The sequence below is a fragment of the Pempheris klunzingeri genome, chromosome 2 (assembly GCF_042242105.1).
Source record: "Pempheris klunzingeri isolate RE-2024b chromosome 2, fPemKlu1.hap1, whole genome shotgun sequence".
Taxonomy (NCBI): Eukaryota; Metazoa; Chordata; class Actinopteri; order Acropomatiformes; family Pempheridae; genus Pempheris; species Pempheris klunzingeri.
In genome coordinates, this window is record NC_092013.1 from 7,305,794 (window position 1) to 7,377,882 (window position 72,089).

Below are 72,089 nucleotides of genomic sequence, written 5' to 3' on the forward strand. Positions count from 1 at the left end.
AAAGCGCTTTGAGTAGTCAAAATGACTAGAAAGTCTATACAAATACAGACAATTTTACCATTTTACCATTTATAACAATGCCTTTATTTATAAAGCATTGGGAGGTGTGCCTGTTATGACTTGCTGTTCATGTTTACAGTGTTTATAATGGTTGTGATTATTTGAAGTGGTGGAACCGTTTAGCGTAAGGGGTGAGGCAGCTAACCCATTTCATCATTTCCAGTGTTATTCATGTTAACTCACTGATGAAAGTGGGAAGTTGCTTAACGTGTATAATTTAAACGTCTGTTCACACCCTGACGTTTATCCTTCGTGAAAATTACTTTTTCAACCTCAATCAAGGGCCTATTCAGGTTTATTAATTAACTAATTTTAACTAAAAATTAACTAATTTAGTCACAGTTCTAAAAACATGATGTAGGAGACAGCACAAGTCATCATTCTTATCTGAACTCATTAACGCTGCATTAGGAAACAATTAATTGCCAGCAGCAACCAGCCAATGCTCTCCATCATTCCCACATTGTCTCCATATCAGCTCCATCTTTAATCTTTATTTAGTCTCATCACCAGAAACAGGGAGTTTAGATAAATAAAAAATAATAATAAATTAAAAAAAAAAGACGAGTTCCAGTTAATCTTTGGGAGGATGAATCAGAGGGATGACGTGTAGAGGCTGCAACATCATGTGTGCGTGTGCGTGTGCGTGTGCGTGTGAGCGTGAGCGTGCCTTCTGTTTGGGGGAGGGTCGCGTCACGCCCATCATCGGACTGAGTCGCACGAGGAGGACTACAAATAGGAGCGAGGTAACGGCGGAGAGAGCCACAGTGTTGCCCACTGAGAAGCAGAGACAGTGAAAACACGGTTTAAAGAGACGACAGCTGCAGTCATGACTCAAGGTAAGTGTCTCTCTGAATGCTCTCATCCTGCACTTTATACTTCTATATTTATATATATATATATATATATATACTGTACTCTCTCTCTTTTTATACCTCTGTGCTTTCTATTCATTCAAACTGTCTTAAACCGTCTCTCATGTATGAATAATGAGTAGGGGCTAGGATAGTTTTAAAGGTTTAGAACCAGAAAAAACAAACAAACTCAAATGTTGATTCATAGTGACATAATCTCTGACTCAATATGTTCATGACCAGGAAGGGCAAACTTTCACAAACTCTTAAGACACTGGTGCCACTGAGCGTGCTGATGTCTGAGAATAACAAAGGTGACACATGAGAAGTTACTACAGCCTGCACACATCATCATCTTCATCATCATCATCACACGTTGGCAGGTATCAAGTGCTGCAGGAGAAAATCTGTCAAGCACACGTTCATCCGAGGTCGGACGAAGACGGATGCATCTGAAAAATGTTCCACCCTCCTGTGTGAGGAGATGATTGTTGCCCTGGGACCTTAACGCTCAAGAGCAGCTGGAGCCTGCCGCCAGTTAACTGCTGCTATCTTTATAGCTGCTCACACCACCCGACAAATAGTTTGCCTGAAGCTCTTGCAGATACGTTATAAAGTGCATGAACAGGAAAACGGCCCAACCTCCAGGTTTGGTTGTCGAAATGCATAGAATACCAAAAATATCTGAGCAGGGCTGGTGGATGGTCTACGGCAGAGCAGGCATGCAGCTTTAGAGCTTATAGAGAGAGTATTTAACAGGAAACTGCCTGGTCTGAAGTCATTTAAATAAATGTTTTTGCCATTTGGGATATTTATTCCTTGTAGTCAAAGGATTTTCTAAGAAGATGTCTGTTGGAGCAGCTACGCGAAAAAAGAAATACCACAGAATTTGCATATAGAATAAACAGATTATTGATGAATCAGTGTCACCTGTTTTCTGTTTGTTGGACATTCACAAGACATTTAGTCAGGACTGAAAGTGTCTGTGATGGAGCCCTGCCGAGAGCATGGGTGTCACCTGCAGGACTGAAAACTCTTTTCACTTCTGATGGGAGTTTATTTTTCCAGGATTAAAATAATGTTTACTGTACCGGCTATGACCCGTTTTAGACCAGCTAGGTTTTATTTTAATTGCCTTAAAAGGCTGATGCTGGCCTCGGTGCCACTTACTGAGACGGTCCCTCTGTGGTGCGAGTCATGGCTGGTACGCTGGGAGTGAAGCGTGGGCGTGTACGAGTATGTAAAGGTTAGAGAGGAGGGCACGGTCAGGGCTGAAGAATCTCTGCTCATGCATTTCATATTAGAGCTTTGTGCAACCCTAGAGAATAAACTGCAAGTAGTTCAGTTTGGCATCACACTACACATGTACACCATCTGCTATACCACAACTGCTTCACCATAAGCAACACAAGCTGTTGCACTGAAGAATTCATTGTATATAAGGTCTAAGTTATTTTCTTATGTATCAGTTATGTAGCTGCAAAAAGGCCCCCAAACCACTGCAGAGCGGATGACGTCAGTGTCCCACCATTTGTCTGCTGTTTGTGCAGGTTTTGGGTCACAGACATTCATATGCTTTTAATCTTTGTAATTGTTTTCACATTCCTTAAGTTCAGGATCAGTTTCATTTGACTCTCTTGCCTTGAGGAACGAGTACAGTAAAACTCTTTACTCGTAAAAAGGGAAAAAGTAAAAAAAAAAAATTGGATTCTATGAGATATTTCTTTCTCCAGATGGTTCCACAATAAACTGTTAGAAAGCATCTGTGCTCCAATGCAATGATGATATTTGTTTGATATTTGCACAGACTAAATGGGAGCTAAATGCATGGAGAATATATGCAGGCTAAACAGTGGTCATTTTGTCATCTTTAAGGCATTTGCCCCAATTAGTTACATTAACATGTCTTCAATTAGGAACTGAACCAAGGTCGAGATCAGTAAAACAGAAGAGGAATACTGAGCGATGATCCCTGTGGGCTGGTAAAACAGGAGGAAGTCTTTGCAGCGTGGTCTTTGTTTGCTCAAGTCTGGCCCAGCCTTGACACCAAGGAATAAAGAGGTTAACCTCCTGACATGTCATGGAGCAGCTAGTGGTTAATCAGCGGGAAGACCGTGGAGGCATTACTGCATGTACGGAGACGCTACCTTTTCTTACAACAGGAAATCAGAGGGTGGGATTCTCTTAGTCACTATGTGCCCTGGAGAGAAGGAGTGGTTGTGTGTTTGCACACTTCACAGGGAGTGACTCTATGTCTGTGTTTACCTCTTGTTCAATCCACACAGAAAGTTCTGTGAAACAAAATTTAACTTACCATAAATGACTGCAAGTGTCCCGCAGTCCACAGTTTCTTTCCAAAGTCCACAGAATTTGCTGGGACGATCAAACAGTAAACCTTTAGAAACATTTCATTTAAATCACCCAGGAAAATAAAGTCATTATGAAAGTCAGTTTGTTGAAACTATAACTAGAAAATATAAAAAAACACATTCATAGCCACAACGTGAAGAAATCCACACTCATTTACCACAAATCTGCTCCAAAAAAGTTAACTGTAACTGTTGGTCCTTGTAAATTATTTTCAATATCCTTCATTCCATACGTAGCTATAAGTTTTACAAGTTGCACTTCATCAAGGCTGTGTTGTGGCATTTGAATCACTCTATAAACATGTATATTATCCCGCTATTAAATTTAAATGAGAACCAAGAGTGTGTCTGCAGCACTAGAAATAGATGTATGTTCTACACATTGTGATGATAAGACTGAAAATGTCCTGCGACACTGCGTATTTAAGAGATATGTAACAAACAACTCTTTTAAAGGATTATGTTGTAAGCTTTTCCTGTGTTTTTTTTAAAATGCCTTCTCTTCTTTCAAGCTCTGGACATTGATCGCTGGAACCTGGAGTGTGAGTTCAACAACACGGACCATCGTACTGATCTCAACGGCGTAGATCGTCTGATCGTGAGGAGAGGCCAACCGTTCACAATCAGCCTGTACCTTCACTCCGGAAACTACCAACCAGGAGTCAGCTCTCTCGACTGCGTTGCAGAAACAGGTGCTACTCCTTCTTTACCACTTTACTTTTACAACTTTCTTAACCACGTAAACACAGAACTCAAGAACTAATGTGCTTTGTAAGTAATTGTTGTATTATACTGTATTTTTAAGTGCCTTTAGTGTTCTTTTGGATATTTGCACAAGTTTTTGTTAGTTAGTTCCTTTATTCAGAAAGTTAGGATCACATTGGGCCCCATTCTGTGTTTCTGCTAGCATTGTTTTATCTGGTCTATTGTGATTGGAAAGATGAGAGGAAAAAGGTTGGTTAATGTTGGTGGAAAGGAAAAGGAAGTAATTTCTCTTGGTCAGTGGCCAGAAATTCTGCTTTTACTTTTTCAACGAGCATAGTTACAGTAGCTGCATGATTTTTTGTTGGTTTTTCCATTGTTAACCTCTGCTCCCCTCTTACTGTTCTGCGGGTGTTAATGGCCTTAACTGTTATTGTTGGAGGTCCCAGATACTGTATTGCCTTCAGAATACCCTAGAAAAACACTGACATGATCTGTCTCTACTCCTCAGTACACATTTAGACAAACTTCTCATGCAGAGTATGATAAGGCAGCTGTTACTGCCATTAAACCCAACTGTTTAAACAGGAAGTGTTGCTTGCCAACAGGAAAGCATGTGTATAACCGTAGATAACATTATCAACATATGAAAGTCATGTATATTTTAATGGTTTAGAGTAGGACCCTTTATCCCACCCAACGAGAGGAAAGTGATCAAACAACTTGCCCTTGGTTTTGTTGGCTGTACTGGATGGAAGATGTGAAGGAATTCACTCTTTGGACTGATTCTCAGTTTATGTAACTAACCAGAATGCAAATCAAAGCAGAGGTCACGCAGGGACCCAGTCGATTTTGGCCATAATTAGGTTCTATTATACAGTTATGCTGTCTATGCATGCAGCAAGATTCCAGACATGCTAGAACTAAATGTATGCACAGATGGGAAAACAGTGAAAATGTACCCTGTGAATTTCCATTCCCCAGGCAATAGTGTTTCAACACGATCTCTTGGCATTTTCCCACATGTAGTTCCAGGGATCTAACTACATTTACTGTTACATGCAGGTCCTCAGCCCTCTGAGCAGTATGGCACCAGGGCCTCCTTTGGCCTGTCTGCCAACACTGACACCTCGCGCTGGAGCGCCGCTGTCACCAGTCCCCCCGGGGACATGGTGACCCTGTCCATCTGCTCTGCCCCTGACGCACCCATAGGCCACTACACCCTGACCCTGGGGCGATCAAAGCCGATCGAGTTCATCCTGCTCTTTAACCCCTGGTGCCCAGGTGCGTAAACAGACCATACGTCAAGCTGTCATATAGTCGACCTTGTGTAGCGATCTTAGGCTACAAAGTGTGTCCCTCCAGACTGGGCTTTATGAGACAAACTTACTGAAGAGCAGTGCTTAAAACATTATATAGGAGGATGGCAGTAGTTTAGTTAATTAATTATTGTGTAAGCAGTAGTTTAACATTTTGGGAAATGCTTATTTGCTTTTTTGCCAGGAGTTAGATGAGAAGAATAATACTGTATACTATAGCTTAGCTCCAAAGTAACTAAATTCTCCCACCAGCACATATAGAGCATGTCATATCTCCTTTATTCAATTCAAACAAAAACTGAAGTGTAAAAACAACAAATTATGGTTTTACGAGGGGTTATTTGTCATACTGTATTTCTGTAACATAAGATATGAGGGACAAGTTAGACTAAGTTTCAATAAGAACCATAAAATACCCCTAAGTATGAAGATGAGAACCGCAAAAAATAATAAGAGACGACATGTCTTAAAATGCTATGCTAAGCTAACCAGGTTGTGGCTGCAGCTTGATATTGAATGGACAAGTATGAGTGCGGTATTGATCGAAGAAAGCAAATAAGCATACTTCCCATAATTACAAACTATTCCCTTAAGTTAAGCAGAACTTTCCATTTTATGATAAAACAATGATTACACTCCACCTGTAGGGTGACAATATATGTGTTTTAAGACCAATACTATACCAGTCATGTCTCACTAGAACTTGTATTAGGACATTGATTGTATTGTTTGTGGTGGCTCTTGGCAACAGGAGATGCTGTGTACATGGACGATGAGCAGAGTTTGGCAGAGTATGTGTTGTCTCAGGATGGGATCATCTTCCGAGGCAGCTACAAATATCCGATATCAACTCCCTGGAACTTTGGCCAGGTACCAACACCAACACTGGCGCTGTCAGCTTCACCTCATCAAACACACGTAGTACAGTCAAGCAGGCGAGCCACTGGTGACTTTGATTCATGCTTATTGTGATAACAGGAAAATATCCATTCACCAAATGATTCATGATGTGGCATGAAATTGGCAGCAACTTCTGATCATTTGAAACTGAACTGAGATATTTACATCTGACAGCAGGCTCTCTGGCTCTGATAAAGTGTTATCATTTCCATCCTTTTCTTTGATATCTGATACAGTTTAATTAGCCTGGCATTAGCAGTGCATTACTTGTAAAGCTGTTGAGGTTTACAATGTGGCAGGGTTTAGTTTGCTATGTGTTTGCACCTGTTTTTGTTGAAATGTGTTCAAAAAGGACTTGTTACACCTTGGATCTGGCTTTTGCTTATTTTTCCACCTCTATACTTCTGTCACTGACAAACAACTAATCAGCAGTAATTCATGTTTATTCTGTCCAGTTTGAAAGTGGAATCCTGGATGTCTGTCTGAGGATTCTGGATATGAATCCTAAATGTCTGAGGAATCCTGGCAAAGACTGCTCGGGGAGGAGAAACCCTATCTATGTTTCCAGAGTGCTTAGTGCCATGGTAAACCACTTCCAAAATCTCCATCCACTTTTCTGTTTAGACAGAAACACTTTTTGCTTTTTTATTTTCATAGATAGGCTTATGTGTGGCATACACATGAATTCCTTATGTGAGAAAATGTTTTGCACTGCTTTCTTTTGCGTCTTAGGTGAATTGTAATGATGACAAAGGAGTGTTGCTGGGAAAATGGACAGGTGGCTACGAGGGAGGCATCAGCCCCATGTTCTGGAGGGGCAGTGTGGAGATCCTGCGCAACTGGGACACACAAGCCTGTCAGCCTGTTCGCTACGGACAGTGCTGGGTGTTTGCTGCAGTGGCCTGTACAAGTAAGATAGGACGCAGTGGAGAGCGGCAGCCTATCACTGGAAAACACACTCAATTTGTCTCAAATAGACACAACATAACACCATATATGTAACAAGGGAGTTGTTATGATATACATAATACATGCCCCTTCTCTTAGTATCGCAATACCCATGGAAGTTTTTTTTTATACCCTGTTAGTTTTCAGAGCCCTTGGCATCCCTTGCAGAGTCATCACCAATTACTTGTCAGCCCATGACACCAACAGCAACCTGGTGATTGAACGCTACATCAATGAAAACGGAGAGATTGTTCAGTCCAGAGAAATGATCTGGTAAGAACTCCTATGATTTATGTATGTAATACAACAGTAGGAGGCATCTACTAGTCGTAACATTTCATATTCTGACAACAAAAGGTACATAAAAATACATTACAAGGAAGATTTAAGTGTAAAATTAGGTTAGGCTTCAGGACCACCATGAAATTTTTGTAATTAAAAGTAGGAAACTCAGAATTAAAATGTAAGGTAGTGTAGAAAAAAGTATACATGCTAGTCAACATATGTCCTTAAATATGGCAATGTGATTTCTTGGGGAGTAAATTGAACACCATTTAATTAGATACACTCCCCATTGGTTTAGAACAGCCCCTTGATTTGATTGTAGATGATACAGTTTGCAATGGAAGTTCTTTTTGTACTAGTCAATACTAACCATGGCAGTGGAGAATTATGCAGTCGAGGTTTAGTTGTGACTTAACTGATGTCAGTCAGTTTACTGCAGATATGAGTAATGACGTCTGAACAAGTCCAGTTATGAGATGTCTTTATTAAAGGTCAGAAACAGAAAGTGTACCAAGTGTTGCTTATATCTGTAGGAACTTCCACTGCTGGGTGGAGAGCTGGATGACCAGGCCTGACCTAAAATCTGATTTTAACGGCTGGCAGGCCAGTGACCCTACACCTCAGGAGAAAAGTGAAGGTAACAACCACGCTGCACCAATTAACAAATGAGGCAAATCCTCACCAAGGTGGATCCATCATCCTTATTTCTGCTCGTTCCCCTTCCCGTAGGAGTGTACTGCTGTGGCCCCATCCCTGTCAGGGCCATCAAGCAGGGCGAGCTCATGTTTAAGTACGACGCCCCGTTTGTCTTTGCTGAAGTCAACGCTGACGTCCTCACCTTCATGAAGAAAAAAGATGGCAGCACATCAGAAGTCATCAGCACCACAGTGGTGGGCCAGAAGATCAGCACAAAGAGTGTGGGCAGTGATGCCAGAGAGGACATCACTCATCTGTACAAGTACCCTGAAGGTAGAGAGCACTGCTGGATAAACCACACATGTAGACAAGCCTAACTAATATCAGTAGAGTTGATCTTCTCTACCATAAATAGTGTATGTTATTACAGCACATGACCATAACTATATACAGACCTGCATGCCATGCACCAGCATTCTCTGCATGCCAACAGGTCACGCCAAGGTCACCCGCTGTGTAAACTCTTACATTCCCTATCAGTATTTACTTTGCTCTTAATGGACATTAAGTCAACTCGTAATTGCCTTTGTTTACTGTACTTATACAGGCAATTTGTCATGTAAAATATAAAGAAGTTGTCAAATTTGAGACTGTGAGACAGTGTTACTGTCAGTGCTTGATTTTGTCGCCTCCATATCGTCAGGCTCTGATGAGGAGCGGGAGGCTTTCAAGAAGGCCAATCACCAAAACAAGCTGCTCCACCAGCAGCAAAATCAAGGCCTACACCTCGCCATCAAAGTCACGTCAGACATGAGGAAGGGCTGCGACTTTGACGTGTTTGCTGTGGTTACTAACAACACGCAAAGCCAGAAGAAGTGTCGCCTGCTGTTTGGATCCTGCGCCGTATCCTACAGCGGGTTTATGGGAGGGAACTGTGGTTTTAAAGATCTGCTCAATGTTGAACTCTCACCAGGAGCGGGTGAGTTAAGTCACCGTGTGGTGTTCACGTGTAAATGCTTTATACACTTGACTCTTCACTGTCAATGTTAAACATGTTGCATGTGTTCTGTTAGTCCGGCTATTTCTTGAAAATGGCCACTCAAGCTATAGAATACAAGCATGTAGTTGACACATGCTGCAATAAAACTCTGTCATCAGTGTTATTGGGTTCAACCATTCAACCAAAACATAGACAAGCATGATCAAGTACTGCAAAGACTAGTGTGCTCTCAAGGCTCCATAGCTTCCACTAATCTATCTAACAAGCATATGCAGCATGTTTTACATTTCGACTAATCAGAAACCAGCACTGACCCCCAGTCATTATTGGTCCTACTTAAATACACTGCAAAACTACTTATAAAGTCAAATACATCAAAATCCTAACCTGAATTATTTACAACCATGTTTCCATTGTATAAATGTCTCCAACATGTTCTTCTAGAGAGGAAAGTTCCACTAAGGCTGAACTACTCGAAGTACGGTGGCTTAGTCACTGAGGACAACTTAATCCGTCTGGCTGTTCTGTTGTTGGACTACAGCACCAGAGAAACTATGCTGGCAGTGAGAAACATAGTGTTGGAGAATCCTGAAATTAAAGTCAGAGTGAGTATAGGACAAACTGTTATAGGACAACTACTGTCATTACTATAGAAGGACAAGTGTCACTAATGATGGCCAGTTAATTGCTAAAACCACATTAAAGGCCTACTGTTTACATAAACAAAGCTTGGCCCCAAGCGAATGATGTTGTTATTAGTGTGAGATTTTTGTGAACTAACACCCAGACGTGGCTTTGCTCTGCAGATCCTGGGTGAACCAAAGGAGAATCGGAAGCTGGCTGCAGAGATCACCGTCCAAAACCCTCTGCCAGAGCCGCTGGAGAGCTGCTGCTTCAGCATCGAGGGGGCCAACCTCACTGGGGGACACGTCATCTCTGAGAGGTTGTATGAGTCCTTCTAGAAATGATTGTTCTTTACTCACACAGAGCTGACCGGTCATAAATTACAAGCTGTTATGCAGCTTAAACGTTCTTCTCCGTGGACACAAATATGCATGCAGAAGACACAAAGAAGCAGGAAACATTCAAAATATGCGACAGGGCGTAGAGCAGTGAACCAGCTCACTTCCTTTTTAGCAGTGACTAGATACGGTGTTTTGGCCTTTTAAAATGAATTCATTTTGTGTAATGGAAATGTTTCGCTTTTGGTTGCCCCCCACGCTATATGAGATATGTGTTACACTTTATTTATGATTGGTGCAGTGTCCTGATGTCAGCCACGATGTCACCCTGTTTAGTCAGGACAGAAGCCCAGTTGTTGAGAAAAACTACAGCACTGGGATTTACTGGAGCAGACTCAAGAGTTAGGCAGAATGCAGTTGGTGAAACACCACGCGATGGCTTGTTATTGTTAAACAATAACCTTTCCATGAATTTATTTGATATGTTGATCCCTTTTAGTGAGTAAATTAAGGTGTTATCAGTCTATTGCTTTACATAAATGCAGTTTTGTGTTTCTGGCAGCAAGAATAATACATGCGTTGGCATGATGGGTTTTCATGGTCAGTGCTATTGTTTGCCCAAAGCTCTGGTGCATGAAAAAGGATTAAACTGTCATTGAAGCTTACTTTTTTTCCCTTAACTTTTACTCTTCTGTTGAGCAGTTTAAACACTGCAGCTCCATCTGCATCGTCTCCATAAATAGTCAGAGCTGCCACGAGTGTTATGCCAGCAGTAATCAATTGTCTAAATATTTATGCAATCAGAGAACTATGATAAAGTCATCGTAGTGTGTGTCACAGATTTAATATTTAAATATTTACCCAACAGGATCGGCACCTCAGTGGGACCCGGGGAAGAAGCGAAGGTGAAAATTTACTTCACTCCCACCCACTCTGGGCTGAGAAAGCTGGTGGTCGACTTCGACAGCAACAAGTTGTGTCACGTCAAGGGTTACAGAAATGTCATTATTGGAAAATGAAGCCTTTACAGTCCATTGGACAGCAGTACTTGTACTGTTCTTTTGAAAAGCCATCTAAATATTAGCAAATGCGCCTTCTTTTGCAGTTTTTAATACATAAACTCCTTTTCTATTCATATATTTTATAATCTGACTGTGTAGTGCTGAATACTACATGTGTATCTGTTTTATTCAGAATTGATGATTAGTTCTATGTACTATTTTTATACCTTTTCGGTGCTACAATTAGACAGTTGTTACTCGTCTCATTGGTGTGGTGTTTGTGAGGTTGTTTCACTTTTATGTTGTTACACAGTGAATATGTCACCAGGTGGTCAGTTATAATAATCATTGATGAATTATTCACTGAAGCGATCAAGTTAGATGTGTTGATATGTGCAACCCAACAACCCTGGGAAAACTTCTTCAGTAGCAGAACACGGAGAGCATCTCCACCCACAGAAAATGTGCTGGTTTCACCACATTCCACACTACATATGGATGTAGTAACAGCATACTGTATTCATTTCAAACAGATTTCCACCTCTAAGTTGACTTCTTTTCTCCTTGTACCTGGGGCACACACCACATTATTTGGACAGCCTGTGGATATGGTATGGTGGCGTGTGATGGGTTTTGTTACAGTCAGAGGAAGTGCTGCTCTCGTCTGGCCACAAGCAGTCATTACAAGTGTCAAAAAACAAGGCTGAGGAGCCTCTGTAGAAGAGGTTTCGTTGCATAGTAGCTGGCTGCAGTACACAACCTGTTAATATTGTTGATTTATGGTGAACCAGATGTGTAGCAGACTGAAAAGAGTCCCATACATGTTCACAACTGTCTTACGCTGGGATTGCACAGAGGAAGTGAAAACTTTTCACAACCTTTAGTAGATAAAATGACATTTGTTTTGAGATACTTTTGGCAGCTACTCAGACATTGCCTCTTGTATTCCAATCCACAACACATATTAAGTTAAACACTAAAATGGGATTTTACCACACAAGAATCTGCAAATTAGTTGATGCTGCCAAACCACAGTCAACAACCCATTCTCTCCCTAACATGTATAGTATTTTGCTTCAATACACATTAAAAACATTAAATAACCCTGAATCAGAGAAAGCAGATCAAATGAAGACTACACTAATGTAACGTGTGGCAAATTCATTTTTTGTTTAAGGATTCTGACAGAAACTTTTGACATTTAATAAAGTACATAACTGAATAGCAGAATCGAAGAGAAGAAAAGACAAAAGACATTTCAAATGAATGTATTTAACAGAACAGATACCAAACAGCAGCACTTAGAACAAACACAGTCAAGAAGAGAATGTGATCCAGATGACAAACTCCATAAAGGTTTGGACAAAAAGTTATATTGTGGTTGAGAAAACAATGACAACGGTTTGGAGTGAATAACATACTATAGTTGTGTCTTTTAAATCATTTGGTTGCACAGAGTAAACTTTATGTAATGATAACAATAAAAGTCTACAGTGCCAAGTGTGAATATACACATGAATTCTTATTTCATCTTGGTGTGATGAAAGCATACATTTTCATTTTGACAAACACTATAGTCGTGGTAAAGAAAGCTTAATACAGATAGTTTTCTCTTAAATTGTTTTAACAAAGATTACATGAGTGAAATCAATGCACAGTTTTCAGATAAATGAAAAAGCTTTGTTTATTCTTTATTCCTAAGAAAGAATTTACATTGAAATACTGCAACTTTTGGTAGATGTTTTGGTAAAAGATAGTAGAATTGGCATATTGCAAAGAAAAGGGTCTATGTCTGTATCAGTGAACCCCAAGTTTGCTTTGTTTATTATTTATGATATCAGTGATAATTCTGTGTCTCTGCCGCTGTGTGCTGTAACTCTGTGAATGAAAGTTCTGGGTGCTTGGCCACTGAAAGAGACCCTTACAGGCTGACTGTCACATTAACTTGATGCAATAGGTAAAAAGCACAGAGACTAATAACAAAGCAACGAAAATAACATAATCATATGTACTGTCAATAAAATCAGGCCTTTAATTGGCATTCAACAGCATTGGCATCCAAACAACAATATTAAAGATGGACAAACAAACTGTGAAACACAAAGGGTCCAGGTACGCCTGTCGCCTCAGCTCTGTGGTGACGTGTGTGATTTGATGACTGTCCCTCTTTAGAGATAAGTCATGAACATGCAGACAGACAGGCAGACTGCCCGCTCTAAAGCACACAGCTCTCATTACAGTCAGTGGTGCTGCCAGCTGATCTCCTCTTCAGTTCCCTGCCCTCTGTCTGGTGGTGGGGCTGTGACCGGTGCTCATGCTCCTGCAGCCTGATGTCATCCGACCCCTGACTCCTCTCAGGCTCCACCTGGAGATAGGCGCGAACATGGTGGTGCTGCGCCACGGTGCCACTGAAGTCAATGACACGACACTCATACGTGCCCTCGTCTGACGGCTTGACGCTGGACAGACGGAGCTTGTGGGAGATGTTGCTGCCGGCCACTTTTACCACCTAATGTGGACGAAAGATGATGTATTTTTATTTAAAGCCATATGGAAGGTGAAGTAAAATATCTTCTATATCAGTCTAAACCAGGGGTATCCAAACTATGGCCCGCGGGCCAACTGCGGCCCGTGGTCCAATTTTCATTGGCCCGCAGGATATTCTAAAAATGTATTGTAATACGGCCCACACATGGAACTTGCGCTGGACTGTATTGTACTTATTAGTCTCACCGCTAGGTGGTGTAACTGTCTTGAACGAGGCAGCTTCTCTAAAAAAATGAGTAATCGAAGAAGAAATTTGCTACAGGTGACCCAAAATGGCAGAATTAAGGAAACGTAAGAGAACAAGTGAGTGTAGAAAGTTTCAGACGCGGTGTGCGATGAGAGCACAGCTAATAACTAATGACGATCACTTTTGCATTACGGAGGAGCTGCTTGATGTTAGCAGTCTAAAGAGCACCACGACGGGTGAGGATGTTTTTGAAGCTGTGCCAGGTGCAGTTGGCATGATGGGAGTTAAATGGGACAAGCTGTGTGGAGGGATGGATGGGGCTCCAGCTGGGACAGGCCAGCGCAAAGGAATCGCCTCTACGGTGTCCGCCGAGGGGCAAGAAAGTGGAGGTAAGGCTGTTAATTCGAGCACCAGGGCTCTAGCACAGACTATTTCAAGCTTCCCTCTCCGGTGCTGATGCTGGTGTTGTGGGGGGGGGCGCTGCTCTACCATTCTCATGTGCGCTGGCTAAGTCGTGGCTCTGTGCTGCAGCAGTTTTATTCCCTGAGATCAGAAATCGACCAGTTTTGAAGAGAGAAGGACCTTTTCATGAGGTCAGTGACCCTCTCTGGTTGGCATTTTTAGTGGATCTCACTGATCACCTGAACAAGACCAGCTTGTACCACAACTAATAAATGAAAGCCCACTAATGGAAAGGCTGTTTTTTTTCTTGAATCAATTCAGTTATCAAGCAGAATTTACCTACATTTGATTGATTTTGCCAACTTTAATCCACTAGAGGTGAGGCGATATACATCACCTCTAGTGGATTAAAGTTAGCAATATAGCTCACTTCTAGTGAGTGGCCCAGCCCTTTATATGTTTTTCTGTATGTTTCTATATGTGTTTCTGTAAAGTTTGGACACCCCTGGTCTAAACTAAACAATTCTGACCTTTATTGTCATAAAGAGTTACTGAAGCACTTGCAGAAGCTTAGATGTCTTTCATATTCATTATGATGAAATAAATTCAGTTAGTTTTCTTTGATACTGTCTTTGCTTTGTGCTGGATGACAGTTGATGCAAGATCACACTCACACTAATTTTGGTGGCATCGTTGGACGTCTCCTCTTGGGGTACAACCTGCACAGAAATATGGATGATGCATTAGCAACAGACGGCTGATCGAGGCTGCACCTTTCTAAAAGCGTCGCATGCTAAAAATATCTCTTACAACTGCAAAACATTACAGTGGACATATTTGATGCTTTCTGCAGCTTCTCTTAACAAAACTTCCCAGGATTGCTGATCTGTTGCCGCTATAATTTTCTCTGGTGGTTGAGCTTTATGTATGTTCATGTGCATGTGTATGCATGTGTTTATGCGCAGGTTTAAATGTGTGTGTATGAGCACACACTCCATAGCACCAAGCATGTAAGCCTCTAAGCAGGAGAGTGTGTGTGAATGTGTATGCAGAGGCACAGAGGTATTCTTTTGGGCATAGGTATGAATTATGCATGGAGCAGACAGAGATTTTGAAAATCTATTTCTTTCTCAGTGCCAATTATAGTGTCTAGAGGCACAACAGGGGAGCCTGAGTTCCCCCATGATGGGAGAGAGTCAACCTGTTCTCCCTGTGCTGGCAAATGCTAATCAGCAATTATCCCTTCGTTTCCATGCCAGAGGGTTTCTGCCGTGGCTAATATTGTATTTCCCTCAGCCTGATATACATTAAGCTTTAGGTTCAGTTTGAGCAGTTCTGTCCAAATAAATTTAACTGCAAAAACTGAGAAAGAGAAGCAGAAAATGGTCTTTGTAATTCTCCTTAACAAATAAAAACAAAGGTTTACCTTTAAGAAACACATATAGGTTGCAGAGTAAAATAAAAGCCCTCGCAGAAATCATGCATGAGAAAATAGTTCTGTCATAGATTATTTTATGCTGTGATTTGCTGCTTTCATGCACTAAGCATAAGCATCTCGATGCTAAAGGAAATCAGTTCCATTTTGTTTTCTATTGGCCTTTTAACTGGGATCCATATAAGACATTGTTGAGTAAGATTAAAAAATGTAATTTATTTGTCTTTGTTGCATTTTTTCCCTCTACTTGGTGCACTACTTTTTACTGAAGTTGTGTAAATACATTTTACCTGAAATTATGTAGATGGTGTTATTATGATATATACTTTTTATTCCATATGAATGTATTACTGGATGTCTTGCTATATTTGTGATGTATGACATAAAGAGGTGTCTTGTATGTAGACTGAAAGCATCTCAGTCATACAGTATCCTTCACTTACACAGTGGCTTCATCAACACCTTCCAAAGATGCAACATTTTTAATATAATTAAATTGTCACTGTTCTCGTTTGCTCTGGTCGAGTCTGTAATTCTACTGCCGACAGTAACCCTTTGGACTGACAAAGGCTGAACCTTTCAAACTTTTTACATCACAGTTATCTAACTAGTTCACTTATCTGCATGCTAGCTCTCCATGCACTCTAAATTAAAACAAGTTATTACTGGTTACTTTAAATAAATCAGCATCACGTCAATTTATAATCCTACTTTCTCTCTCTCCTCGCTCCCCTCCACACAAACATGTGGAAATATCTTTTTTAATCACATCTCAATTTCTGTTTTTAAGCTGAGTTAATTAGTTGAGCGTTCTATGTACTGCACCCCCTGGCAACTGCAGAGCTGCTCCCCGGGGAACAAATACACCTGTTGGGATTCACATAATAAAAACAGCAAGAAAAATTTGTTTTCCCTTGCGGCTTACATTGTTAGTGCTGTGATCAGGCTTGTTTTGCCAGTCTCTGTGGTCCTTGATGTACCACCACTGGATCTCCAGGGAGTAGGAGGGAGAGCCTGCCCCGCGGAAGGAGCAAGCCATCTCCACATCCTCACCGCTCTGTGTCGTAATGTCGTGTGGCACCTCTGTAAAGAGAGCTGCAACAGAAAAAATAAGTTGAGATAAAATGATAGGCTTAAGAAATAACCAAAACAGTCGCTGCATCACACTTTAGCAAGTCAAAATCTGTGACACACATGGAGAAGCCTGATAAATATAGCAATGAAAACTTTAGAGAGTCTTAATCTTTTCTAATTTCTCCAGAAACTGTAGGAGCAAACTGAGTAAGATTTTGTGTTTATTTCAAGAGAAGTTTAAAGGAAGCAGAATATAAACCGAGCTGAAAGAGCGTCAAGAACGTTAAATAATCCTTCTGTCGATGATACAGCAGCCCGAGCTGAACATTGTACCGATATACTAATTTGGAAGTGTCACAGTATTTCAATCTCACACACATAAGACCAACCACCCACACAGAGAACATCATTTTCTCTGGATTGGCTTCCAGTAATGGTCAATAATTCACCATAACAGCACACTTTCCATCACATATCTTCTGACTCAGCATGCAGTGTGAGTGTGTGGCAGGGACACACACTCACACTGGTAACATTCTAGTCTATAGATGCTCAAGCAAAATGGAGACATCAGCTAACATGAAATTAAACTTTGCTGTTTTGTACAATGATTATCTGCAGATACAGTCAATGCAATGCAATGAGGTGTAATCTCATCATAGTCAGTGTAATGTTGAGGAGGCAATATTCATACAGTATTGACCATTCTGATTATGATATAGTTAATATATTGTAACGGTTAATGCACATTAACCATCCAAGAAGATGCGCATTGATTAAATGTAAATGTGTAGCATGACACTGCATCCTCCTCATTTCACTTATTTGTCTCTTACATCCTCTCTCTGTCTCACTGATTATATTGATTTTTATATATAGCAAGAAATATTTCAGGAAAAACAATGCTGAACAAATCTTTTTTTTGTAGTGCTGTTGTGGGCATTTCTAAACATAAAAAAAGAAGACAAACGAGTAGCTATTGTGTAGCTAATGTATTATTTTCTGTTGATGTATTGCTTTCTTTGTGCCTTTGCTTCTTTTTACTCTTGTGTTGGTCTATTTTGTTGCTCTTGTAGTTGTTTGAATCATCAAATTTCCACATTTTTTTTCTTAGTCTACTATTTTTTTCACAAATGCTGAAACTTCGATATAATCTTTTCTGCATTTGAAGTTACTTAAATAGTATTTCTTCATTGTACCAATTGCATGTACAATTAACACAGAGCCCTCAGTGAACAAATACAACAAATCTGAAAAACTCTGGTCTCTGTGCAAAAATAGATATTTCTAACTTGATGTATGCAAACACTTGCAGTAGCATTGAGCTACTAATGACCATGTTACCGCGTTGTCAAATTCAACATTGTGATTTAAGGGACTTCTTACATTACTATGGACTTCACTCTTTTCCATAAACTGGCATTCAATTTTGTAGTCCACTTGGGCAACACTACATTGGCATTTTATCACCATATAAAGTCGATATGAGAAAAGTGTTAGCAAACAGTTGACGATTTGCACATTCAACAGACACGGTGCACCAGTAGCATTTATTAGGTGCCATGTTTGTGGCATTGTGAGTTTAAATGTTTTCTAAGGAAAATGTCAACTACTGTAACTGCAATATGTAAATGTTGTTCTACAGCATATCTCAGCATAATAAACGGAACCAAAAATATAGACACTGTTTCAGAAAGATGAAACTGCTCCACATCAAACCTCTGGGAGTAAATTAAGTTGTATTTATTCTGATGCTCTCTGCTCCAACTAAAGATCCCACAAACACATCAGTAATCTCCTAAAAGCTCCCACCAATTCACTTTTCTTAAAAATCTGTACAGGCACACATTGAAATATAAAAAAAAAACTGGAACAAAAATGTCATACATTATCTACTCACACTGGAGATTTGAAATATGACAACAGCCCCATCTTCCTACTTGAAGTGTGAAAAGAGAATAAGCCGTCTGTTCTATCAGTAGGTAATATTCTACTTCTCATCTACAGAATAATCCTCTTTCAGAGAAACCCTGCAAAAGACACACAGACTGAGGATATTTAGACCAGGTGAGCAAAGAGAAAAGTGAGTCACCATATCTGTAATTGACATTCACTCTGCCTTGTGAAAAGCGGATCCAGTGATGAGTAGGAGGATGTAAGGAAAAGGGCTGAGAATGGAGGAGCGGTGGAAAGGGCTTTGGTGCCGTTTGACTGACTGGGCCCTCAGGAGTCGTGCCCTTGATGCACCGCTGCTCGCGGCCATCCAGTGGCCTCATTTGTCAGGAGGAGACGTACTGTGGGGACGCAGCTGTACAGGGGCCAAGCAGGTTAGAGGAAGAGGGAAGAAAGAGAGAAAGGAAGGACAGGGGCAGAGGTGAACTGAGGCGAGTGTGCTGAGAAGAAAGAGATGAGAGAGATAGATGGAAAAATGAGGAAAAGTAAAATGCTGAGAGAGGAGCAGTAAAGCAGACTGACTGAATCCACACACTCACACAGTGATAAGAAGGAAATGTGACCTTTAGAAAGGATTGTTACTGAAGGAATAACATATGGAAAGATATGGAAAGGTGTGCAGCATATAGAAGTGCACTGAATCTCAATCACAATACCTGCAGACAGTAAGACAGCAGCTCACACACTGCAGCCTGGACGTTTATGGTCAGAGAACCTGGCATTTTACAATATTGTACAGCCTGTCTACCCAACTATGGGTCTCATTATGCAGTGTGTTATATAGCAACAACACATCAACAACACATTCATACTCCAAAATGTTCACTGCCAGCAATTTTTTTTTTTTCTTAATTTTTCAGAATGAACATACCTGGAAATATTCAATGTCACTTCGGTCAAGTTAATGTTGTTAGATCTGCTTAAAGCTGCATGTATATTGACATGTATAACACACGCTCTTTAGATCCTTGACAAGCTATCGAACAGCATTCAAATATTTGTGTACATTAATTCTTCAGCTGAGAGATAAACACCTGCGACCAAAAACAAAATGTCTCCATATTTAGGATTCAAATCCTTGAAAATGTTTCCCTCATTATCCGTGTAAGGTGGTGTAAGTTGTTGAGCATTCGTTTCTTTCCAGGCACCATAAAGGTCTATTATGTTCAGTATGAGCAGGCAGCTCTTGGTGGCAAAAACATAGCAGACTGTGGCCACTTGAGAATAACTCATTCTTATACTTCTCTGTCTAGTTCTCCTCTATCATGCAAATTCTCCTGTGATGGAAAGATCACAGGTGAAATCTAGTGAAGTCTACCTCTCCAGTCCTGTTCCATCTCCGTCTTACTGTATGAGTCCTTATTAAGATGCTGACAGATACAGGAGCAGACAACATTCTCTCTCCTTAGTGTGTGAAGCTCATGTTAGGAGGCGGCTCTCATGTGGATCAAAGAGCACTCAAATCTCAGACCTGTCAGCTAAGATCGAGTCATGAGAGGTGTGCTACACAAAACAAATGGCCTAAAGCTATACTGTTTAAAAAAACATGACCTGAGGCTATTGTATGTAATAACGCTAAACATAATGATCACAGTAATCGGTGGAAAAACTATTAAAAAAGAATAGGTTTTCACAGTGAACATAAACTCTACATTTGCTGATGAAGATGGCGTGATACTGTTAAAAACCTTAGGTTAACATATCCCAAAAATCAATATTGGCATCATAAATCCAGCGCCAGTGAGGCGATATTAGCTGTATATAAGTTTTATATAGATTATATATTAATTACACTGCTAATGACAACATGAAAGCGCACAGTTCTGCATTTTGCTTCAAAGGCTTAATAAAACACACAAAAGGTATTAATTTGAATTTTTGAATTGTGGTCCTGAAATTGCAAAATAACATTTAGCAGCAAAATCAAAACAGATGTCATTTGACAATCAACGCTGCAGTTCAGAGAGTTTAATTCTTAAGAAAACTTCTAGATATTTATCTTTTTGTGGAGAGATGAGGTATATAACTATTAGTTTAATCATCTGGGTGCACAAAGCAATACATATTTCACTGTGATGTGGAAATGCCACTACGTGTATTAAGTCAAAAATAATCAATTTACAGATACATTGTCATTTTAAACTGTCAAACGATCAGTACGTTCTAAGACCGCAATGAAAACAGATAAACAAAGGGACGGATAGATAATGAGACATTGAAGCAGACGAATGTTTTTCTGGGTAAGATTTTTTATTTCTGTGCAGCTCTGTGTAAAGCAAAAGGAGACAAAAACATTACACGCTTCTGCACAGATTTCTTTTGATTTTGTTGCACAGTGGGACGCATTCTCTGGAACAAGTTCCTGTAGCGCTAACTGTTCCTTCAATGTCATTGTAGACTGTAATCACAGCTGGCATAATGGCTCACTTTCATCTGATGATGCATGTCTTTACTGATGGCAGCAAAATATTTCAGGATAACAAAGCAACCCAATGTGAACTGAAAGGAACCAAGAAATTCAGAAATAGTATCCAAGGTAAAAGTTCTGAAGTTTATTATAAAGTTAAGGATCCAGAAACTAAACTGTGATGTAACCTAGGCCTGTGACATTTCAAAAACATGCCAGAGGACCTCACAGCAGCAGCTGTTTTATAAGCATCTACACCCTGCATATTGCCTTCTTAAGCAGCCAATTATCTTTTGAATTTTACACAGTAAGAATGAATCAATACTGGGAGCCAGAAACGATAAACACCTCTCAGTCAACTGATTGCCACAAATTCCTTTCATTCTGATCGGACAAAGACTGAATATTGAACAACATATCCTGAAAAGAGCAAGGCTGAGGTAAAATGATTTGTGTCTTGCAACACATTTTTTCAACACAGATTTTCTTCATAGTTTCAGGCCAAGGATTCTTCTTTCTATAGCAGTATTAACTTAATGTTGGAATAGACACTCTGTGACAGACTTTTAAAAGATGCTGCATGAGTAAAGAAAAAAATAATCTTTCACCTCAGTCATATTTTTATTATTTCTCACACTTTTTCTCTTCTTTTATAAGTGCTGTTATTCAAGGCTGGCACTTTTTCTCTCAGGTGCCTGATGAAGAGCACAGAGGGTATGGCAAAAACTTATCAAAATGTCTTATAATAATGTGTTTTGAACATATGGTGCCACAGCTGAAGCCTGGAATAGCAGAGAGCTTTACTGTGCATGAAATATATGAGCAAAACAACAGAGGGTGGCATTTCAATCATCTGAGTTTTCTTAGTATTCGATGCCGGGACTGGCACTTTTTTTGTCCTCAAGATACAGTATCAACAGCTAGCGGCGAAGTACAGACAGCAGCATCTGTCACTCTGAACAGGCTGTGTTCCCACAGACAAAAAGATGTTTGTGCAACACAATAAAAGACACAAAGGAGTGAGCACAAAAAAGGATAAAAAAAATAGATTACTGGATTAGTTTGCAAATAGAAAATGAATGGCTAAACAGTGATTGTCCATTATTGTTAGCAATCAGAGAAACCATAACCAAGTATGATGGGATTGTCAAGCTGTCCATTTCTCCATATGTTTAATGTGTTAATAGGGGTGTAGTAATAGTGATGTAATGTAAGGTGCAAACTGGCTTGCTAACTATTATAGCTCAACCAACACTGGATTTTCGATGTTGATACTGACAAGAATGTATCAGCTAATAGGTCTTTCTTTGAACATAAACACATAACAACTATCATGATACATATCCTTTAGTTACACTGATGCTTACATATCTGCAATAAGCTAAAGGATCGAAGTTTTCTCAATAAGCTGGTCCTCAATGCTATTGCATCAGTGTAGGCTAATCTTAGTGGCTCTATTGGATTTGGTTCAGCCTTAGTCCTTTAACACAACATATGTAGCCATCAAGAGCACATTAAAAACGCCTTTTTTACAATATTCTCATTTTAAAATGAATCAGCTGGAGAGTGTTTTTCACCAACTACAGTCTTGCTAGCTACAGCTGATAAAATCTGCTAATGACAGCCGTCATTCAGTCCAGATAAAATAATGATGATGTTTGCTGGCTTGAGAAGCCTGCTTTTGTCTACTTCCATCAGAAATCAAAGATTGATTGTTGCCACCTTTAACATTGTAAATTGCCCTGCTGTACCAAAAAGTTAGCAGTAACTAAGGGCAGCAGGGCACAATGTCAGTTTATTGCTATGTTCAAGCAATACAGTTTTGGCTGTTGCTTATATTTCACCTGTTCTAATAGTAGTTCATATACGTAACAACTGACTTATTAAAGTCAGTAAAATGGATCTCCGTAAAACCCTTGATTTTTCAATATAATACATTTATTTAGGCCCACAACCAAAATAGAGTATAAAGGAGGACTGGTGAAGAATTAATGAAGCTAGCTGAGTCTCCACATCCATTTGAAACCACAGTGTGTGAAGTCAAAGTCAAGTCAAGGGGAGAGCTGCGCGGGGAGTCCTTAAATACACTCGGGAGTGCAGAGCTACAGTAGGAAAGGCTTATAGCTGCAAGGTAATTCCTGCACTTTCCCATTTCCCCAGCCAGCCAATAAGACCCCGATTCTGCCAACTCAAGATTTTTCTCAATTTTCCACCTCTTTCTTTCTCGTTTAAATCCTTTCTTAGCCCTTTCCCTCTCCTGCTGTCTCTCTCACTAGCTCAGTAACATCTCCCACAAATCTCCACCGCTTGTTGAGAACACACTACACTTTTACTCTTCTCCTTCCCTTTTCTATTGCCCTTTCATTCTTATTTCCTACCTATTAGAGGCTCCTGCTTCCCCTTTTATTTCCCCACTCATGCCTCTTCTGTAGTCTCACCTTCCCCCCTCCTTTAATTCAGTTCCCCTCCATACATTCTCCTCATCTCTGTGCCTCTCTCGCTGAGTGGGCAGTCTGTGTCTGTCGGCACTCTGGTGTCTGGCATAAAGAGATGCTTCCAAGTCTCAGAGTGCCTCACCACATCTCCTGGAGCCTTGCCCAGTGGCTCTGGCAGGTGTTCAGCATCCTGGGAGACTTACCCTGTGTGTGTCTCTCCCTGTGTGTGGCTTGTTGTCAGTATGCATTATAAATGTAGCTGTGTAACTAATGTGTGTAATGTGTGTTACATTCTCCTGTCACGAATGAACCGCTATGGTGCTGATGAGTGTTTCTGTTCAATGGTTTATGCAAGAGATAATACACAGGATGAGCACTATACATGGAATTTATAGACCAGGTGAAGGCGGAGAATGCCATGTGAGGCAGAAAAGAGCCTCTCCAACGACCATTTTGCAACATTCAGTGCTCTAACACACACACACACACACATAGATTCACCTCCACTAACCACACAAGTTCAGCTCAAGAAATTACAGCAATTCAGAGTAAGAACTTCTTCACCAGATGGAGGACAGAAAATTGCTGTTAACGCTCTTTGAATCCATCACATAATTAACTTTGTTCCATGATTTGTTTCCAGTGAAGGGCATACAGCCAATAAAAAGCAACATGCAGATACAGAAAAAGACACAGAAGAGAGAGATTAAGAGACATTTATAAGAGATGTTACAGTGCAAATAATACATCTGTAGTGTGCTGCACTCCAATATTCAATATTCATATCAGTGGTCTACTGATTTTTAGGGGTTGTGTAACTGATAATTCACTCTCTAAAACATTAGTATTTTATAAGGCAGACACTGACTTCATTAAGATATCCCTTTAAAATAGATTTTTCTTTTTGAGAATTTTATGAAAAATGATGTGTGTATGTGTGTATTCAACATAAAAAGTAGTTCAAGTGAAAATCAAATAAAAATACAGAGAATCAGATTTCACACTCAGTTGTAGTTAAACTATTTTTATCTTTTCACTCTTTCACTCTTTTCTGAGCTGCAAGAGAACCTCCTTTATAGTAAACTTTATAGTAAACTTCAGTTATCAGCATCCTCTAACAAAAGGGAACATTACCTTTGGAAGAGCAGGGTCATAAAACCCAGATGAGGAACAATTTTATAATATAACTTTGGTATTTTTTAAAAATAGGCCCTCTTTCTACATACATTTTGTGATCAGAATGACAGGTGGGTAAGAAAACCTTTAGAAATGGTCCAGTGGATATCTTCTGCCAGCAGCCGTGAATGGGCTACAATGTTTGTAACATAATCCTTTGTGGCAAGCCAAATCATCCACGTACATCCACTAAAATGCTTGTTTTTGCTACTGACAGGCTCAGATTGTAAGTGTCTGACAACATTCTGAAATCCTTGCAGAGACAGACCTTTCATATCTTTTTTTGTTTGACCAGAAACAGCTGCCATATTTCCCTCTCCAAATCCTCCAGACTCCATTGACAAAAACAGCAATTTTACCACGCAGAAAGTGTTAGTCTTTGTTACACAAATATTGTGTGGGATCCAAACTAGTCCTTTAACACACCAAAGCTGCACTGTCTACAGAGATCTGGAAGTGAGTCAAATTTACCATGAATAAAGAGAAAACAAGGTGACTGAATGAAATTTCCCTTCCTTCTTATCTAAACCAAGTCAGTCAAAAGACCGAGACACTGTGATGTGAGAGAGTATGCTGAAACTGTGTGTCTTACTTTGTAATTGAAACTTACTTATATTTACCATATAGTTAAGTCAAAACTCATCAGCAGCAAACTGGATAACATCCTTCTAAACTCACGCAGAACAACCAGTTTCGCCAAAAACTTTCAAATTAAGTGCACCTTACTCAGAACAGGAACCACCTCAACCACACACCAAACCACCACCTGCAATCGTGTCTACCTGTTCCATCTAAACTGTTCTGTAAAACTCAGCTTCACTCATTGTGGTGTAAATGAGAAATGTGATACCTGTAGTTCACGAGATGCACCTGTGAGCTGAGTTTGAAAATATGTGTTTGAACGGGTGACAAAAAAAGCAGTTTAAATTAATTAGTTTCTAATTAAAATTTTGTAACGCTATAACAGCGTATGATCTTACTGTCACACAATTCCACTGAAAGTTATGTTAAATAAAAGTTAAAAGCTAAATAATACAGAATTGTTGCCCAGCCCTCATCTGCTTATTGAAGGATCCCTAATAATGTGGTGCAAAGTACAAAATGTATTCATGTCCCAGATGATGTGACAGCCACGCTCTAGAGCTCTATGCATGGTGTACATCCCAAATCATTAGCGCCACCAAATCATGCTGAGCCCAAACAAACGCAGCACCCTCCTGCCTCTCCTGTCCTTCCTCTTCTTCCTCCCCCTCTTGGCTTTATCGATCTGACAGTTGTCAAATTACCTTTCGGTTTGTTATGCAGGTGCCCTCTTCAACCTGCCGGTGAAACACGACTTGTTGACAAACAGACTGTCTCCTGGTGAGTGCTGTGCTGACGTCAGGCCCCGGCAAGCCTGCTCAGCAGACGTCCGTCTGTTTCCCGACTTTAATCACAGTAGCGTCACCAGAAATCAATCCCACAACCTTGGTAGAATGCTAAATCAACACAAAAGCCGACTCCACTGGTGAAAGAGAGTAAAAACGTACTTCTGATGTGACTATTGACTTACAGGGAAATCTCAAGCGCACTGTATTGTTTCATTTATAATGCTGTATAGCTGGCGAAGAAAGAGTTTGCTTGACTTGGCCTTTTCTAAGTATAGATTTTCATAAAGGCAGTGCTGTCAGAGCCGTCTTCTAGTAGAGGCATGGGACCCATGTTTGAAGATGCAAGTACAGTATGTGAATTTTTCAAAATGCTCCTCCTTTGCATTTTTCTTACTGTATTGCTTAGAGAGAAATGAGGCCATAGGAACACAGAGGCGGCTGCTTGCTATCCACCAAAGACTCGTTAAAAATGAAAAGGGGAAAAAATTGTGAAATAATGACAGAAAGCAATGCAGTGGAGGACATAAACACAGTATATATATACAAATGCATGGACACTGCTCGAGCCCAAAAGGGACCACTCTTAAATGTTGTCTTCAGGTTCCAGGCAAAATGAGAGGGATAAATCCAGCTTGAGTGCCAGTGTGAGGTCAATCCATCGATCCTCTCTCTCCCTTTCTCTGTCTCTCTCTCCCTCCCTGCTATGGAGGGAACTTGAGCTGTTTGAGGATGACTAAATTACAGAGGGCTTATTAGCATGGACGAAAAGCAAGTGTGACAGCCATATCTTTGCTTGTCCATGCGCGTGTGCTTGTGTGTGAGCGAGAGAGAGAGGCTCGCAGGGTAAGCTCGTCACCAACCCAGTAAGCTTCTGTCCTTCTTTGTCAAACCATTAAAAGACAAGGCTTATGCTATTCTATATTTTTCTCGTTGTCGACATTTCACTTGAAAAGACCAAAACCAACAATGTGTTAGCCTGCCTCTCAACACTTTCCTCAAGTCTTCCTGCTGGAGATGCGAAGCTTAACTAACAGATCAGAAATATATACAATACTAAGTCATTTTTTAAAACAGCTGGGCATTGCAGTTTTCATTTAGTGTTATTCAAACAGGAGTAAATAGTGCATCTAATGGGGTTTGTACACATTTCGTGTGCTAGTTCATTATAGACATCACCGGAAATGTTATTTGAGCGTGACTTAAAACAAACTTCAATGCTCGTGTTCATATTAATGAAATGTTGCTTCTATTTGATGACTTTAAAACGCAACTGCCATACAGTACAGTGATCTTGTCACTCAAGCAAGACAGTACAAATGAACAGAACATGGTTAATTAATTTTACCTGACAAAATGTACTTCAATGCTGAGAAAAAAAAACCCCACACAAGACAGGGGAAAAAAAAACATGGGCAATGCTGTAAGAATTAACTGTGGGAGCTAGCGTGGCAAACAGACTAACAACAGCGTACCACTGATCGAAAATCATCCCCTCTAATAAAGAATGGGCATTGTAGTAAATAATGTGATCTCTTTATTCTTTTGGATGCTTCTGTTATTGTAGGAGAAAATACAAATCATGGAGGAATGTATTTAACACTAGCATGAAATCAGAGAATTTGAGAAATATTGCCGCATACCTTACAGCCATGGAAAAGTGGTGTAAGAATTAAACAAAGAGAGGCATTTGGAATGAAGCCCTGGTCGCTGAAATAGTCCTTCTCTTGGTAAAGTGCAAACATTTTTCACCTGAAAATTGCCACCTCGCGGGGACAGCTAGTAAAATCAGGGTCATTAACTCAATGCTTGCATTTGAGTCACATCCGTGGGGCACTGAAGAGAAGAAATGATTCATTGAGGAGAAAGACATCAGACACAGTAAATACAAAGACATAAAAATCCAGCTTAACGTTCTAACTTCCACCAAGGTGAATGTAAATAGCCCGTGAACAGAATCCCTGTGGGATGGTATTTCACTAACTTGATGAATGGCTTTAATAATCAAGGAAGCCCCAAGGGAACAGTGGATGAAACAACAAGAAGCTCCTGTAATAAAGATACCTGCTGCAGATGTTTGTCTAGATCTTAAAGAGCTTTAATCCTGCATGTAGATAACCAGCTAGAGGATGAAGTTTTGTTTGGTTAAAGAATATGTGAAAAACCTTCAGGGGATACAGCTCTTTGTGCTGGTGTAGAGGCTATACTATTTACCCATTACCATAAAAATTATATTAATTATCAACCAGATTAAGTCAATAAGTAATCTTGTTAATAACAGGATTTTGCTGAACCATTTGCAAAGATCAGTCCAATACAAGCACACGCACTGCACAAGTGACAACCTATAACCGTATGTGGAAAAAAACTCAACATTGGTAAACAAAATATGTTGTCTGGGAATTTGCCAGAAAGTCAATAATGCTATATGTGGTTCAGAATCAGCAGTGGGGCAAACAGACAAGAGTCTCCTCTGGGAAATAATCGCTTGCTGCGAGACCTTCAGCCTCCATTCAAGGTGGAAGGTAAAATAATGAAATAAGAACAGAGCCGGTAATCAAGGAAGCAGCTGTCTGCCTGTTGCCGCCGATACTAAAGGCCTGCAGAGTGAATTTTTCATAGCCCTTGGGACACAAGACTCAGAGGCTATTTCTGCGTTTCCTCCCAGTGTGTGGCAACACGATCTAGCAATATGTTGTTGACAACACATACTGGGGCTCTGAGCAATTTTTGAGAATGCACATGGTACTCCATCTGGATTCCCAAGGGGCACAACATTATGTTCTGTTTGAGTATGTTGCCCTTGAGAACCTTTAAGTGATGTTTTCATGAGACGGGACAGTTGACTGCAGCGGCGACCAAGCTGCTAGGAGCACTCTGCCAGACGTGATGGGTCCAATCTGAAGCAATCCACAAGATGAACTGGACGCTGAATTAAAGCTGAGGCAGTTTCACCTCTGTTGCATTGTAAATTGAAGCAGGATTGTAATAGAATAAAAAATAATAACATAAATATAAAACCAGATTTTGTGAGCTTATACAACCAGGATGTATTTACATATACAATATATTCTCCATCCTCTGGATTGCCATTCTTCTATGACCAACAAACACCACGCTATCTTTTTCTCACTAGTGGTTCAGAACAATTTTAAAGAGATGATTCTGCTGTGGGGCTTTATGGTCGTGCGGTGGTTTGCTCTGCTGCCTCACAGCAAGAAAAGTTCCAGGTTCGAACCCGTCGGCCGACTGGAGCCTTTCTGTGTGGAGTTTGCATGTTTTCCCCAGTGCTTGCAGGGGTTCTCTGCAGGTACTCCGACTTCCTCCCAGAGTCCTAAGACATGCAGGTTAGGTTAACTGGTCACTCTAAATTGCCCATGTGAATGTGAGCTGTCTCTGTGTGTTAGCCCTGTGATTGACTAGTGACCAGTGCAGGGAATACTCCGCCTCTCGCTCAGTGTCAGCTGGGATTTGCTTCAGATTCTGCTGATACTAAAGCCGAATCATAAATTCATCATATGAAAATTAATATTTTACTTTTAAGCTATAAAGCCAACCAGTCCCAGCTTGTGAAATGGAAATATTTGCAATATTTGAGTTTTGAACTGCTCACAAAATGAGAAAATGTGATGGGTCTTATAAAACATTTTATTGACCAACGATTAAGCAATTATTGGAGAATATAATCTCTGGTCGAAAATAGTTGCAGCACCTGTGAGGCTGTTTTTATTAAATAGCAGAAGGTGTTTTGCCTGTAATCATAATTGGATGAAGCAAAAGTTGTCATTTAAGGGTAGAGTTCATCAATATTGCTTAAGTCTGGATACCCAATTTTATCACAATGTTCAAAAGACTTACAAAACAATGACAAAAATTCAGAAAATGTCACTTCATTATTATTTCACAGACGGATCAGTGGAATATATGAATAATGTCTCAACCAATGGCCATGACAGGCAGACCTACTTCACACCAGAGATTACTGCGTGACCACTTGCAACACATGGAAATTTGCTCACTCGTCTTCAGTATTCTCTAGAGGGAAACATTGTTTAAACCACCCTTTCACTCTCCCGCTCTCTCCTACCGAGCCTCCACCAGCACCCTCCGCTGTGACAGCATGACTGTACAATCTGTTGGCCCCCCCTCGCACAGTCAGAGCTCCATTAAATTGAAAGCCAATGCAAACTGTCTGGGCTGGCCATCCTCATTAAGAGGACACCAAGCAGAGGAATGGCAGAGGATCTCCGACACTTTGGAAGCCTAATGAATTGGTACACGCCTCCACACTGTGAGAGTGGTACGCTCACAATGGATAACAGGATGAACGCTGCCAAAGACCACTAACATTTTCATGTCTTGCACTGGAGAACCGATGATGAATTTGTGGCATCGTCAATACAAAAACTCACACAGGATGACACAGGCACAAACAACACTCACTCTCACCCCTCTGTCAACACTGGTGAGACTTGGCGGGTGAGTCATACTGTAACACATGTGGCCCTCAGTGAGGTGAAGCTGCCGACCCATGTAACCTGTTCGTTTGTCTTCACACAGCACATATTATTTCGTGTTGCATGCGATTCAATCTACACTTGAGCTGAAGTGGAAACTGGGGTGCAGGGTCTGACCGGTCCTCAGCCAGATGCACTTATCTGAAACAAATGAGTCAGGGCTGAATCTAACAAGCACGCTCCAGAACAGTGCATCCAGCCTCTCTGCTCTCTACATGACGGCTCAGCTCCCCTCTACTTGGGCAATTTATCAAAGAGCCAAACTGAAAAAAAAAAAAAAAAAAAAAGAAAAATTCCTGAGGATTACTTAACCACAAAGGATTCCACGACTCTCTTTTCTGGTGCTGCAGTTGCTGTTGCTTAAAAGCAAAACTAGAGGGCTTTTATTTTGTTTTCTGGATTAAGTTTTAAAAAAACTTGAACAGGTCTTTTTCTATTCTTGTCAAGACTTCGCACACCCTGAGGCATTTCTTCTTTATAGCCAAATCTGAGACACGGTGTGGGAAAGAGAACGCAATGATTATAGCCATTTTTAATTAACTCCCTTTGGGAGAAATGCTACTAATTGATTTTCTAACCTGTCCAAGACAGTCAATCCATTTGGAACCGCTGCACGTCACATTCATTTATAGTGATCGAGCTAAAGCTAACTTGAAGAGCAGAGAGGTACTCGAGGGACAACTGGTGAGACACTGTGATGAAGTGGTTACCACACAATTTAATTAGATAACAGTAAATCTATGTCTGGAGCTGCTGTAGAAAGCTAAGATTGCTAATAAGTTGAAATGCCAATTATGTTCAAAAGACATTGATAAAAATAGCAGATTTCACTGCAAAAGCAGGTGCTCTACATCTGATAAAGATAGTTTTGGCTGAAAAGTAATATAATTAAGTCTGCTGTCTGAGCTATGCAAAAACGTATTGGACGATGCCGTCACCAACAGCATAAAGCTGTGGACTCTCAGGTAAAAAACAACAGATTTCGAGTGACATTTACACTGTGGTTTCAACAAAATCTTAGCAACATAATTATTAATTAAAAAAACATGATTACCTTAAGTGAAAGAAAATACTCTCTTACAGTTTCACTGATTTTTTTTTTGTTTCATCAACGCTGAATGACTCACTGACTGGCTGATCAGAAAAATAAAAGGCAATCGGTCACCAATACACCTGCCAAATCGTGGCAAACAAATCTGAGTCACTAAAAACACATGTGCAGTAGTACATGTTCAAGTGAGTACAGAGCAATTATAAACTCACCCTCTGACTTTTGTTCCAGCGAGAAGCGCCCAGCTGTGAATATAAAATATGGTGCCACGGTACAATAACAAGGCATCCCTAGCCTTCACCCACCTCAATAACCCCCCCTCTCCTTTAGGTGCTGCAATTTGTCTGAAGGAAGAACACTGAAGGCTCGTACCATTGCCTTTGATTGTTTGTAACATTCACATTGGCTTGCATTTTCTTGCAAGTTTCCTTTTCACATCTATCAGCCTAAACCTGCAGCCAAACGCGGGCTTTGTGCTTCTTACCATAAATTAATCTGGTCACACTTTGTTCATTTGGACACTGTTGATTTTGTGTGGATTTATAGAACACTTCAACCCTCAAAGAACTGATTTCAACCACTATTTGTTTTTACTGTCAAACACATTATTTTATTTAAATATAGCACTGCTCCTAATGAAGCATAATTTCACATGCAGGGTCCAGCTGTTTTGCATAGCAGACAGCATTTCCTGATGCATGCAGCCTTGTGGTCTACGGCACATAAGCTACCATATTGCACGTTCTGTGTTGCATTTCATCACACTTGCTCATTCTTCAGGACTCCTGCCTGTCTGTCGTTACTGTAAACCATGAATTCACAGCATTTATCTGCCCTGTTATTAGGTTATTAGGATCGTGGGAGTTTGAGGCCAGAGGTGAATGTTTGCTGTTGAGGGTTAAGTCTGCCAAAACTCTCAAATACATAAATGAAGTGGCTCAGTGACCCAGAGGTCTGGCTTTAAGGTGTGAGCAGTAGGCTGTACAAAGCACGGGGAAGACGTTGGGTCAGTTTTATCTATTGTAGTCAAAAGATTCACTTTCTTTGTACATTGTGCATACAAGAGCCAGGATACCAGTGTAGCTAGCACAAAGCCTGGAAACCTGGAAAACCTGACACAAAGAAACCTGGAAAACTAGTTATTGTAGCCTGGGTTAGGCCTATATTTTCTGTGTCACTATTTCCAGGGGAACCTGCTCACTTTGCACTTTGTGAGTATATTTAGTCCACGGTTATGTTAACATTTATCACAGTGTTACATTTATTTATTTATTTCAAGGATTTTCTACAAAAATGATTAAACACACAGCAATCTAAAGGAGATTTTGGTCAGGCGCTACTGATTTAACAGGTTTAAAAAGCCCTTTATGCTGTTGACATTGTCAAACAAAGTAGACTAAACTAATTGTCAAACAGTCTGAATGCGTCTTATGCAGCCTATAGCTTTTAATAACTTATTAAAAGTGATCTGATCATTTTCAGCTAAATCAGCATGCTTCACCAACTTGCACTGAAATCAGCCAACACTTTCATGTGGACGCATTAAAACGTGATAAAAGTGGCTTAAGCTGCTGAGAATGCAAAAATGGTCGACATCTATCTTCATAACCAGAACAAACTTTGAAAATAAAAGAAAGAAAATCACACACCTGAGAGACACAGACCCCACCCAGTCACTCATCCTCCAGAGTGGTTATGTTTAATAGGAGCCTCAGTCAAGCTGCAACCAGCAAACACAACATTAAAACAACTTACCATTTCCAGAGATGTAATTATCCACCTCTCCGTGCCCGACGTTGAGAGCCGCGTTAAGTTGAATGTAAAGTCCAACGTACTGTAAAATCCCTATTATCACTCCAAAGGCTCCCATTGCTTCAGCGGGTATTTCAAGCACTTGTATGAAATTGTCACATTAGGCGGAGGGCTTTGATAAAATATCCCCACCGGCGCTGAGCAGCCCTCACAGACATAAAGCTGGAGCTGGAGGGGGGAGAGACGCTGCTGCTGCTGCTGATGATGATGATGATGCTGATGCTGCTCTCCGCTCTGCGGGGGGAGGTGATGCGGCCGGCGGAGGCGGAGGGAGAGGCAGCGTGGAGACAGGTGCGGCGGCTCACACTGAGAGTCAATTAGGCGGAAGGATCTCACGGAGATGTTAGTGTAGGTTCAAGTTTAATTTCTGCGCTGTATTTGAATCCTGTTCAACCACTCCAGAGTCTCCTCAGTTATATCTAAGTTAAAGCCCCAGAGACAGATATATATTGTAGATGAATTTTTTTTATATGACATTTTTCTGTAAATAGGTGGACCTATTTTGTTTAAAAGGTACTTAGGGGCTGACTATTAACCTACTATGTACAATGGATTTAGATCCATTAGTAGGTGATTATGCTAATGTTCCAACCATAGATCAGTGGGTTTCATATGTTTTAAATACAGTATTTATACACTTGTTGCTTGTACTTTATGGTCAAGACCCAAAAAACGCACATTTTTACAACAGGACAATATTGTTAAAATTTAAAGTTATAGGAGCGAGCCTAGTCCGTTTCTTGGAGGGAGTTAAATGAGAAGATTGATGCCATGCTCGTGTTCCATACGTTAAAGGTCCCATTTTATGCAAAATGCACTTTTTGATGTCTTTTCAACATAAATATGTGTTGCCAGTGTGCCTAACGACAAGAAAAGACCACCTTCTCTATTATTGTCCTGCTCCTTTTTTCAATGAATGTGTGTGAAAACACACGGTTTAGATTTGGCTCCCCTTGTGATGTCATATGGGGGATACTGAAGATGGTGAGCGCAAAACTCACAGATTGTCCTGTTCTTTGAAAAACGGAGCGTTCAGAAAGAGCAGCAGCCACGTCTGATATAACAAATAATGCATTTTCTGAACATTAAACCTCGTAAGCCTATTCTAGTTGGATCTCTAAATACAATTTTGAACTTGAGAAAGAGCATAATATGGGACCTTTAAATGTGACGTTTGCTTATTCAGGCTGAAAGCAGGGAGAAACAAGTAGCTGGGCTCTGTGCGAAGGTAATAAAATCTGCATACCAGCACCTCTAAAGCTCACCAATTAACATTTTACATGTGGTTTGTTGATTCGTACAAAAACAAAGTGTAAAAATATCATGTTGTAGTTTCATGAGGGCTGATGTATCTTACTATTTTTTGGCCAGGTGCAGTTTCCAGGCAACCAGGAGAGACTCTAGGAAGTCTGACACATAACCTGCCATAAAACACAGAATTGATATTTTTACACTTTTATTTTTGTACAAACATCTTTTAATTAATGAGCTGAAGTGGTGCTGCTGGCCTTTGAACAGACCCAGGTTAGCCGTTTCTCCATGTTCCAAGGTTTTATGCTGAGGTAAGCTAACCGCCTGCTATAGTACCAGCTCTTATTATAGCACAAATGTGAAGGTGGTATCAATCCTCTCATCTAAGTCTTTAGCAAGAAACCAAATAAGCGTCAGTTACAGTGAAATCCAGAAAAAGAACATTGAGAGATGTTGTTACAGTGTAATACAGAAACATCTGTTGTGTTAGACCAAATCTGCAATGTCAGTGTCTATAAACTGTCTCTCACTGTAATTAAGCAGCTGGATTGTTAACCTGGATGTGAGTATTATGGGGCCTCTCATATTGGCATGCAGAGGGTTTGCAACCTCTTAATGGTCACAGAGATGGAAATGAGTCCTTGCCTTTTAATGGTCATTTGTGCGTGGGCTTATAGAATTGGTGGTGCATTTGGGTACAGCAGAGTATAAAACAGGTGTGGTGCAGTTTAGATGAAGTGATGCCACAGTGTTCAAAAAATAAAAACCTGATCATATCAGTATTTCTGAGTATTTTCTGTGTAGGTATTTTTGGTTTCACCTTCACGCGATACAGAGGTTGGGTGACGTGTTTAGCTGTCTACGGCTGACAGTGAAACACAGTCCGAGCTCAATGAAAAGACAAGTGGTCTTTAGCCTGTGCTCCTCTTTTTCCTGTTTGACAGCCAGAAGATTCTCGTTATAGCTGCACATGAGACAGTGGTCTCATTTGGAGAGACATGGAGACAAGGAGACTGGTCTCTGCTGTCACCTTGTCTCTCTGGTATCCTGTAAAGAAACACATGCATTCACATACAGCACAAATAGCATCTCTGTAGCTATTATGCACCATGACTCAAACTGCATTAAAATAACTTGCAAAACTAAGATCCTGGCAGACTTTCCATCTGATGTAAAAAAAAAAAAGAAAAAAACACAGAAAGACAATTCTGTCATTTTCTTTTTGCTGACAAACAATGCACAATACACAGTAAGAAGATAATGATAATATATTCTATATCTCTAGGTTTGCTAAGAGAGGTATAATCCCCTCACATTTGCTATGGTGCCTGCATACGCGTTTGTTTTTGCTTGAGTGTGTAATTAATTATTATCAAAGGGAAGAGAGTCATTTATCCTGCTGACTTTGATCCATCTGTGCGAGAGCCTGACATGTGGAGCTCACAGCATGCATTTTAGATTTTCTGGGAAGGAAAAATATGAATGTTTTTTTTCTTTTAAATTAAACTTTGAACACATTTAAACTGTTATTTTGATCACCCAGGTTTATATGACTTGCAATAGAGTCACATGGGGCCATAAAATAAATTAGTTGGCTCCGACTTTAATGAGGTATTTAATTCTAAGGCACCTGCTGTGTTGTGTTGATTTGCTGACTGTTGAATGATTTGTTTGGGGTTCAGACATTTGGGACATCCGCAGCTAAAGTCCTGCTCCTTCCACATGTGAGCATGAACAGATAGCACCATTTGAAGAGCTCAGAAATCAATTCACTGCCACAAAAGAAAACCAGTTAACCTTAGAGGTCTTTGTGAAACCCTACAATTTTCACTGTGTGTCTGGTCCAGAGGAGGCTGTTTATTTTTCCTCTTGGCTGGTGCTGCTGTCGGCTCCCTTCCTGCGGGTGTCAACCAGGCTCAGAGAGCTGAGAGCGAAATTGAAGCTGATGTATGCAGACGTGAGCCCCAAAGACGGACACAACACCTGCCTGGTAGCTCTGAGCTCAGCACCTCCCCACCATTAACTGCCTCAGACAGCCCCAGCCAGAGATGATCTATAGATATATATATATATATGTGTGAGTGTGTGTGTGTGTTGAGAACGATGGTTATACAGCACAGGGCCTGTTAAAATCTAAAATGAAGGGAGAGAACTGGGAGTATGACTCAACCAGGGAGTAGATTTCAAAGCCGACAGCTTCCACAGAAGCTTCATGACATCCATTATTTATTGAGCTCTCTTTGAGACTTTCAGCAGCTTCTTTTACCTGCTGCTTTTGATAGCAGAACAGAGGAGTTAGCTCCTCTTTCTGACCAAATTGAGGCAATCAGCAGAGAACGCAGCACACAACAGTTGCTCCCAACAAAAGCAACTGTAAATAGAAATGGAAATATTATTGTACTATTCATTATATCGTGGATTATCTCCAGGTATAGTAACCATTGTACCCTTGAGGCCTTTTACAGAATATCTATCTATCTATCTCTCTATCTATCTATCTATCTATCTATCTATCTATCTATCTATCTATCTATCTATCTATCTATCTATCTATATTCAAAGAGCTTATGGTCTAAATTTTAGCAGCATGTGAAGAGAAATTGCAGCACTTGTTATATGAATTCCTAAACATTAATTTTTAATGTTCTCTCTGTACCTCCGTGGGCTGTCACCATACAAATGAATTAGTTTGAAAAAAAAAAAAGGCTGGTTTCCCCAAACTATCTTTAATTTACTTTAGGCTACATTATTTTCAGCTCAAGCCTCGTATACCTTGTGTTTAGATTTCGAAGCAGTTTAAGCCTGTTGGCCATTACAGTGTAACATTAAGGTGTTAAAGTGCTAAAGACTGCGCTGGAAAACATTTGGTTCCAGGTATTAGATTTGTTTGGCAGTGTTCACTTTATATATTCATGAACAATAGCAACAAATAGTGAAAAATAGGTTGAGTGAGACTGACACAGCTGTACAAGTTGTGCAAATCGATGTACAGCAACTGTTTATGAAGCATATTTCTTAGAAATAACAGTTAATGACTCCTAGCAACCATTATAGAAGCTCCTCACCTTCTAATGGTTTAGCACCATTGAGGACCTCTTTGCTCTCCCTTGCCCTTGAAATTTACCTCTGTCTATTAACCCTTTCTGAACTCTGATACATTACTTTGCTATTTTAAAAAGGTTAAGGAAAATGCAGCTTGTGTGGTAAATAGTCTCTCTCTCTTCTCTGTCTTCCTGTACTCTGTTTACTACATCAAATAACAATATATCTTTTCACTCTTGAGTGCACAGAGATCTCAGGCTGTTCAGCAAGTCATGAATATTAAACCGAGCTCCAAGCTCAGGAAACCATATAAAAGCAGCTTTAATGCATAAGGTGAGGGCTTAAAATGTGCGAGCAGTCCCATCATTTCTGTTATTTTTTTCAGGCTGTTTTGGATCCTTTACACGATCCTCAGGGATTACACCAAAAGCATGTAAGTCCTAAGGCGTTGGCTCTTTTCTCACTCTCTTTGCAATGGCCAAGCTTTTTAGCATGTAGATGGTGCAGGTATCGCTTCTAAAAGCAAGGCTGTTTTGTGAGTCAAATGTTGGAAAATGTTGCCACACCCTGGTGGAGACGTGCAGGGCTTGCACTCTGAGCAAATTGTCCCTCTGGGGGGTCAAGTGGAGGAGAAAGCTGACTTGAGCATTCCTCATAAGACCTCTCTGGAGCCTCCATTCTTGCTGTGCATGGAATGGAAAGTACGTAACAACCATCACACAGAGTTGAAAAATGATCCCTCATTTACAGCTGCCAAACCATCAGACTGGAAACTGTCAAACCTATCTTTTGAAGCACCAACTGATGCGATGTCATTTGCCTACACGAGGCCCGTCATGAACATTACACCGGGACACTTGTTCTCAACCTGAGCAAAGTATTTTCACACTCCACAGAATTCATCGCTTTCCAGTCAGGCAGATCGCTGGCCAGCCTCTCTCCTCTGTCTCTGCCTGTCATCTCACTGACTGTTCAGGAAAAATTATATGATGGCGAAAACCTCGCCACCATTTCCTGGTTCACTGGATACGCCTTCGCACTCCAGTAAATCTTTCCTGTCCATTTCTGGTGCAATTTTAACTACCTGCTGCTGAAGAGCCAAGATGTCAACTAGCATCCCAGCAGCAGCAGGTGTGGCGCATTAACCATCTTTCCGTTTACCACTTCCCTCCTGAGGGTAAAGCGGCTTGACAGAAACATGCAATGAATAAAGAGGGTGTGGTGGTGGTGATGAGTGTGTTGTGCGTCACATGTAGATGCAATGGTGGTAAATATTAAAAAAAGGTACGTAAAATAGAATTTTTGCCAAATAATTCTGTTGCAGAGCAATGGAATAAATTGTGATCACTGATTATTAACACTATTGAGTGATTACATCATGTATAGTTTCCTTCTACCTAAGGACTGCTCTTTATAAGTAAATGCCACCCCTGTGGACTCACAGTGCCTGCCAGTCCATGGGAAGCTGGACAAGAAAGATCCATTCTGGCTATTGAACAGTGCAGTGTTAATATGGCCTCATTAGAGCACACTTTTTGCACAGGAGGTGATGTAATCTTCAGTGCTCTGACTCTCAGCAGCCCCTGGCATTTCAACACAGTGGGCGCAGATTGAAGTCAACTGCTTTTTAATCTTCCACCAATTTTCATCAGTAATACAGGCTCTGGTTTTCCTTGAGTGCGATTCAGCTTCCTACTGGCCAGCTAAGTGACCGACCTTGTGATCAGCCAAGCGAAAGCAACATTAACTAGACATGCAGTCTCAGAAGTGGACCATGTAAAACCCCAAGCATTATGCTGGACATTAACAGAAGCTCATCATCCTCTTCATCTTCAATCAACTCTGTAAAAAAATGTTTCTAGCCAATGTAATGGAAAAGAAAGCACAAAGCTGCAAACTGCAAGTTTGTACATTGATCACATTATAAGCATAATGAAAGCCTTGTTGTAACAAAAGAATTTCTGGCTGCAAAATAAAAAACTGAATTTAGTAACATTCCCAAAAATGTGCAAACATTTACCAAACATTCACTTTTAAACCATAGCTTGTGGGAAGAAAATGGTTTTTATTTTACAGGAAAGTGTTTTATATTTTAGGAAACAAACGCAGAAGAAGAAGTTAATACCACTCTCATGCCTGTAAACGCCATCTAGCTTAGCTTTGTCCAAAGGTGACAAAACTACCACCAGCATCAGTATCTCGTTGTTTAATCCATACAAAAATTCGAAGTATAAAAATGACAAGCTGTGGGAGTTATGTGGGAGTATGTCTTGGCTTTCCTTACAGTCTTTGTGCTAACCTGTTGGTTGTATCTTCATATGCTGAGAGGGGTATTGATCTCAGCATGAAAGCAAATGCACACATTTTCCAAAAGGATAAAATAATAACAAAACATTGTGACGCCATGGTAGCTTAGTTATTAGGACTATCTCATAAAATCAAGAGAGAGCTTGCATGCATTTTCATACATTTTCGACCAATTTCACATACGGAGGAGAAGCTGTGGACGGCAGCTTCCTGTAACCAAGGATAAGGGAAAGAAGAGCTGTGACAATAGTAGGCTCCAAGAAATACCGGAGCAAGGTCTGTCTTTGGAGTCAACCTAACGAAGCAAGTTGTCTGGAAGACAGTCATTTCTTATGAGAAGTTATTTGTTTTTGCAACAGTGGGCTGCTAGTTATGGAGTTGTCTGACTTTGTTCATGTTTAATGGAGTCACTCCCTATTTGAAACAGCTCTGGGAGCTCTGTTGTCACTTGTACTTATTATGTCCCTTCACATCTCAAGAAAAATGAAACAATAGAATTCAAAAACTAAGCTTGTATTTGAAAATTCCCCCTGGGGGATGATGTTTCTCGCCCTGATCAGCTCCCAACTGTAAAGCAAATCCTTCTGCAGCAGCACAATAAAATGTGAGAATTCTGATAACATTTTACCACACTGACAAGTTGAACTGTCTGCCTATCTCCAAGCATTTGCTGTATGTGGAGTTCATTACAACCCACTCCACATTTCACAGTCATAAGGTTTAAATCATGTGAATGTATGCTGCTGCAGATCACCCACATTCAGTCTCCCTCCTTACATTTATCCCAAACAGGCCTGGCCGTTGGAATACATCATTCCAGGTACCTTTGTCGCCATCACACATTTATTTAAATGGGTAAATGTATCAAATTGCCAGTTTCAAGATACCTGCCTGATCTGGAAAAGAAACCTAAAAGTGTAGTGTGTAATAAGTGCTCACATGAACAACGACAGAACTCCATCTGCTCATGGACAGCTAAAAAAATGCATTGCTTCATTTGTGAGATGATGGGATTTCCACAGTGTATAGGATCCTGCAGCATGTTTGTTCTCTGATGAGACTCCTCACGTGTTCATCAGCATTCCCGCAGAGGGAGCGCACGGTTCAGGGTACATTACGCGGAGTCAATCACTTTTGCATTTGCTTGCACGTGCAGCTACTTAACTCCATCACTATACCCTGTTGTCATGACAACACTATTATACATAGCCTTTGCCTTCAAAAGGAAATGAGAGGTTCAACACTGAACATTCACAGTAGCTGAAATGCATTGGCAATGCAGATTGACAGAGTATGATGACAACGTGTCATACGTAGTGTGTTCAATAGTTTGTATTCTCTGATTGCGTGAAAACTTCACAAAAGCAGCCTCTTTGATTTTTTGCAGCAGCATTGATGTGTGATGTGCATGTGTATAAACATCACAAATCTGACATCAGAAAAACATCCTCACAATCACAATCACAGCCAAAGAAAAAGAAGAGGACTCTGTGACATTGTCGGCCAAATCCTCAAGTGTACACATATGTGCACCCACGCATACACACACACGCCTATACACAAAAACACACTGCAGAGGCCAAGCTTCAGTTCCAGTGGACCGGCTTAGCGTCAGTCCTCTAACAGATGGGTTTTTATTACAGTTTCATGGTGCAGAGGTGCCAAGCTCACCAAACAAACTGGCATGTGCTCCAAACCACCCCTCTGGCGAATTCATGTGTCTTATGAACAAGGGCTGTGGTGTAGTGTGCCAAGCTGTAAAAAATCAGCTTAACAGCAGGGGCAGAAAAATGATCGGTATGGTTCCAACTTTATACTGATGATAAAATGCAAAACAGGCATTGGGGTTGTTGGCAGCCAAGCTGTTTGGTTCCAAGTCTGAAAGTTGGTGGTTTATATTTTCTCTCAGACACTATGGTGTTTGAGCTCCTTAGTTGTGGTCATTTGATGACCAGGTTTGTGCTGTCTCGTAGACCTGGAATTTTACATAAAACTCATGGTAAAGCAAAATTATTACCAACATTTAGTTATAGTTATGGACAGTAAATATCATTCATAGCAGTAGTGTATGTTATCTGAGGCGATTCCAGCTGACTAATTTTAAAACGATAAGAAGGGCCTTGAATACAGACTTTATGGCAACGTACATTCTATGGTGCTGAAAGTTATTTTCTTCATAACATAATGCTGTTTGGTGACTTTGCTAACATGCACTGGATGTACTGCAATATGTTTGTATTTTTAGACAGCAGTCTATATTTTAACTCCAAGAGGAAAGGCTTTAAGTTTCGGGGTGAAAATGTGAAATCTTTGATAAATGTAGCCCTTATCCTGGGTAATGTTGCTGCTGGTGCATACAATCCAATAAAGAGCGTTGCTAACTCTCACAGCATCTAAAACCAGTTTCCACACAGAGGGGTTTTTTTCCCTTTTTTTACGCAGCCTGTACCCCCACAACCTAACATTAGCTAATGATACGCTTCTTCAGTTTAGTTTATTTGAAAGGGGACAATCTGTAGTCCTTGGAGTTCTTGGAGGTAATGCTCAGTTACTAAGCTAATGTCATTTACTTTTTTGTGTAGTGAAGGGGAAAAAAGTTACACTTATGTAAATGCAGAGTATCTTGCATCACCTCGACTTATCATGAGATTTATTGTAGTGTAGTTTTGGGGAGGGGTTTTAGTACACAGTCGGTTCGTAGTTGAGATCAAGCTGTGCCTGAAACAGCTGGGCAGCAGCAGAAATGTAGGTACACAGGAGAGGTGATGCTGAGGAGGTCAAAACTATGTGTTTGTGTTGGTGTTTGTGCAAGCGTTTCTGCTATTCTTCTTGAATGCCAGTTCATAGTCGTTGCTTTATGTCAGGATGGTGGAAAGTCACCCAGCATGAGGCAGTTTGTGCACATCTGGACATCATCCCTGAAAGGAGCATGACAGTCTGGATTTCTGTGGGCTTGTAACTGCTCCTTCAGAGGCTCTGCTCTCCAGGATGAAAGCAGCAGACTGTTGAATGCATTCATGTAAAAGCTTAAGCTTCATTCATAGTGAGCAAGAAATCACACTCATGCAGGATTACGTATACGCCTTGGGGAGATATGAATTATTCACTGTGAGGTGCAAGATTTGTTGGGCAATCAGTTTCATACCAACATAAAAGGCCAAATGTATAAAGTTCAGTCATGTTCGTTGTTTACCTCGACTGCAGAAAAATGCAGCTTAAAACTAATAAAGCTGTCTGCAATTAAAGCTTTGACAATGTCATTATTTCAATCATTCATCATTCAAAAGATGTTGCTCATTATATAACTTTAATATGAAATAAAATGCCTATTCTGAACCTCAAAATGAAAGCTCCACAAAAGAAAATGTTATGGTGCAATAAGTGGAGATTAAGTAAGATAACCAACTTTTTGTGCACCGCAGAGACCCCGAACAAAGATAGAACTGAGATGATGAGATGCTGGTTTTAGGCTGTAGTCACAGTGTCAGAGTATAATGAAAATAAATGGTGCAATATGTGCTAAGTGGAACCGCTGGGACTCAACAGAGGGAGAACAGTGAGGGGGCAGTAAAACTTCATTATAATGCATAAAGAAGAATGTTTTGTTGAGATTTCTGTTGGATTCTCATAACTTAATACCAAAGGGAAGAAACACACAATATCATAATTTATAATCTTCTTTTATTTTCATTTGCAGGTATATAATTTGTGCTGATTGTGACCCGAAATGGTAATTACTGTATCAAGACTAGCGTTGAATCCAGTGAGAGAACTTTTTAAAAGACTCTCTATCTCGATGTCTTGATATAATGTAAAGTTTCCCCAGTGGAACTTATTAGGCAAATACTGCAAGCGTAGCTTTTCTGACCTGGATCATCATCGATCACACTAGATAAACACAAACAAAATCTTGTTAATTGCTTCCCTGTCAAGCTATTTTCACTGCTGTATAAAGCAGTTAAGTGCAGTATAAACAGTGAAAGTCTGGATGTGGCTCAAGTCAAAATATACACATTCATACACAGGGCAGGTGCTAATAAGTTGAAATCCATGAGGGGGCTTTATTAGCATACTCTGATTTGTTTGTATATGTGTTTATTATGAGATCAAAACATTTACTTATACCTTAACATGCATAATAGTATCAGAAATAGGAAGTAACACATTTCCCATTGTTTTTTCTTTAAATACCGTGGCCTTGAATGTATGCAAAGCAAACTAAATAATGTCTGAACAACAGGTGCTTATTAAACCCTGAAGCTTGTCAGAAACCCAGGGATATGAAGCTTCAGTGTTTATCCTGTAATCAAGAAAGATATTCCCTATATCTGAATATGTAGACCTTTACAATTGTGTAACATACAGGTGGCTCAATAAGAAATATGGCTATTTGCTTGAGTGTTGCATGTTTCTGCATATGTATAGTATGCAGTGATTTGTACAACAAAAATGTTGCCACAGTGATTTTAACAAGTTAATGATTTGCTGTATGTACAGATGTATCTAGATGTGCACTGATAGGACAGCTTTAGAGGATGCCATGATGTGTTTGATTCTTTACATTATAATCCCATCATGATGCTCAGCGTGGCTCAGCGATATAACTCTCAGTGAAATCCTTTTTGCTTGAAAGATTTGCTCCTGCTTTTCCTGTCCTTGTGTGCTTAATTTATGCCCTTTTTATGCAAGAACTGTACAACCGCTGAATTATGGACAACTTCTTGCAGTGTTTGCATTGGAAATGTGCTATAGGTGGCCATAAAGATGCCAGCACTGTGACAACACCATTAGTACAGATGAGTGTTGAAAGGTAAAACAGAGGTGATCATTTCAGAGGCCCTAGTGCTCTGTTGACATTCTGATTAGCTTCCAGGTATGTAATGACCTGCCACTGCTGTAATCCATTGCACGGCAGAGGCAGGGGACACCCTCCTCCTCCTCCTCCTCCTCCTCCTCCTCCTCCTCAACCCTGAGAAGACCTCTCATTACAACATAAGATCATCACTGACAATGGGTAAAAAATGGTCAGGCACATTTATTTACATGAAAACACAAATGTACAATTTTGGGGGCTGAAACTAATGTTTGAATTTCCTTTTTTTAATTCAATTTTTTTTTAAATATAGTTGTATAGTAATAGTAAAATAGTAATAAAAAGTTGTAAGAGAAAATATACATAAAGGCACATGAATATATACACTCATACACACACATATATAAATCTAAATACATGCATATTCATATACACATATAAATATGCACATACACACATAATTTGTACACCTGCGTCACCACACATATGCACATGAACATATGTGCACATATTGCCCAACAAATCTTGCACCTCACAGTGAATAATTCATAGGCGTATACGTAATCCTGCATGTGTGTGATTTCTTGCTCACTATGAATGAAGCTATATATCATTAAAAAAAACTACAAAATGTTTTTAAATGTTTGTTGTGGATAAAAGTGGATAGAGATGTTGAAGATGTTGAGATGTTGAGTTGGGTGGGGTCCTAACAGTGAAATCCAGACCCCTCTAGTCACAAAATCTGACCTGGGAACAGTTAGAAATAGCTTATTAAGTGATGCAAGGCCATGTTAAGACCCCGCATTAACATATGTCAAGGGTACTCCAATTACAAGAGGACAGCTCTCAGTATGTCTGTTTACACATGCCATTAAAATGCATCTCCACACGCGTCTCCAGTTACCACTTGTGATTGGATCTCACTTTCCCACTCTGTATGCAAATAAACCCTTACATCACATGTACAAACATTTATAAAAATTGTATTTAAAATGTCCTTTTTCAAAGTCAAAAGCTCTGTGCTTGGTGTGACAATATCACAGCACCATGTTCCATTTAACATGATTATCTTTAATATCACAATTGAAATTTATCTGAAATTCTATTTTTATCGAAAAATATAGTAAACTGATCAAAAACATAGATTTCTAAAAACTTTTTTCAATTTCGAGATTGGCCCATAGTTGGCTGGATTGACAGGTTAAAGGTTTACTACAGCATGTTTGGCACTGGGAGGAAAGATTCCAGAGATTGAGACAATGGAGGGATTCATAGTGTCAATGACGTCTTTAAGAAAGTGCGTTGGGATTACATCTAAAGCACATGTTGCAGACTTCATTCCTGCTATTGTTTCCTTCAGCTTTGTAAGGGGGGTTGAAAGGGCGGCCTTGAAGGTATAAGAGAGATAGCCATAACTAATTGATTAAAATTGTCTGCATAAAATAAATAAATAAGAAACTCTATATGTTTATCGGGTTGCACTGAGGTTCAGAATGTGAGGAGGGATTAATGACACGATTTATGGTGATGAATAACACCCTGGGGTTATGGTGGTGATCTGCAACTAAATTGGCAAAGAAAATCATTCTTGCATCCTACCCTTGCTTGATAGGCACACATTAGATTTTTTATATTATCAAGAGATTACAGTTGTTTATCAGATTTCCACTTTCGCTCTGCCTTATGGCACTGTCTTTTCACAGTGTGCTCGTTAAGCTTTAGACATATACTGGTTTGCATTTCTTGAATGTAAGAGAAGCAAAAGAATCCAGAGGGGAAACTCAGTTATTATTCCAGAGTCTAACTAATTCATTAGTGTTAGCTGCAGTGTTAGTAGCTGTGGTGTAAGCCTGAGGACTTGATGCATGAGAGGTCTCTGAAAACTGAGTTACGGAGTTTGAATTAAAGACTAGACAGTAGACTTATTAGTCTGCTGTCTGAGTTGGTTGTATAACTGAGCTACTCAAAGTGATGGTTTGAAGATCAAATGCATGTTTATCTATTGCCTCCAAGGAGTCCAAACACATAGCAAAGGAAGGAACAAGGTCCACGCTGTGTCCTTTTGAGTGTGTAGGCCCTTTAACTGACTGCAAAATACTAAAAGAGTCAATCAGATTAATGAAATCAATAGGGAGAGGATCTGAAGGACCACGCACATGAATATTAAAATCACCAAGTAACAGAGGTTTTGCATAATCGGAGACAATAGCTCCGGAAATACTGAAACAAAATTAGCATTTGCCTTTTTAGTAGATCACAACGCAAAGCAATTGGATACTTGAAAATATAGTAGCTTAAAGGACATGTAAGCATCTAAAGAGATAGGAGAGGAGATGAGAGAATTTCTGTAGATGATTTTTTGCCCCCCCCCCCATCTACATTTATTAAAATAATTAAAATCACGCAGTGTGGACTCACCTTCACTGAGCCAGGTTTCAGCCAACAGAAAGAAATCAATATTATCTGAACTGATGATGTCAAGGCAGATAAAGGATTTGTGGGAAGGGATCTCGAGAAGACAAAAGTTAGTCCCCATCATGTGCATCAGTATGACTTATCAGGACAGTTTTCAGAGTCACTGAGGCTCTGGGTTCATATGCCTTAGCATTTACATTGTGGTTAGTTAAGTTGTTATGAACAGCAGTGACAGCAGGAACCCTGCTATTATATAGAACAGCTATATTAAAAATATCAGAACTTAAAAGCTGGTCTGTGCATCAGTCAAGTCGTGCTACCAACAAGCAAAGTTCGTAATCATTAGCCATACTTGTTCAGATGAATTCAATCTCTTTTGAATAGGTCATAATGACTGATGAAGCTTAATTCGGTGGCAGTGCAGTACTTCATCAGCCAGTTATGCAGGCCGTAAAAGCCACTGAAATTCTTACAATCCCTCCTGATTGTTCAATTTGCCCTGTGGTTGATTCAAAATCTCGTTGTAGTTTAATAGATCATTTTAGTCTGATGATGTTCACACAGACTTGGACAATGACTGTGTGGGCAGAGGGATGTAGGCTGAGAAGGGCAGGTCTGTATATACTCTTAGATCCCACAAATTGCCCCTTAGGAATTTTCATAAACCTAACAATGAAATTTATAACAATTAAAACTCTAGTCCACCCTTCTGACAGCCATAATAGTAGCTAGCTGGCTGAGGTGCTGAGGGTGGCATGTTGTCTTACTAATGATGCTATGGGAGCTGGTAGCTGAGAGCCTGCAGCCAGAGAGAAAGCGGTTGAGGCTGGATCACCTTGCAGCGGTGAGGTTTGCAGATTAAGAACGCTGTAGCTGTTGCAAATCTTTGAACTGTTGTCCAGTTGGCAGAGAAATATGCTATTTAGATTTAGGTCTCTATGGTTGAAGTCATTATTCCCCTTTTTTGCTTCAGTAACACTTTATTTTCTAAGTCAGTAATTTCCTAAAAATGACCGAATCATTTTCTGACAGCCTTGTGGAAAGAACTATGTAATTAACTATGGAGAAAGTAGAGACAAAGTTTTGAAACACTCATTTAGTGTAATTACATTTCCAGAAAAATGTACATGAAAGAACTGCTCCAGTTAAACCCAATGAAATATTCATTCATCATTCATTTGTTATTGTACACTTTACAGTATACTCAGTATATGTTGAGCGGTATGCTTGCCGACAAATTGACTTAAAATACTCTTAAGTTGTACCAGCAATTATTGAAATGTAGTAATTTGAATTGTGTTTACAAATGTGTTTATTTATTTGTTACATAAAATGCAGTATTGTGTAGTTTTATATTCACAAGCCACGAAAAATTATTCAAATGAAACTGTCAAGGAGTTATAAGTAGAAATTGATTTGTATTATGGGGTCACAAAAAAAAAAGGATTTACATTTAGACAACAGTCATCAGTGAGATGTTTGATACATCAACAGTGGCCATGAGTAAATTTTTCACCAGCCACCTGTGATCTACTATTATAGTTGTTTCCCATCAGTACTTACTGTAAATACGAAGATGCATCAAAGTGTGAAGAACTAACTTGTTCAATATGTTGCACTATATGTCTCACTTTATCAAAAGATCAAACCAGTTTCTTTTTTAAGATAACATGCGGTTATGTTAAAAAATGTTTTTTATATTGGTATTAAACTAAATTTGTGCAATTGTACAAAATGATCTTGTATTTCCAAACATAGAGCATTGGCCATTAAATGGGCAAAAGTCGTTAAGAAAAAAGAGGGTATGAATCTGCTGTGGGCAAAGTTGGCCTGTTGAGAGTTGTAATAAAACATCACCTTAAGTGGTTTCCTCATGGGAACACCAGAGCACTGAGGTGAAAGAGAGCAGAGAGGCCAGAGGAAGAGAGGGAAAGCACTGTGGAAGATTTAGAGATTTAGAGATAGTGCTGCAGAATAGAGATTGATGAGGCGCTGGAGAGGGGAGAGGAAGGTTGTGACAGGAGAGCAGATGTGGAGACAATAGTAACAAATGGTGGAGGAGTTGAAACATTGACACACACACGAAATCAAGAGGAAATTGATCAAACTTTTGGGCTCACTGAAGGATGTAGTTCAACTCAGGAAAGTGTTCTTTTGAATGGTGTATAAGCGGTGACTAACTGGTATGTGGGGAGATGCTGAGAGCGTATCGATGCAGCCAGACTGTATCTGGGGAAACACTCATCTGCAGTCACAAGAGGCAATGCAGGTGTTACAAAACAAGTTTATACATAATTTAATAGAATTACATGAAGCTGCTTTCATGTTTTTAATTTTCAGCGTTTCTTTGGGGTATGGTTACAGGTATGATTATTCACTGCCACACTAAATAATAATAATAATCATTATTTATTGCCCCACATAGAAATTTTACACACTGGGATTCAAATCACAGGTTTACAGTGGTTTTGTAGGCTCAGACCATCTGAGCTTTTGGTTTATTTAAACTAAATCATCAGTTAAAATCCAAAATGAACCAAAACTAAACCTACTGGAATGACTCCTAATTCAGGAGACCATTAAAATAATGTAGATTTTCAATAAAAGTTTACTACCAATAAACAAAATGTGTACATAATTATGATAAAAGCAAGGAAGTGGCTCTGCAATGCAGTGGACCCTTTATTTAATATTCAGTTTTATTGGGTAAAAGTAAATAGGATGGACTAATGACGTATGCCACAGTGTTTATGGTCTAGCAGGGCTTTTATGGAAATACACTCAACAAGAAGAAACACAAACAACGATATAATAAAATGACTGTAAAAGTCAAGTAAAAAGTCATTCATGACGACTTGACTAATCTCTCTTTAAAACTTGAATGTAAAATGATTCCATTCATGATCCATTTTCAGTTCAGTGGGTAAGAGTTCCAAATATTGCATAGAAAAACATCAGTTCTTCATAAACACAACCCGTGTTACTTATCCAGAAAACCCCTGGAGGGACCAGCAGATCACTGAGCACCTCACACGAGCCTGGTTAGTCCTTCTTCCTTCTTATAAATGACAGTGTGCATTAGATGACTGGACTAAATCGGATTTGTGTTAATGAAGCACTACCTGTTTTCTGTATGTTGTTTTGTGATTTACTCTGATCTCCATGATTCTTATAAATACATTTTACAAATCTTTTTAGTTTCTTTTCTAATCAATTGTAGTTAAGTGGGCATACATAAATACATTCATACTTCACTGTGTTTGACTTGCCACATGGTTCCCTTAGATAGCCCCAAAAGCATCCTGTATTTGCTCTATTGTTGTGCCAGCACAAGTAACCATAACACAATACACAGTCTATGAGGCAGAGCCCACATCCGCCCTGGGCCTCTGAACAGAGTATAAGGTTTCATAAAACCCAGGAGGGCGACACCGCAGCGAGGTCAGACAGGGTTGAGCTTCACCAGCCTGCAGCCACTGTGACACTTCACAGGTTCTCTCATAAAAGTATAACAGCCCCACATTTCCAGCAGTATAACTAGACTGCTGTGCCTCTCCTGTCTGAGCCCCACAATGATATTTTACAGCTTTCAAAATAAAACTTTGTATACAGTAAAAGTGGAGTGATTATGAACACCCTGGACATGATAGAGAGGATAACTTCCTGTTATTATGTCCCACCTGAAATGAGTCAGTGAGTCAACCCTTTTTGTAGAGCAACAAATTGACACTTTTTAGGGGAGAGTGAGCATCAGCTTTATTTGTCGAGTATAGCTGCATCATGATTTAAAAAACAAACTTTCTGTGTCTGTTAAGTAAGGTTTTTGTAATGTAAGGTTTTACTGTATCTCACTGTGAACAGATTTATTCTCCAGGTCTTATAGACACAAGGTTTGCAGAGATATAGACAGAGTCTCCTATGAAAACACAACGCATCTGCTTATGATTCATGTACAAAAAAGACTTGCACAATTTTGCCTTGCTGCTGTCACAGAGTCAACACCCTACAAAAGGGTCTCAGCATAAAGAAACGGATAGATAAGCAGTGAATGAAATGGACACATAGTCACAACTGTGGTAGCAGTGTCACTGGAGCGATAACATACCAGAATTTGACATGTGGGAGAAAAGGAATGAGTCTGAGTGTAATTAAAATGGAGAGTTTGTCTGTCCGTGACACAGAATACAATTCTGAGATGTTTCAAAAAAAAAAACCTAATCACTTGGTTGCTATGAGGAGCACATTCCTGTGCAGTCGTGACCATGAACAACACGGATTAGGGGCTGCGGATCACAGTGTGATGCCTCAATTGGAATACAGTGCGACTGTCTGCATACCAAGCAGCTAATTTTGAGGCCTGGGCTCTGGTGAATTCTCTCACATAAAGACTTCAATCATAGGTTGACCTGCAGTCATTGTAGCAGCTGCTAAAACCACAGTGTGATTGTTAACAAGAGCAGCCAACAGGAAATGATGCCGCCTTTCAAGGACTAAAATGGAAGCAATATTAGACCAATGCTGAGCCAAGACCCTTTTTTGTCAGGCAAAAATGTTTATTTCATAAGAAACAATATTACACTGTGTGTTATTAGTTCTCATCAGAGCTGAGATCTGGATTGTAATCAGCTTCAGCCAGCTGGATGCTTTTTTTGTCTTGGTTTTTCATAATTCATCCTCCTCTGAGCTGTAGGGTTGTCAGTGATTACTGCTGCGGTTGCTGTAGAGAGCAATACTAGTCACCAAGAAACTGACCAATGGCATGCCAGCCCTTGATATAATGATGGATAACGCTATGTGCAATTAAGGGCGACATAAAGAATACAATGAGTCCAGACTGTTGTGTGGCAGATGATTATATAGTCAAAACTCTATAACATGTGGAAGTGGTGATAATTAGCAGTGGTTATTATTTCCTTTTTGGCAAAGCACATGCACTTCAAGACTGATGTTCTCTAAAAACTATTAACATGTGGATTAGTCTCTACATGTCGCCTTTTGCATATCACACACAAATTAAACTCTGAATGCTGCATTACAATATTCCAGTCCTCTTACTGCTCTTAAAATATATTCGCTCAGTATATGTCTGTGGCTTAGTCTTTCAAACATTCAAGCTCACAACTTGCACATCAAAAATTCAGGTCTATTTGTATGCAAGTGCAAATCCACAACATGAGTTACCTGGCATAGACCCAGCAGAGCTGAAAATCTCTCACATGCAGTCAGCAATCCATCAGCAGTCCTCTGATCCGCTCATTTGAGATAAAAGAAGTCAGGCCAGCTCTCCAGGGCATTAAGGAGCTCTAACACCTTCCACCTCTCAATTCCCCACCATGTAATTCCTGTTAGTGCATCTCAGAAAATACTGCAAGAAAGGGCCAAATGTATTAAAGTAAGCCCAAATGAACATAACTTCTGTAACCCTTTTTGAATAATGCAAACATGGAATATAAAATGATTAGCATATCACAGAGGACTATGAAAAAGAAAGTGGAGAGGAACCGAAATCCAGAGTTCCTTCACTACAAACATACAGATTGCGCAACGTTGTTTATCATGATGATTATTAAGCACTTTATGAATCATCTCAAAACTGTCGAAAAATAATAAACCAACTTTCTTGAAATAGACAAGCAAATATATTTGACAGGATGAGAAAGTCATTAACTTTTTAACTGAAATTTTACAAACAACTGCAGCATTACAGTTTTAACTCTGGCACAATGAAATATAGATTAGTAGAGATAATATTTGAGGAGCGGGTTAAGGTGATTGAACTTGCATCACATTATTATCATATTAATCATCTAATTACCTGAAATGGCAATTTATGTGAAAAAACATACAATCAACATAAAAAATCTCCTCTTTGAAACGTAAACTTACATCAAAAAGAAGGCTAAGATTTTTTCCTCCAAAGAAAATTGTTAGAAAGTGGATGGATAGAAATAAAACAATAAAACCTCACTGTATTCAATTTTAGTTTTAATTAGAAACAAATAAAGAACAAACTGGTTCTTCACAACAACCTTGTGTCCAGTTTAAAGGTTCCTGTTGCTCTTATTGGCTCGAACCACCGTAAATGGCACCAAATTCACCTCTGCAACTCTGAATAAATGAAACACCATCTGAATCTGCTTCATGTCATGTTTATAATGTGACATGAATATCTCTTAAGTCAGGTTGGCAAACTGATGACTTGTCTAAAATCACCCAAATAACAGCTGAAAAAAATGGGTCTAAGGCTTTTGCCAAATGAATGGAATTCTGATATTTCATACTGTTATTACTCTTACTAACGATAATAAGACTAATACCAACAATAATAACAACAGGCTCGCTTTCTATGTTGTATTGTAATGAAAATAACTGTCACTACATTCTGTATGATGATGCTCTCAGTTTATCAGTTTAATGCTAAATACAAACAGAACCTACATGCTACAATCTGCATATTGTGATTATTGTTTTAATTTAAAGATTCCCTTTGGACCACAAAAATACAATTTCATAGTCGTGTACTTCCACTATTTGTCATGGGTGAGTCATCTTGTTCATCTACTTGCACTCCAGTCTCACAAACAATTGTCCAACAATTGACAAGGTGGGAACACCCAGAGAGCAGTAAAGCCAAACTCTGAGAAAGTCTCTTCAGAAACCTGAGAGATGTCGCAGACAGTCTGTGACCTCCATCTGCTCCGTCCTGTTTGCGCTTGGCAGCATGGTGACAGCCTTCCTTCGTCTTTGCAGGTGTACAGTGGGGCAACAAGTGCTGTGAGACAAACAAATCATCCCTTCTTCAGGCGTTTCTAATGTTTTGGAGTTTGTGTTGTTCTTTTTTGTGTTTGGTTTTGTCTATTTATGACCAAATATCAAAGTGTTGAATCCTCTTCTAATAATTCAGTTACTTGAAATGGAGGCACGTGTAATGAGTTTATGTCATGTTATTGATCAATTATCTCCTAACCTTTGCTTAAATCAATATTGCCAATACTGTATTCTGCGTGCGTGTTGACTTCCCAGTTTCCTCTTAATCCTCTGTTCTAATTATCACATCCCTTATCTGAATCACTTTCATCCACCGTGAACTCTTTATTTGAAACTTTTGATCCATCTGTGAAAGCTGTTTGCTCAACTGTATAACGCCTTGGTTTTAATTTATCCAACTACCTTTGTCTAATGCATTTCTCTTGTCAAGTGAAGGCAGTTCAGTTCAGGAAGCACTTCTGGGAATAACCAACAGATAAAGAGCAAACTTCTTCTCTTGTAATCCTGCTCTCCTGCCCATCTCATTTCCTGTCCAAATAAAATTCTCGGTCCAAGCAGGATCTCATTTCCAGCGCTGTTTGGGCATTTTCTTGCTGAATGACCATTTCAGAGCCCTTGGAGTTTAGCCAATGACTCAATATCAGCTTTTTCCCTCTTGTTTGTAAAGGTACCTCTTTGATCTTAACTTGGAAATCAAAGAGTTTCCAAACAATTGCTTCAAATTCTGTCTTTGCTGTAGATCCATCCTTAATAAATACATCCATAATGTAGCACTTACTTCACTGAAGCAACATAAATGGATAGGAGGAGTTGCTTACCTACAGTGCATCATATCCAGACCCATGGTCTGTTTTTCTCAAACCACTCTCCCAATTTTAAAATCTAATTTCTCTCATGTGCATCCCTGTAAATAATGTGCATCACCATGATTGATGCACATTATTTACAGCTTCAGTTTTTCATACTGTGCCCTCAAATTTCAGATAAAATAATGACATAATTCATCGCATGCGTTCACTGGTTAAGTGTTTTCCACACTTGAGCAGTGCTGGAGTCCTCGTCCTTTAATCTATAGTGCAATCATCAGGTCAAAATCTAAATTAGACAGTCCCATCAGCCTCTGCTGTATTTTGTGTGCTGTGGTGCTATTTATCGCCACCGGCCATTGTTTTTACAACTCACCACAAATTGAGGCCACATTCTGATGATTGTAGTCAGATATATGAGCAAGGATGGTTCAAGTGCTCATTGTAGATGTAATTCAACACCAGTTTAAATTTAATATCAGCTAGCCATCAAAAAAAAAGAAATCTCTTTCCCTGAAGCACAAGTTCGAGGTGCATCATTCAAATTACAGTTTAATTGGCAGGCCGGTCAAATCCTCAGTGAAAATCCAATACCAAATCTTATTCAGCAGTGCGCTTTTATATCTCTGGTTCAATCAGCAAATGAAGTAGCCTCGATAAGATGTTATAAAACTCATACATTTTAACAAGTACTCAGACTCTCTCCTTGACTGGCCTGTTCTCAGACCACCGCCTGTCCAGCCCCATCAAGCTGTGAACGGTCAGAAAACACGGGGTTAATCAGTGTCACTAATGGAGGTTGGGCTGCCTGGAGACATGGCCATTACCTCTGGAAGAGGGGATCATGGGGTGTAGGATTGTACCGTCAGGAGGAATTTAAATCGTGTTTCCTTCATGCTTGAAGGAAGTGGGAACACTAAGAGAATAAAATTAACACCTTTCTCTAAAGAGGCTGATTTATTTATTCAAAAATAACTTAATATATTTCTGTTTTACAGTAAAGTCATATTATACTAAGATAAAGAAATTAGGTACGACTACACGACTACACGAGAGTGAACAAGCATCTTTCCCAAAATGTGAAACTTTAAGTCAAGGAACCACTTTTGGATTGATAATAACTTGTTTTAACAAGATAAACAGAAGGCTTGCCTCTCTTTGAATAGATCCAGTGGCAGATTATTCTGATTATTCTCGGTAGAAAGGCTTCAGTACAAAATCACAGCAGTATGCTAATGATAGTGCAAAGCACTTCATTACATTTGTATTCAAGAACAGACCTGCCATTGAGGACACCCATCCTCAAGCAATTAAACTGTGGTCTGTTCCAGTTAAAAGTTATTTATAAGACATACTGTATACTTTGGATGCTCTGTGTCTTTTAATAAGCCACAGAGAGTCTGAGCTTTAAAATCATCGCTCCTTTTGTTGAGTATTGAGTGATCTCTCTGGCTGTCATTGAGATGCAAAGTGGCAGTGAGTGGAACCAGTACAGCTGTGGTCCACTGCCTGCAGCTGCTGCGCTGAGAGCACAGATTATCAATAAATCTGAATCAGACAGCGCCAAATTACCTTTACCCTTGCTCGCTGGAATAATTATGTTAGACAGGGGACAGTGATTTGGAACGAAAAAAGTTGGGTCCATAATAAGAGTTCAAAATATACCTTGGGCAGGTGTAGTCTCTACTACCACATCCAATTAAAGAGTAATTTATCATTGCAGTTCTGATTGTACAGCACTTGTAACTGCTGTTGCTTTTAAATGTGTTTTATAAATAAAGTTGGATTGGATTGAAATAACTAATTGTGTATATTCAGCCAGCTCAAAGCAAAGATCTGACATTCACTTGTGGTTAATCTGTCAATACATGTCAACATGTTGCAACTGATAAACTGATTAGTCTGATTAGAATTTGAATTTATCCTGCTGATAAACATCATGTGTGTTGGTATTATTACAACAACAGAGTGCAATAGAATGATGACTTCACATAAGATATATGTTAGTACCGTAAATTCATTGGTTTTGTTCTTCATGGAAATTGTTGATAATAAAAGACAGAATGATGAGGATTTAAACTCAAGAGTGTTCAAGTGCAGAGCAGCATCACAGGGAGGAATAAATAGATTAAAAAAAGGTAACGTAGCTGCCAGGTGCTTTCTCACTGCCAGTATTGCTACAGTACACCCACCTGCTACCTCTCAGCTGAGGTTAATTTTGTTGCTGCACATCAATTTCTGTTGTCGATTTCCAACACAACTGGTGGCTAAAGTCAAACGTACTTGCACGCACACTCGCAGGACAAGTGGAGAAAGAGTGCAATTATTTTTTACACCTTTCATGAAGTAGAGACCTCAGTGAAAGTTGGCCAGAGGCTGGTGAACTCCTGGTGGACCGGGACTGTCTGTATGACTGATGTTCTGTAGTTGGAGGAGAACAAATGAATTTTCTATATTTGTAGCTGATCAAAAAGCAGCATCCAGTCCCCTCAGACACAGCAGTTCACTGCAGCTCAGTGGATCTGAGCACATTGTGAAGAAGAGCTGTGTGTTGACAGAGAGGCTGCTTTTCTAAATGGCCTTTAAATCCGTCACGGTTTCTTCTATTATGCATGCTTCCAGCAATTAGCTTTCAACTGCTAATGCTATAGGGCTGTCAAAGGGAAAGACTCAGTTTCATAGCTTGAATTAGATTGAATAATAACAGCCATAACTATGCAGCCTTATTTTTGGGACACCACATTTTCTGTCTCTACAGAGCAATTAAAGACCTGCAGTGTTGGCAGGAAAAGATGTCTCTCTTTACTTAATACGTGTTTGCTCGCTTGCTACTTCTCAAATCTCTTCCTTGTGTCGTAAGATGGAGGAACTAAGATGAGATGAAAGGATGCCAATAAAGAAGGTGGGGAGACATGTAGGGAATTGGGATTTAACCTGCTGTGCCCCAATTCCATAATTCTGTGCATGTTTTGGATATGTAGTGTGTGTGTATGCCGGGAAAGTGACAAATTAAGAGCTCAGAGGAAAAGGAGAAGCTGTGGTGAAAAAAAAGTTCCAACACCTCAAAACAAAACAAAAAAGTCACCAAATCTTTCAATTAACATTTTTTTTTGTCTGTTTGTGAAGTTTGTTTGGCACAGGTATTCTTTTCACACAGTTGTTATACCAAATATACTACATAGTGGATGGAGTTCCTATCTAAAATAGACTTTACTCTCTGTGCTTGGTTGTACCTCACCTGTCCACTAGATGTCCTCAGTGATTTTCACGACTCTGTAGATCACCTGACGTTCCTTGTGATCCCTCTGCCTGCAAAGCTGCTACTCATTTTTTCATCTATTTTTGCGTGTTATTACTGCATGAACATTAGTTTCCTCCTTAGATTTGCATTGTTGTTTATGTTGACTATAGCTGCAACAGTGTCTCCTTACCTGCAGAGTTTAACCTGTAGGTTCCTCCTTCCTGCTGACTGTGTTCCTGCCTCTTGTTGACTGTCACCCTGACCAATAAAAAGCCCTTTGACCTGTGTACATACTGCTGTGATACATCCATTGTATGTTTCACATAAATACCTGTGTCAAAGTTGCTTAATTTTGAACTGTGTCTATGCTTTGTCTCAAAAAGTGAGTGATGAGCGTGACTTGTAAAGTTAAGGTATGTGTTAATCTCTCATCTCTCGTCTGTTTTCTCCTAACTGAGGTGATCATTTCACCCTGATAGGTGCCAAAGCGACAGCCTGTCGCTGACACTTTACACCCCCTTCTTCCGCTGGCACCTCCCTGCTTGTGACACACTATCATTTTCCCCTCCAGCGGTTTTCAATTTAGATTGCTAAAACCAGCATGTTCTTTATAGACAGCAGGGAAGTAAATCTTAAAAGCTGCTGTGAAAGCACAGTGACAGTGTACCCTGTAAAGCTTTTCGGTTTGACCAAGGGTCATGAGCCAGGCTGATCTGATAGAAGTTGACATCCCATTAGTCTTGCATAACCTCACGGACACCACACAATGTGATTTGGTTTTCTCTTGTTAGATTTGTCCTCTGCTATAAAATAAGTGTGTAATAAGAAAAGTGTGTACTGCACTCGGGCCAGTGCTATGTTCAGGATCATACATGTGTCCGAATGTTGTAGAAAACAAGATAATCAGGTTTTCCCTTATTGAATATTCTTTGAAAAACGGTGCCACACTTCAAGCAGAATCTGGTATCTGGCTGCCTCTTTTTTCTTCTCCAGCCACATCCAAATGGATATTCACATTACAGATAGCAGATTAAGAGCACCTATTGATTTCTTTTAGGTAAGTATTAATTTTCTTTGCTGATCATGGTCTTACTGGCATGCGAGCCCAGCGCAGTGTCTCTACTATTATTCAAAGTTAGGAATTAGGCTTGAAATTAAGGGTCTATTTGGTAAATGGTCTATATTTGTAAATTGGGGACAAGTCCAAGGACACTTTGACATGCTGGATAAGCCAGAAGCAACACTGCCAGAGATTGAACCAAACTGTGTTTGTGGGAATCTGTTGAGGGATCATGTTTCTGTGTCATCAGTTACAATTTGGGACAAAATGCAACATAAAAAAGGCTGCAATCATCTGAGTAAAACTTGTTTCATTCCTTAGGTTACATCATTGAATTTTTGAAGGCATTAATAAAGTTAGTGGTGCTTCATCATGGTTAAAGTAATAACACATGGATGAGGTCAGGGAATGACCATGGCCAAATACATCGACAGAAAATGAAAAACGGTCTCCCATGTTAAAATTTCACGTTTTGTTGATTCATCCATCCACCTTGACCTCCTTTCTGTGCAGATTTTGTCGCTTTATAACACCACCTGACTTCCTCCTTTGTTCCCATTATAATTACGACAGCTGCTAGAGGGCACTATCACTTCAACATAAATATATGTATACATAGTTTGGTGCACTTGTGGAAACAGCTGATGCTGTTGTTCTACTTGGGAGGACAGTCTTGTTTTTCTGTCTGAACAAGACCTGAGACTGTTTTTTACATACCTGTATCCACAGACAATTTCTGATTCCACACATACAATCTGTTGGACACAAAATCTGTCTCTTTTAGATAGAAGCGAAGCCAGATGAAATTCCCTCGTTGTTTGTCAGTGGTGTGGACGTGTATGAAGTGATGACCAGGGGAGATTTTTCCCCTCTGTTGCCATAAACAAGCCCTACAGGAAAGAGGGCAAAATGAAACCCCAGAACAATTACCTATGCTTTCGCTATGGGACATCTATTACCTGATAAGGTCAGCGCTCATTCGTCTCCTTAAACACACCGTCAGCTGTTGGCGAGCAGGGAGGTTGTGCTGTGATGATCAGACACGGGGAGGAACCGGACAGAGCGCAATCACAGGGGTGCCTTAATGAACAGAGGGACTGTTTTCATCAGCACATGCCGGGAGAAATCCTCCATCATCACGACAGACTGGACTCACCTGGGGCTTGAATGTGAAATGGTTTCTTCCAATTCAGCTAGCAAGCACACTGAGCAGATTCCTCATGTTTTGTTGTTCGGTATTGTTTCTGGTTCATTGTACCTGGAAGGAGAATTCATCTTTTAAATTTAGATCAATGCTGTGAAATTCATCTCTACTGATCTGTGTGTTACATATGGGACACTATCAAGAACAATCAACTGCAGATTGTGTCTGGTTTACCTGTTTTCCAGCTAAACTGGACAGTCAAAATTAATCAGCTTGGATACCTTGGAGAAAAGTTGGCACATATTTGCCCTGTTTATAGCTTTTAACAATTAGACTCAGATTCTATTGTTATTGTCATATTTATTCTCAAGCGGTTTATTGCTATTTGTTATTCTTGTTATCATCTTAAGGTCTCAATCTGGTAGGAAGATACTACACATGTAATATCCAATTTCCAATTTGGCCACAATACAAAAGTTGCACGCACTGCAACACTGCACTACATTGTACAGTATTTTCGATGCAAAAAAGTTTCCATATGTTTTACAGAGTACAACAAAAAGGATTAGAAACTGTCCTAAGTCTCTCACTGAAGTAAGACCTCATTAAAAGTTAACAATGTAGAATTTCCTTTACTCTTGTTTTCTACCCTCTCAGCTTCTTATACATGGTCTGTTACCGCTGTTGCTCTGGGTGTCGATAGAGATTTTCATGCAATAGATTGCAAAGTCAAAGACACCAATCAACATCAGCAGCCGCAATTGATCTGTCTGATAATGAGTCAAGATAGCCACTTTCCACTGGGTCCCAAGGCGTAACGCATCAATACACACAGCATTTAAAAACTTTTTGCTACACAAACTTGCATTAAGAAAATCCTTGATGCTAATTCAATGCAATTCTGATAACAATATACACATTTTATGTCTACTACTACTATCAGCTCCTAAATAATACCGCCTACTAAATTCTTCTATGACAGTATGTGTTTGCTTAAAAAACATGATAATATAGGTTAATAAATGTTTAATATTTAATTATTCTATTTGTTTCATCTTCAATGAAGCATTTCTTATGTTGCAAAATGCTGAGAGATGAGAACCTGAGATGTCAGACAGTAGCTAAAAAGTGCTTTCTTGTGAGCTAAAATAACTGATGCTTGAGAATAGTTATGCTTTGGAGGGGTACATGCTGAGAGATAATGAACCTGTAAAATAAACAGTCACAGTTGTATGCCTCCATCAAAATCCTTACTGAAGTTCATTGCAGATTGAGCTCAAAGAGTCAAGCCGGGTAACATCACAATTATTACAACAACAAAAAAGAAAAAGAACATTAATTAAAGTTTTACACCAGAAAAAAAAGGTGTATTCAGCTGTTGGGGAACATGGTGCTCTGCTGCATCATTAGTAAAGAGATAAGGTGCAATGATTCTACAGCCAAATACAGAGTCAGCACTATAAAATGCATTTGGCTGATGTCCACCACAGTGGTGGCAAAGGAAGGGCAGCTTTATCCCTCCCAAACATCTTCACTTGTGTGTGATCCAATTAAATGAATTTGTCTTGGTAGTAGGTCCTTTAGCACAGAGGCCTGTTGCAGTGCAGTGTGCTGAGCTTTTACACTGTGGGGTTTCTCTTAATGGTGCAGTAAGTAAAGGGTAAGTGGCAGACTGTAGCAAAACTAGGACTCAGGTAACATTATTGTCAAGAGTCGCTTTCATAAACTCTAAAGCTGCACTGCATGTGAGTGTTTTATGTTAAAATTCAACCATGTTATTGATTTGTTTGAATAATTGAAGCACAGTTAATCCCCTCTGGTGAAAGCTATAAAATTTGCCCTGTTTGCCCAAAGAGAATTTCTTTTCTATGCCTCACCAATGGCAGGAAGGGAAAAAAATCACACACAGGGAAATACAAATAATATATTGCATTGCTCACACGCTTAAACCTGAAAGGAGATATTCTCTATTGCAAAAGACTTTACTAAACTGAAAGTGCTCCTGCATTATATATAAGTTATTATATGTGTTTTTTCCTCTATTTCTTTACAGGAATAAATTTTACTGCCACAACAGCAGCTCTCTGAGGATGTACTAAGGCACAGCTATGCTTCAGCCGAAATGCTAATGTCATTGAGCTAAAATACTCTGATGATAATGATAAATGACAATAAGCAGATAAAATGTTTTCCACATCCACCGTCTTATATTATCGTGTTTGGATGCTAATATTATCAAATCAGAGCTAAATATGAGTACAGCTGAGACTGATGGGAATTGTAGATATATGTCCATTAACCAAAGTATCGGACAAACATTTTGATCTCACAGTGGCTCTAGATAATAATCAAGTAATCTACAAAGTGATTATAGTTAATCCTGTGAAGAAAATGTCCATGGCAATCCATCAAACAGCTGTCAAGAAAGTTAACTCAAGTGACCACAAATGTCAACCTTGAGGTAGCACTAATTAAAATGTTTGAGTCATGCCGATACATCATCTGGGAATCATGACTATCTGTACAAAGTGTGTCGATCCATGAGGTACAGTTAAGATATATCACTGGATGAGTGAAAACTTGCTGGTGGCACTAAATTAGTCAGGGGGCCACCAAAGTCAGTGGATACATCCTCTCGGGACCATGCATGTCTGTTTCAAATGTCCATCCAATATTATATACTATTTTATATATATATATATATATATATATATATATATATATATATATATATATATATATATATATATATAATAGTATATAATATTGAGATATTTCAGTCTGGGTCAACGGGGTGGCCCACATTACAATCCCTAGAGCTTTACCACTAGTGCAGCATGTCACAGGCAGATTGCTAAACCATTTAGTGAGATCACCACATTTGATTTCTGGGTACTGAAGTTAAGTTGTTCCAGTCAGTGTAGCTGAGTTGATGTTGCTGTTTCTATCCAGCTGCTGGACGTGACATCTGGACAACCTCAGTGGCATCTGTACCACCACCCAACATTAAAAGTACGTACCCCCACCATCTCCTCATTCAGTTCAGTCAATCATTAACACCCCATCATTATCAAACATGTTTCAGCGAGTGGAAGTTGAAAGGGTACGAAAGGCGTGGAGACACAGGTGACTGTAGGTCTTATCTAGACCCTCCAGCTGTGCCCCAGTTACCCATCACTGCTTCTGGTAACAGGAATTTAGTTCACAGAGTTTAAAATTAGCCCGGGCATCTATCATTTCCCATCGGCTGAATAGGTTGGTGTCGGAGCCCTGGCGTAGGCAATCTGTCTCCTCACGTCTGTCTGTCCTGCCTCAAAGCACCATCACTCAAACACACCATCTTGTCACTGAGGACAGAGCCAGTGCCAGTGGAGCAGAGAAACAATGCTTTAGGACACATAAGCAAACATTCATTTAACGCATACTCTGTGGTGAGCATCAACAATGACAAAGAAAGTATAACTCTGAACTTATACAGAACTAAAAAGGCAAGGAGATTACTTTTGTTGTCATTTTTAAAGTTATTTACAAGAAAGAAATACATATTTTACATAATTTAAAATGCATCTGCTGACATTTAATTCAATCAAACGCCTGGTGAAGATCAGATACTGCATCTACAAAAAAGAAGAGCTTCACATTTTTTTTCCCACTGAGGCCAAAGCTGCAAGAGCATGGCTGACATCACTATAAATCTCCTTCTGTTTAAGAGCTGGAGTGTCTGAGCTCTGGACAAGAGCTACAGCACATCAGCTGGAGGGCACGGACCGGCAGCGCTAGCACAAGGCAGCCGATCACTCAGCTGGCGTCAACTATGTGGGTTAATATACTGTGACATTACACACGTACCTCATTTTGCAGTACCCCCAGACAATGGAATAACACACCTGCGGCCCAAGGATTTGTAAATGCAGCCCAGCAGCAATTTCCTTTGAAATCACATCTTCGTCACAGGGGCTTTTGTTATGAGACCTTTACTAATTTTGCATATCTAAAACTTCAGTATAGCCTATTTGCTTGGTGGCTATGAAACCACTTCATTTCTTTTAGGTAATTTTTATTTGTTTGATTAATTTACACATTTTTATTGTCGGAATTCTTTTCCCCAATTATTTCTGTATTTCTTTTTTTCTAAGTAATTCTGATGGGACTCATAACTGACCTTTACAAGCAACCTTTACAGTAAGCATTACACAGCATCATGTCAGTAAAATCAGTGATTACATAATTTAGCATTCAGTTATGCTGCAGGGAAAATTACCTTTGCTTACCACAAATAAGCAAATTCAGATTTACATCCACAATATCATCTGCATCATCAATATGGACACTGATGCTGCAGGACGAGTCCACAGTAACCCTGTACGTGCCTCTTATTTTGCAATGAATTTCTTTGTGCTACTTTGTGGTGTGACTGAGCATTACAGTAAGTTACTCCACTCTAACAGGTGCAACAAAACTAACAGGAGAGTGACACTGATGATAATCAAGCTCAGACTGTACAAGCCTGCACCATCAACAGTAAATAAAGATGGACGACCTGACAGCTCCCTAAAAATGAAGCCAAAACATCAAAACATCTATACGCTATATATGGTTTCTCTCATTTTAGGTTGTTCTTATCACACTGTTGTTTGTTCAAGAGTTAATTTTTCTGATCTATAAAATGGTCGTGAAATGTCAGAGGGTGAAACTCCAAATGATGTCCCCAGCGCAAGAAGGCAACAGCCATAGCCGGGATATTTTGGCTTCATTTTTGTACAGTAGGGGGAAGAGGACACATGTTGTCTATCCTTATAGACAGTCAATGACCTACACAGAGGAGAGATCTAATCAGGCACAGTAAAGGGAAACACCTGTGTTGGTATGCAGGAACTTGAAAGCAGCAAACAGCTGTTTTGATCAAAAAAACACCATACACTACTTGTTCAGCACCAAACAACTAAACAAACAAAGTTAACGACTGACTTGTGCTCATTCAGTGGACAAAGAGCCATATATTTCTTTCAGGAGTTGGTGGAGCCCAAAAATGGAGTAAAAAGAGAATGAATTTTGAACTTTCATTTGCCAGGTAGCCACAAACACAGCTCCAAATGAATGATAATGTTGCTCCGTAACTGCTGGGTGACTAGATAAACAAGCAACTATTTGCTAAGAAGATCAGTCACAGTAAATTGTGCCTTCTGTTAACACCTCAGCTGAAATACACTGGCGTACTACAAAAGTTATTTCATCATTCCCTATCGAACTTCCTAGGTTTGGGTTATGTATGCTCTTTGTGGACATGCTAACTTGATGTTTACTGGCCCTGCAATTCCAGAAGATCCCAAATCTTTACAGATGTCACATGTTGATATACTTCTGTTTAAAATAATAGCTGCGAGGAATCTAGTGGAAAGCACAACCGCAAATATTTGCTAATGGTGGAGTACTGGATATTGTTCTACACAGAAAAACTTCATGTGTCCTACATAAAAAGCATGTATACAGAGCTTCACCTTGTGAACTCTTTCGTGGGAACTGACACTCGGTTATTTTTTTTAAGAAAGAAAAAAATGGGCATAATCAGGGTTACTATTATAACATTACTATCTAATTATAAATGTATTAGGGGTTCTGAAAATTGTAATGTAAAACTCAGTAACTTTATCTTTTTCCTAGAAGTTATTCTCACACACACACACACACACACACACACACACACACCCCTCATTACAACCTGACAAAGACACTAAGTGATTTGACCCATTAACCACTCCACATGCAGCACACGGCTCTTCAGCATTCCCAATCGTGGCTGCTGATATTCACCAGTATCGATCAAAGTGTCTGGGTTTGTGGAAGGTGTAATGTTTATTGATCATGGTGCTGGGCTCAGGTTAAGGGTAAGGTCAGTCTTTTCAATCGCTCCTGAGGATTTCTTCCAGTCCTGTAAAAGAATCCCCCCCCTCCCACTCTGCCCCTTCAGTCAATAGCTCATTATTGTGCTTCTTCACGCAGCAGTAGGGGCAAAGAAAACAAAGGTCATTTTCTGTGGAAGGACCAGCCTCCTAATGAACTTTTCTCTGCTATGCAGTGATTGAGATGGCCGTGCACAGAGGTGTCTTTTCTGAAAACCTGATTCAGGAGAAAATAAAAGCAGACAGAAGCTCCGTAAAGTGTCAGAATGATTAGACTTTATGCTTAACTCAATTAACATAATATAAGATATCTTCATCTTAGACAACCTAAAATAAGTATGCTGGATAGCTGGATACATACAGTTCACTGTACAAAGCATAACATTTAAGCCTGCAATACGTATTGAATCCCATCATCATATCAAGTTATTATATGACTAATATTTGGCCTTTCTGTTTCTATGGGCTTCAGACTGGACATGCACTGTAATGTTAAATAATGGGATAAGATGAGGTCATAAAAGTTACAGTGTGCTTTAAACAGTAACAATTTTACCAGTGAAAGCACAATAAGACAATCAATCATAATGTATTATAGGTATGCAATTGACATTTTAACCATTGTAATGCTTACAATTTTTTAAAATCATAGAATTACAAATATATACCACCTTGCCACATGCTGCTGTTTTTTGTGGGGTTTTTTTTTTCAAATATATTCATTTGATTTTCATCGCTTCTCTTCTCAAAAAGTCTATTTGTTCTTTAATCTTTTATGGTTTATATTCTCCACCCATATCAAACCATTCTTTATGAGGGGTCTCATGACTGAATATGGTTTTTATGTTTTTGCTCTGCCAGTAGTATTATCTGTACTTTGCACAGACCATTTCCTTTCCTTCCCACTCTGTCTTTCAGATTATCCACTAAATCATAGAGTGCAGGTTTATGCCCAGCTGCAATGTGTTGGGAGACGGCTTTTAGGGTACCAAATGTGCATTTAGACACGCGACTCCTCGTCTTTCTTGTTCCTTTTTTTGTTGCAACTTTGTTTGAGAAGACTTTTAATACTCTTGATCATCAGGAAATGAGCAGAAAGTCAGCAAAGATGAAATAGAATAATCCAAATTATTCATGTGAGATTAATTTCAGAAACCATTTCAAAGTTTTTGCAATCAGTGATAGAGCTCCACGTGGTCAGGAACTGGCCTACATGAAAGATCCCCTGCATCACCAGCAGGCCGCTAAGGTCCTCTGATCAAACTTTGCTGGTTGTTAAATCGTCAATCGAGGATCAAAAATTAAGACCGCCGTGCTTTTGAGAATGTGGCTCCTAAACTTTGGAACTCTGCGGACACCTTTGAATTGCACCGAAAGACCAATTTGTTTAGGTGTCATTGTGTTTTATGTGTGTATATTTTAACCTGTAAAGCACTTTGTGATGTCTCTGCTCTTTAAGGTGCCACATAAATTAGGATACTTAGTATTTTATTGACTTAGTTATCGACTTTTTGTTGTACACCCCCCAGTATATGTTAATACTCTGCTGTAGGGCTGTTACACTGTTCTAAAGAGGCATCTTACCCTTTTTTCTGAGAGATATTGTGTGGTGCTGCTGACACAGAGAGATGGTTAAACATGGAATAATAAGACCAACGATCCTCTTCAAGGACGAACCGCAAATGGACCTCTCTGAGGCATGTAATGACCGCTTCTTTTCCATTCTCCTGCTCCTCTCTTTGCAATGTAAGTATGTAACAGATGCAACCACACTCAGTTACAGATACCTGTTAGTTACTGCCTCTTAATCTGCGCTAGACTGCTGTTTTGTGAGGAAGGATTAATACAGGGCCGCTACAGGAAGAGTAATTTGCTTATGTCTTTCTTTGGAAGAAAAGATGTATCAGCTGTAATTGTTCCAATAGTGATGTTACTGGTTTTGTGAAAATATGAATGGTTATAACTTCAGAATGTGGTGTCTGCCTTCTGTCAATCTCACGAGTCAACTTTAATTCCTCTGTGATTAATTAAACAATTTAATGCATGATTACTGCCAGCACTCACCACCTCATGTGTAGATGATGAAAGGACTTCCCTTTTAACCTGCCAATTTGAGTGCACCAGGCACATTTAAAAATATACCGTTTGTGCAGAAATAATGCAGTTCAGTCAACAAAGTACATTTCTTTAAAGTAGATTTAAGTGATAGGGATGTAAACAGAAAAGCATACATTTCACCTCTGTGTGTGTGGTATTCTGGCTGCTTACAGTAACAGTGCACATACACTTGGCTTAATGGCTCTGATGTGAAGCAGGAAGGCCTTTGTGTTCTCTATTTGAATAAGTAGTGTGATATTTATGTTTGACAGGTAGATGAATCTGCCAGAAAGTTGCTTGTCATGTCTGAGTCATTCCACCTAATTGTTGAAACCCCTATGGCCTCTTATTTCACTCAGAATGGGTAAAACAATAAAGCATGTAGTCAACAAAATGTAGGCTCCAAGCCTCACCATTTCCCTGCAATCATGTTTACTTCTCTAGCGCTTCCTTTTCCAAAGGTATCGTCCTCGTGACTGGAGCTCACGTTGTAATGCAAACACTGATGCCACTATGTTTTTTTCTCGCATGACAAAAAAAAATAGCCGTAGATGAGAAAGTGATGCAGTAAAATCGCTGTTGTGCACTTTCACCTGTAGCTGTATGTTCACCAGCTATATACAGTACAGAGGGAATAAAAATGTCGTCCCCTCACAGTGTATTTCCTATTTTTACTTGGTGGTCCTGGTTACAGGTTACAGAGCATTTACATTGTTATGCAACACACTACCTTGAGATTCATCACAACATTTGATCATTTGGTCATGAACATTTCATTTTTGTGTGATCTCACTGAGTGGTAACATAATGATTACGTTTTTGTGGACTTAGGATCTTTATGGATAATGATCTTGATACTCACTCGAAGTTACACCATAGAGATGTCTTGTCATGTATATTTACAGAACCAAGCAAGAAACGAGTCGTGGAAAACTTGCACAGCACTGCCCCCATGTGAAATCTTGATGTGGATATTTCATCTTGCTGTTCATGTAAAACCTTCCTAAGCTTGAAATAACCAGGCTGTGTTCTGCTGTTTCTGTCATCACAACAATAATGAGAGTGAGAGGCAATTATTTTAGTTCTCAGATTTATTTTATTGAGAATTATTTGATGTCATTTTCTGCAACATTCATCAGCCGTGTTGCTGAGAAGAACTTTACAAAATAAATCTGGTTTCAACATAGTTTTGTCTTCAAGGCCAGGAAAGGCAAAACTAAGAAGGGAAACAGAACAGCAAAAAGAACAAGCCAGTAACCAATCAGTTCAATGTTCATCTGTAAACATGTATAGTCAAACTTTTGTATTAAATTTGTGTATCTCCAGTGATCAGATTAAGTCAGTAACTTGCTCCTCTTAAGAGTACAGATTTTCAATAGCTTCCCTTGCTTAGTTTTAACACTCCATCAAAACCTTGGCTTATTTCTTTTTTGTTGGAAGTCAGTGCCGACAGAAAACAAATGTTGCCTTGCTAACTGACCTGGCCTCCTGTGTTTAAGGCCTGTTTACCTTCAGAAACTCTTGTTCAGTGATGAGCAGATTAAGAAAAGCAGCCAGTGATCCATGAACACAACTGGTAGCAGTGTAACACACTCCAATATTTACTATTTTTTTAGTCTGACATGACTTTGGAAATCAGGTTTTTATGGTGATATTACTTTATAGTACTACATAGCACCATGAAAGGGTACATATTTAGGTCTAATTCAAGAGTTTCTGAAGGGGAAGAGGGATGGCTCTCCTTTTTAATAGTACTTCCTGGAGGAACTGCTTTGTGAGATTGTGGACTTGGTGATAGTGCCACCATAACCACCAGCCAGGCTGCTGCCGCCACCATAACCACCAGCCAGGCTGCTGCCGCCACCATAACCGAATCCACCGCTGGAGCTGGACAGTGCTGGAGGAGAAAGAAATGGTGTCTTAATTTATCTAGCCATCTGTCAGTGTGATCTGTTGGTCCAGGTATCATATAATGATGATAAGATCTCAAACTTACAACCGCCTCCTGAGGACTGCTGCACGTGGATGGTTGCGCTGGCGCCTCCACTAGCCAGTCTAATGGTGGAATAATGACAAGTTAGAGCTTAATTCAGAATTGAAGCTAATGCCATAAAAACGGCATTAAGTATTTAAGTTTATCCCACCTGGTCTCCTCTCCTTCCAGCAGTTTTCTGTAGGTGGCGATTTCGATGTCCAGGGCCAGCTTGACGTTCATCAGCTCCTGGTATTCGCGCACCTGGCGGGCCATGTCCTGCTTGGCTCTCTGCAGAGCCTCCTCCAATTCCTTGATGCGGAACTTGGCATCCTTCACTGCCAGCTCACCACGCTCCTCAGCCTCTGCGATCTGAGCCTCAAGGCTGGCCCTCTGAGGAGAATCATGCCACAGATATTTTAATAACTGCAAATCCTCTCATACATTGAAGTGTGTTGATAATAAGGAATCATCCGTGAAAGGTTATCGAAATATACCTGTCCCTTGACAGCCTCAATCTCATTCTGAAGACGGGCAATCATGCGGTTCAGCTCAGAAATCTCAGTCTTGGTTGTGCGCAGGTCATCACCATACTGTCCGGCAGTGCTCTGCATCTCCTCGTACTGTTAAGAAAAATACAACAAGATGTATCAAAAAATTGACGTAGAAGGCTGAGAGTGTATGAAAGACACAAGAGATAAACCTTGGCTTTGGTGCTCACTCACCTTCTGTTTGTACCAGGTCTCAGCTTCAGCCTTGCTCTTGTTGGCAATGTCCTCGTACTGAGTGCGCACTTCAGCCACAATAGCATCCATGTCCAGGTTACGGCTGTTGTCCATCTCCACAATGACAGAGGTGTCCTTGATCTGGCCCTGGAGCTCACGAAGCTCCTACAGAACCAATAGTTTTTGCACAACGGTTAACTCTTGGTCTTTTTTAACTGACTTACACAATGAGTGGATGCCAAATGGTTATTATTTAAAGTATTATGATGTAACTCAATTAGACATTATAGATACATACAGCCTCGTAGACAGCCCTGAGGAAGTTGATCTCATCCTGGAGAGCATCAGCCCTGGCCTCCAGCTCAACCTTGGTCATATAGGCAGCATCAACGTCCTGGAAAACGATATGCAAACAGAAGTGTTATAATAGGCCACAATATATCGAACCCCTTGCATAAGACAACATTTATAAAGTCATCTTGATGTATTCATACCTTCTTCAGGAGCACAAACTCATTCTCTGCACCTGCACGTTTGTTGATTTCATCTTCATACCTGTTGGAACACAAAGTAACACTTTAGTGCATCTGCTCTATATCAAGTCTATGTTGCAAATAGTGGCATGTCATGCAAACACTCACTTCCTCTTGAAGTCCTCAACCAGGCCCTGCATGTTCTTCAGCTCTCCTTCCAGCTTGACCTTCTCATTACCCAGCCCGTCGAGCTGTCTGCGCAGGTTGGCAATGTAGGCCTCGAACATGCCGTCAATGTTGGAGCGGGTGGTGGTCTGGTCCTGCAGGAGGCTCCATTTGGTCTCCAGCATCTTGTTCTGCTGCTCCAGGAAACGGACCTGTGGAGACACAAAACCAGGGAAAATTGTCAGATGTTGTTCTAAAAAACCTTTTTTATATGTAACAGTGTATGTACATGGTTTGGCTGATGCTTTGCTGGTCCTCCTGAGTTGTTTTCACCACAATAGTGATTTGAAAGAATTTGAAGGGTGTACCATTGTAGTATCAGAGTTTAAAATGTCTCACCTTTCCTTGCATTTCTGATTAGATAGCTACATATCTGCATTGCCACACCCTGGTCACAACAATTAAAACTCATTATGGCATGTGTGCTTGCTGCTCACACAATTTTAACACT

At 39.8% G+C, this 72,089-nt stretch overlaps 3 protein-coding genes across 4 annotated transcripts in view; 1 reads left to right on the forward strand and 2 right to left on the reverse strand.

Annotated features, from left to right (window-relative positions):
• Positions 1-843: 843 nt before the first annotated feature.
• tgm2b (transglutaminase 2b) lies at positions 844-12,547 on the forward strand. Its single transcript, XM_070848048.1, has 13 exons — positions 844-899; positions 3,796-3,975; positions 5,051-5,269; positions 6,056-6,174; positions 6,660-6,788; positions 6,937-7,114; positions 7,293-7,425; positions 7,971-8,074; positions 8,167-8,406; positions 8,777-9,052; positions 9,518-9,678; positions 9,880-10,016; positions 10,904-12,547. Exons 1-13 carry the CDS (start codon positions 890-892, stop codon positions 11,052-11,054), a joined length of 2,037 nt encoding a protein of 678 aa, XP_070704149.1. The 5' UTR covers positions 844-889; the 3' UTR covers positions 11,055-12,547.
• Positions 12,548-13,251: 704 nt separating this feature from the next.
• Positions 13,252-33,457, reverse strand: LOC139219482 (V-set and transmembrane domain-containing protein 2-like protein). The gene is made up of 4 exons (XM_070851355.1): positions 33,343-33,457; positions 16,533-16,702; positions 14,847-14,891; positions 13,252-13,545 (listed from the first exon to the last, which is right to left on the reverse strand). The coding sequence occupies exons 1-4, from the start codon at positions 33,455-33,457 to the stop codon at positions 13,252-13,254; spliced, it is 624 nt and encodes a 207-aa protein (XP_070707456.1).
• Positions 33,458-69,891: 36,434 nt separating this feature from the next.
• The window catches only part of LOC139208494 (intermediate filament protein ON3-like), a 2,760-nt gene continuing 562 nt past the window's right edge, over positions 69,892-72,089 (reverse strand). Inside the window, exons 2-9 of one of the 2 annotated variants that reach the window (XM_070838198.1) lie at positions 71,582-71,790; positions 71,435-71,495; positions 71,239-71,334; positions 70,941-71,105; positions 70,713-70,838; positions 70,388-70,608; positions 70,240-70,298; positions 69,892-70,140 (exon numbers count right to left, since the gene is read on the reverse strand). In XM_070838198.1, the coding sequence (XP_070694299.1) occupies positions 69,989-70,140; positions 70,240-70,298; positions 70,388-70,608; positions 70,713-70,838; positions 70,941-71,105; positions 71,239-71,334; positions 71,435-71,495; positions 71,582-71,790 (1,089 nt within the window). In that variant the 3' untranslated portion in view covers positions 69,892-69,988. Of the gene's footprint in view, positions 70,141-70,235; positions 70,299-70,387; positions 70,609-70,712; positions 70,839-70,940; positions 71,106-71,238; positions 71,335-71,434; positions 71,496-71,581; positions 71,791-72,089 lie in introns of both variants that reach the window. The other variant, XM_070838206.1, reaches the window with a different exon arrangement.

Excerpts from the sequence above, each read along its gene's own strand:
- LOC139219482 (XM_070851355.1), bottom strand. The coding sequence starts at position 33,457 with ATGGGAGCCTTTGGAGTGATAATAGGGATTTTACAGTACGTTGGACTT. Across the intron at positions 16,703-33,342 it reads TAATTACATCTCTGGAAATG|CTCTCTTTACAGAGGTGCCA; the intron begins GTAAGTTGTTTT and ends TTTCTGTTGCAG. Across the intron at positions 13,546-14,846 it reads ACGATGCCACCAAAATTAGT|GTGGTAAAAGTGGCCGGCAG; the intron begins GTGAGTGTGATC and ends CGTCCACATTAG.
- tgm2b (XM_070848048.1), top strand. Across the intron at positions 5,270-6,055 it reads CTTTAACCCCTGGTGCCCAG|GAGATGCTGTGTACATGGAC; the intron begins GTGCGTAAACAG and ends TCTTGGCAACAG. Across the intron at positions 8,075-8,166 it reads ACCTCAGGAGAAAAGTGAAG|GAGTGTACTGCTGTGGCCCC; the intron begins GTAACAACCACG and ends CCCTTCCCGTAG.